General features: G+C 68.2%; 6 protein-coding genes across 7 annotated transcripts in view; 4 read left to right on the top strand and 2 right to left on the bottom strand.

The window, feature by feature from the left end:
* Positions 1–463: 463 nt before the first annotated feature.
* On the top strand, positions 464–1188 carry ANAPC15 (anaphase promoting complex subunit 15; the record flags this gene model as incomplete). The annotated part of the gene is given in 4 exon segments (XM_076363917.1): positions 464–523; positions 632–641; positions 644–768; positions 1022–1188. Coding segments are annotated over 4 exon segments (243 nt in total), but the record flags the coding sequence as incomplete, so codon positions are not given.
* A 526-nt stretch (positions 1189–1714) lies between these two features.
* Positions 1715–3917, bottom strand: TOMT (transmembrane O-methyltransferase). The gene is given in 5 exon segments (XM_076363916.1): positions 1715–1849; positions 1851–2036; positions 2338–2418; positions 2420–2535; positions 3656–3917. Coding segments are annotated over 5 exon segments (780 nt in total).
* Positions 3918–8783: 4866 nt separating this feature from the next.
* LAMTOR1 (late endosomal/lysosomal adaptor, MAPK and MTOR activator 1) lies at positions 8784–15843 on the top strand. Its single transcript, XM_076363911.1, is given in 6 exon segments — positions 8784–8897; positions 11296–11329; positions 11332–11440; positions 12736–12813; positions 13905–14031; positions 15711–15843. Coding segments are annotated over 6 exon segments (483 nt in total). The 5' UTR covers positions 8784–8855; the 3' UTR covers positions 15804–15843.
* A 4588-nt stretch (positions 15844–20431) lies between these two features.
* On the top strand, positions 20432–44327 carry NUMA1 (nuclear mitotic apparatus protein 1). Its single transcript, XM_076363912.1, has 26 exons — positions 20432–20568; positions 23773–23845; positions 24434–24522; positions 26801–26880; positions 27676–27758; positions 27839–27919; positions 28243–28327; positions 29300–29429; positions 30060–30217; positions 30887–31004; positions 32579–32696; positions 33077–33217; positions 33627–33749; positions 34239–37538; positions 37782–37823; positions 39583–39651; positions 39806–39916; positions 40023–40241; positions 40340–40497; positions 40630–40873; positions 42161–42440; positions 42577–42713; positions 42882–43097; positions 43523–43633; positions 43741–43908; positions 44205–44327. The coding sequence occupies exons 2-26, from the start codon at positions 23804–23806 to the stop codon at positions 44238–44240; spliced, it is 6339 nt and encodes a 2112-aa protein (XP_076220027.1). The 5' UTR covers positions 20432–20568; positions 23773–23803; the 3' UTR covers positions 44241–44327.
* A 1193-nt stretch (positions 44328–45520) lies between these two features.
* On the bottom strand, positions 45521–49994 carry XNDC1N (XRCC1 N-terminal domain containing 1, N-terminal like). The gene is made up of 10 exons (XM_076363913.1): positions 49888–49994; positions 49364–49502; positions 49104–49259; positions 48444–48607; positions 48160–48236; positions 47794–47996; positions 47202–47286; positions 46821–46960; positions 45850–46075; positions 45521–45775 (listed from the first exon to the last, which is right to left on the bottom strand). Exons 1-10 carry the CDS (start codon positions 49930–49932, stop codon positions 45769–45771), a joined length of 1242 nt encoding a protein of 413 aa, XP_076220028.1. The 5' UTR covers positions 49933–49994; the 3' UTR covers positions 45521–45768.
* A 1714-nt stretch (positions 49995–51708) lies between these two features.
* The window catches only part of RNF121 (ring finger protein 121), a 17891-nt gene continuing 8616 nt past the window's right edge, over positions 51709–60983 (top strand). For both annotated transcript variants that reach the window (XM_076363915.1, XM_076363914.1), the window contains exons 1-3: positions 51709–51765; positions 59015–59052; positions 60132–60273. In XM_076363915.1, the coding sequence (XP_076220030.1) occupies positions 51709–51765; positions 59015–59052; positions 60132–60273 (237 nt within the window). The remainder of the gene's footprint in view (positions 51766–59014; positions 59053–60131; positions 60274–60983) is intronic.

The following is a 60983-nucleotide window of genomic DNA, read 5'->3' as shown; positions in this document are numbered from 1 at the left end:
ATTACCAGCGGCGGCGGTTGGGCTCGGCGGGCGGCTCGGGGCTGGGCGGTATTTTTTTTTATTGTTCTTTCTTTTTTTTTTTTAAAAAAAAGCAAAGCTTTTGTGTTGGGGCCCTGCTCGTGCTCCCCGGGCCCCGCGGGGGGACGGACGCCCCCGGTCCCTCCGCCCCGAGGACAGCCCTGCCTCGTGCCGGGGGAGCGCGGGCGGCTGCCGGCGGCCGCCCGGGCAGCCCCCCGAGCCCCCTTCCCCGCCTGCCCCTCGTCCCGGGGACGGGCACGGGGAGGGGGGGGGGACACAACACGACGCGCCGGGCTCCTCCGGCAGCTGCCGGCGGGGAACGGGGCCGCCGTTAGGAAGCAGGAGCGGGAAGGGCCGGTTTGCTGGTGGGGGGGGGGGGGGGCCGTCGGGGAGCTGTCGGGGTGCTCACCCACCTCCCCCCCCCCCTCCTCTCTTCCCTCCCCAGCTCCAGAGCATAGCGGAGAAGGACAACAACCTGGTGCCCATAGGAAAGCCGGCGTCCGAGGTGGGTGCGGTGCTGTGTGTGTGTGTGTGTGGGGGGGTCCCTCACCCCCCCCCCCCCCCGTGCGGGGGGTGAGGGGCTGGCGGGGCGCTGGAGCTGTCGCGCCCGCAGCATTACGACGAGGAGAGGAGGAGGACGACGAGGACGACGAAGACAGCGAAGAGGACTCGGAGGACGACGAGGACATGCAGGACATGGACGAGATGAACGATTATAACGAGTCTCCCGACGACGGGGAGATCAACGAGGTAAAGAGGGGGGCTGGGGGCGCCGGCCAGAGCTGGGGGGGGGGCGGCGGGCGGGGGGGGGGTGCGGCACGTGGGAGCCTGAGGGTGAAGCCCGGGGTTTGTCTCCTCTCCTCCAGCCCCTCTGCCGGGTCCCTCTCCGGGTTCTCCCCGCCGTTGGGAGGAGAGGGAAGGGCTGTTGGGAACAGCCCGGCCCCTGCTCTGGTGGTGGGGGGGTGGGGGGGGTCGGTCCTCAAACCTTTCCCCCCCCCCTCAGGTGGACATGGAGGGGGCGGAGCAGGATCAGGACCAGTGGATGATCTGATTCTGCTGCGGCCACGCCAGCCCCGAGCCCGAGGACTGGGGGAGAGCCCTCGCCCCACCACGGCTCCGGGGCCCTTGGGGCGCCGTTCGGTGAAGCTCCTCCTGCCGCGGCCGCTCCGGGGGTTGCGTGGGGCGAGGGGGGGGGGGGGCTCGGGTGAAGCTGCCCGGGGTGGGGGAGCCGGAGAGATGCTGCGGCTGCCGGGGCAGCGCTGGGGAGCGCGGGGCTCTGCCCGGCACGGCGAGGGTGCGGCGTCTTTTCTAATAAACTCAGTTTTCAAGAAAACGGACCCCAAATCTGGTGTCTGAGGAGCACCGGGGCGGGCTCTGGGAGCCGCGGGGGTGCCGCTCGGGCGGGTGGAAGCCTGCGCCTGCCGGGGAGAGCCGGGCTCTCCACCGCGCTTCCCCGGGGTCTCGCGCGCAGACCCTCTTGTGCAGGACCCCTACGGGGAGCGAGCCCCCCCCCCCCCCCTCTTTCCAGCCGCCGTGCCGCTCCCAGCGCCCGCGCCCCGCCACAGACCACAGCAGCCACCGTGTTTCCTCCGGAGCCCGTGTTTTTTTACGGCTGAGCCCGGTTAGTCGGGGAGCCGGCGCTCCCCGCTGTGACCACGCGCGAGCTCGCCCCCCCCCCCCCCCCCCCGGCCCCGGCTCAGCCGTTACCGGCGTAGCGGAGCTCGGCGATGCCGTCGGGGATGGCGCGGAAGTACTCCAGGCTGGCGCGGTGCACCTTGCAGCGGTATTTGCCGCAGGTTTTGGCGTACTGCAGGAAGTGGGGCGCCCCGGGGGAAGAGGACGTTGTCGGCCAGGACGGTGGCCCCCTCGGCCAGCAGCCGGTGGGTCTCCAGCAGCCGCAGGTCCCGCAGGTAGCAGCGCTTCCCGTGGTCCATGAAGACGAAGTCGGCCTTCGGCAGGCCGTGCTTCTCCCGCAGCCGGGGGATCACCTCCTCCGAGGGGCCCACGATCAGCTCCACCTGTGCCGGATCCCCCCACCTCAGCCCCTGGGCTGGGGTACCGGGGTGCCAACCCCCCGCCTGCGGTCCCGTCCCCGCGGCGTGTCTGGGGGGAAGCGAGCGGCGGTGGGGGATCCGCGTGGGGAAAGGGACCCGGCCTTTCCGTCCCCGGCTATCCCGTCCGGCAGCGGGGGTGGGGTGGGAGGGGGGGGGCAAGGTGCCGGGGTACCCCCCCCCACCCTCCCCGTCCCCCTCCTCCCCCCGGTGGCAGGGGGGAAGAGCCGGGCTTTTCCCCCTCCCAGCGCCCGGGCGCGGTGCTCACCGTCTGCTCGTCGAAGCCGGCCAGGCGGATGACCTTCTCGGCCACGGCGGCGTGGCGGGGGTCCCCCTCCACGGCGTAGAGGGCGGGCGCCCGGGGGCAGCCCCTGCGCCAGCAGCACCGTGCCGTAGCCGCAGTAGGCGCCCAGCTCCAGCACCCGCAGCGGCGCCCGCTCGTACAGCAGCCGCTCCACGATCCTCCCTGCCGTGGCCCAGAGCCCTCAGCGCCCCAGCGGGCTGCAACCCCCCCACACCGGGGCCCCCTTCCCTGGGCAGGATCGGGTCCCCGGGGCTGCCAGGACCGGGGGAAGGTGGCGGCTGGTTGCCCGGTGCCGCAGCCGGCGCCGTGAGGGGCGGAGGATATGGCAGGGCAGAAGGGAGGTGAACGGCCGTGCCGAAGCTCCCCGTGTCCCCAAGCCGCGCTGGTGGGGCCGTGGCCGCGCTGGGGGTGCAAAGCCCCGACAGTGGTGCCGTGACTGCAGCGGCGGGGCCGCGGCTGCGCCAACGGTGCCGTGGCTGTGCCAATAATGCCATGGCCTATAGCAACAGTGCCACAGCTGTGCCAACGGTGCCACAGCCACACTGACGGTGCCACCGGCCGTGTCAATGGTGCTACAGCCGTGCCAGCAATGCCACAGCCATGCTGATGGTGCCATGGCCATGCCAACAGTGCCACGGCCACACCAATGGTGCTACGGCTCTGCCGACGGTGCCATGGCCACACCAACAGTGTCGCGGCCGTGTCAATGGTGTCATGCCATGGCCATACCAGCAGTGCCATGGCTGTGCCGATGGTGCCATGGCCTATATCAAACAGTGCCACAGCTGTGCCAACGGAGCCATGGCCACACCGATGGTGCCACAGCCGTGTCGATGGTGCCATGGCCGTGTCAATGGTGCCACAGCCGTGCCAGTGATACCATGGCCATACCAACGGTGCCACAGCCATGCGGGTGGTGCCTTGGCTGTACCAATGATGCCACAGCCGTGCCAATGGTGCCATGGCCATGCCAACAATGCCACAGCCATGCCAATGGTGCTACAGCCATGCCGATGGTGCCATGGCCACACCAACAGTGTCGTGGCCGTGTCAATGGTGTCATGCCATGGCTATACCAACAGTGCCATGGCTGTGCTGATGGTGCCACGGCCATGCTGATGATGCCACGGCTGTGTCAACGATGCCATGGCCACACCAACAGTGCCGGGCTGCACTAGTGGTGCCACGGCTGTGCCATTGGTGCCGTTGCCGTGCTGACGGTGCCATGGCCGCGCCCGGTGCCGGGAGCCCTGCGGCGCAGGTAGGCGAGGGTCGCGCTCACCTTTGAGGGGCCCCACGCTGCTGAGGTGCTCGCAGCGGTAGCACCACTGGTCGAAGGTCTGCAGGACGTGGCGGGGGTCCCCGGGGATGGCGTGGGCCAGCAGGTACTGGAAGGCGCGCTGCTCCCGCGGGACGCCGGTGAGCCGGTCCCGCAGCCAGCTCACCAGCACCGCCCGGTACAGCAGCACCAGGTAGTGCCGGTAGCGGATCAGCAGGGTGACGAGGAAGGGGAGGAAGGCCAGGGCGATCGCCGGCGACACCATCGCGGGGGGGGGGGGTGGTGGGGGCGCGAGGCTGTGGAAAGGGGCCACCCATGGGGGATGCTGGGTGGGGGGGTGTCCCCCCAGGGTGCCAGCCCCGCAGCTCCCACTTGTGCCATGAGCTGGCAGTGCTCTGCACCCCCCCGGGAAGCGCCTCTCCCTGGGCTCCGGTGCTGCCGGGACGGTTCGCCTGGCCCCGGGGCCGCAGGGCTGTGGCCACAGCCGGGCCGGGGCACCCCGGGGTGCTCTGGGGGTGAGGGGTGCCAGGGGACCCGTCTGCAGGGGCTGCTGTCCCGGGGGGGTCGGGCTGTGGGGCCGCTCGGGGGGGGGGGGGGGCACCGTCTGGCACAGCCCCTCGCACCCCCCTTGTCCCAGCTTTGCTGACCCCCGCACCCCACGTCCTTGCACCCCGCACCCCGGGCTGTTGGGGGTCCCCAGCCGCAGCGAGGGGACGGGGACGGGGGGACGGGGGGTGGCACCTACCTGTTCCCCACGCTGCAGGCAGGCGGGAGGCAGGCAGGCCCGCCGCGCCCCGAGCGGTGCCGAGCCCTGCTGCCCGCTCAATTATTGATGGTGTCACCTTAGCCGCAGCCGGCACCGGCTCCGGTTACCGGGCTGAGCCAGGGCTGGGGACGGGGACGGGGCCGGGCTGGGGGCCGGGGGGTGGCCCTGGGGCTGCGGGAGGGGTCCTGGGGCTGGGGTCCCGTCGCTGGGGGGCTGGGTTTGGGGGTGGGGGGATGCTGGATCGGGGGAAGGATGCAGGGCTTGGGGGGGGCTGATGCAGGGCTTGGGGGGGCTGATGCAGGGTTTGGGGGGGCTGGATGCTGGACGGGGGGGGGGTGGATGCCGGGCTCGGGGCAGGCCTGTGGGCAGCGCCCCTTGGGGAGCCCCGGCCGCCCCAGGGAAGGCGTCTGGCCCCGCTCTAAGCCCGGGGGCTCCTCCCCAGCCTCTCACCGGGCTCTGGGGCGGGGGGTCCCTGCAGACCGCCTGCCCCCCCCCCTTCCCCCCCTCCCCCACCTGGCGTGTCCTCCCCAGCACCGCGGGGCCTCAGCCCCCCTCCCTGCCGCACAGCCGGAGCGAGGGGCGATGACCTGCCGGGCTGAGCACCAACGCGCTCGCTGCAGTGATGGGCCGGGGGGGGGGGGGGCCGGCAGCCCCCCAGAAGCTGCTGCTGTGCCCGGCGGTGCCGCGGGCACCTGCGACATGGCGCAGGAGGGCAGAGCGAAGGGCATCTCCCCACCTCCCGTGGAGGTCCCACGGGCCCTCCAACGGCCCCCCCAAACAACTCCCCCACTCCCCCGGAGGCAGCACGGTGAGGCCGGACCGAGCCGTCGCCCCGTGGTCCCCGGCGCAGGCAGGGCCGCAGGCAGGGAGCGGGCCCGGGCTGCCCCGTGCCAGGGGTGTCCCCACCGCCCGCTTCGCCCAGGCTCCGTCCCCGCTGCCGGGCTCCGGGGTGGCAGCCGCTCCCCCCGACCCCCTTGCACCGGGGGCCACGCACCGGTGGGGCTGCGTCGCGGCAGAGCCAGGAGGTCTCCTGGGGGGGGGGGGGGGTGTCACTTGTTGGGGGGTGGGTTTTCCAGGGCTGCGAGCGGCTCCCCTGAGCAATGGGTGTTGGAGGAACAGGAGCGGGGCCCTGGGCATCCCCGTCCCCCACACGGGCGCGTGTCCCCACGGGGCCGCCGGTGCCCAGGGCCTCTGCGCCGTGAAACCCCGGAGCAGGGAGAGGAGGGCAGGCGAGACCCCCGTCGTGGGGCACGGGGCGGGCACCCGCTCTGCACCCCACATTTTCCGTGCCCGGAGCAGCGCGCACACGCGGGGGGCACGTGTGGCTGCGTGGTGCACGGGGCTGGCGGGGGGTCCCATGGCGGGGGCGGGCGTGGGGCAGGGGGTGATGGGGTGCTGGCGAGCGGGGTCTGGTCCCCGCGGGACTGGCAACGCTGCCAGCACGGGCAGCGGGGAGCTGCAGGCAGGATCAGGGCTGGAGGAAGGTGGGGGGGGCTCAGCTTGGACCCCCAGCGCAGGGATGCCCAAACCTGCAGGGGGGCTGTAGGGGGCAAGGGGAAGTCCTCAGGCTTGGGGGGGCTCAGGGCTTGGGGGGCTCAGAGGGTTCAGGGGGGCTTGGGAGGCTCGGGGGACTCGGGGCACAGGGACCTCAAGGCTCAGGGGGTTCAGAGGGCTCAGGGGCCTCGGGGGGACTCGGGGCTCGGGGGGCTCAGGGCTCGGGGGGGGCTCAGGGGGACTTAGGGTGCTCTGGGCACCCACCGAGGTCCTGGCTGCAGATGTTCTCCGGAAGCCCCCGCCCGGCTGCCCCAGGTGCTGGGTCCCGGCACCCCCGCGCAGCCCCCCCCCCCCCCGCCCCGCCGGGACAGGCAGCCGGGCCCGGGCGGGCTCTGGGCTCGGCCCGGGGTGCTGCCTGCTCTGGGGGGGGGGTGCGGGCAGGGGGACCGCGAGGCTGGGGTGGGGCCGGGGCCGAGCCCAGAGCCCCCCGGGCACCAGAGATGCCCCGAAGGGCTTTGGTGGAGAAGGCAGAGCGAAGCCCGGGCGGGCGGGGCTCCCCGCCCGGCCTCCGCCCCGCCAGGCTGCCGGGCGCCCCGTGGGTCCCCCCCCCGTGGGGCCGGGCTGCCCCGTTCCCGTCCCCCCCGCGGCCACCCCACCCGTGCCCCTGCCCGGCCCCGGTCCGTGGGACCCGCCCGCCCGCGTGTCCCGGCGCTGCAGAGCAAAGCGGGGCGGCGGCTCCGCTCCATGCGCCCCCCCACCCCCCCCGGCCGCGGCCCCCCGCGACCCCCGCCCGCCCGGAGCGGCCAGCGACGGCACCGGGGCACCGGCAGCCCCGGGAGCCCCCGGGGCGTCTGGAGCGCTGGGAGGCGCCGGGAAGAGCGGGCAACAGGAGCACTGAGCGCTGGAAGTACGGGGGCACTGGGGGGACTGGGGGCACTGGAGGCACTGGAGGCACTGGGAGCACTGGTGACACTGGGGGCGCTGGGAGGCGCTGGGAAGAGCGGGCAACAAGAGCACTGAGCGCTGGAAGTACGGGGGGCACTGGGGGGACTGGGGGCACTGGGAGCACTGGGGACACTGGAGGCACTGGGGGCACTGGGAGCGCTGGGGGCACTGGGCGCACTGGTGACACTGGGGGCGCTGGGAGCGCTGGGGGTACTGGGAGCACTGGTGACACTGGGGGCGCTGGGAGGCGCTGGGAAGAGCAGGCAACAGGAGCACTGAGCGCTGGAAGTACGGGGGGCACTGGGGGGACTGGGGGCACTGGGAGCACTGGAGGCACTGGGGACACTGGAGGCACTGGGGGCACTGGGAGCGCTGGGGCACTGGGCGCACTGGTGACACTGGGGGCGCTGGGAGCGCTGGGGGTACTGGGAGCACTGGTGACACTGGGGGCGCTGGGAGGCGCTGGGAAGAGCGGGCAACAGGAGCACTGAGCGCTGGAAGTACGGGGGCACTGGGGGGACTGGGGGCACTGGGAGCACTGGGGACACTGGAGGCACTGGGGGCACTGGGGGCACTGGGAGCGCTGGGGGCACTGGGCGCACTGGTGACACTGGGGGCGCTGGGAGCGCTGGGGTACTGGGAGCACTGGTGACACTGGGGGCGCTGGGAGGCGCCGGGAAGAGCGGGCAACAGGAGCACTGAGCGCTGGAAGTACGGGGGGCACTGGGGGGACTGGGGGCACTGGGAGCACTGGGGACACTGGAGGCACTGGGGGCACTGGGAGCGCTGGGGGCACTGGGAGCACTGGTGACACTGGGGGCGCTGGGAGGCGCTGGGAAGAGCGGGCAACAGGAGCACTGAGCGCTGGAAGTACGGGGGGCACTGGGGGGCACTGGGGGCACTGGGAGCGCTGGGGGCACTGGGGGCACTGGGAGCACTGGTAACACTGGGGGCGCTGGGAGCGCTGGGGGTACTGGGAGCACTGGTGACACTGGGGGCACTGGGAGCGCTGGGGGTACTGGGAGCATGGGAGCAGTGGGAGCAGTGGGAGCAGTGGGCACTGGGAGCGCTGGGAGCATCTGGAGCGCTGGGAGGCACTGGGAGCAGCAGGCACTGGGAACGCTGGGCAACAGGAGTGCTGGGAGGCAGGAGCACCGAGCACTGGAAGTACTGGGGGTGCTGGGGGCGTGGAGCACTGGGGGCACTGGGGGCACTGGGAGCATCTGGAGCACTGGGGGCACTGGCAGCACTGGGGGCACTGGGAGCACTGGGAGCACTGGTGACACCGGGGTCACTGGGGTCACTGGGGGCACTGGTGACACCGGGGACACTGGAACACTGGGGGCAACTGGTGACACCAGGGTCACTGGGAACACTGGCAACACTGGTGACACTGGTGGCACTGGGGACACCAGGGGCACCGGGGGCGCTGGTGACGCTGGGGTCACCGGGGGCGCCGGGGTCACGGGGGGCGGGGCGGCTCCCCCCCCCCCCCCGCAGCTGACGGGTGTCGCCGCGGGCACGCGTGGGTCGCGCGCAGGCGCAGACGTGACCGCCCCCGCGCATGCGCGTCGCCCCACGGCCGCGTGACGCAGCCCACGCGCCAGCGCTGCCCCCGCCCCCTCCCCCTCCCCCCCCGTGACGATGCCGCGCGCGATTCCGGCGCGCGGGCCCCGGCGGGGGGCGCGGCGCGGGGCGGGGGCGGGGCCGGCGCGCGCGCTCCCCTCCCCCCCCTCCTCCGCGCGCTGATTGGCTCCCCTTCACGTGACGGCGGCGCCTTTAGGCGGGGCGGGGAGCGGAGGAGCCCCTCCCCTCCCGTCGGCTCCCTCCGCCCACGTGACGCGATGGCGGGTCACGGGGCCGGCCGCGGCGGCGGCGGCGGCGGGGGGAGGAGGGACGCGGCTCCGCCCCCCCCGCGCTCACGTGACCGGGGCGGCGGGGCCCCTGCCGGACACCGTAGCGGCGCCGCGCCCGGCCCCGGCCCTGCTGCGCCTCGCCATGGGCTGCTGCTACAGCAGCGAGGCCGAGGCCTCCGACCAGGTGGGCCCCGGGGCGGCGGGGCGGGGCGGCGGCGGCGGCCCGGGGCCTGCGGGGGGGGCGGGCCCCGCCGCCGCCGCCGCCGGGACACGCAGCGGGGGGGAAGCGGCCTGCCCGCAGCCCCGCGCCGGGGCCTCGGCCCATCTGCCGGCGGGGGGGGGGGGGGAGCGGCACCGCCCGGGGAGCCCGTCCCCTTCCCGGGGAGAGGCGCTGGCTTCGGGACGCCCGTCCGCACCGTGACGGCGGCGGCGCCTCCGCCTCCCGGCCCGGCCTCGGGGCCTGGCTCCGCTGCTCGCCTCTGCCGGTGCCCCGCTGTGTTCTGGGGGGGGGGGGGGGGGGCGGGGGGGGTGTCTGGCCCCGCTGCCGCCTCCTTGGCCCGGCTCCGAGGCGTCCCGCTCCGCTCCGGCTGCGCCCCGCAGCTCCCGTCCAGGCCGCCGGTGTGGTGCCAGTCGGCACCTCGCCGTCTGGCACCGGGCGGGGGGAAGGGGGAGGCGGCCCGCCCTGGCCCGAAACCCGGGCGGGGCGGGGCAGGGACGAGCCGCTTGTCGTGGCTCCCCGGTGCCGGGGTCCGGTGGGCGCGGGTGGCCGTCCCCAAAGAAAGCCGACGGTCCCCGGGGCGGGGAGGAGGAGGGGGGGGGGGGAGGAGGACGACGACGGAGACCCCCCTCCCCGGCCTGGCCTCTCTGCCTTCGCCTGGTGGTTTCCGCTTCGCAGAGTCCCCGTGGGAACCGCTGCGGCCCTTGCCCTCTGCCCTGGCGAATTGGGGGTGGCTGACCCCCGCCCCTGCTCTGTGGCCGCTCGTCCCTCTGGGCAGTGGCCCGCCCCCCCCCCCCCCCCCCCGGCCGGCCTCCCCTGCAGGGTACGGGCCCTTCTCTGGCCACGCAGACCCCGGGGGCCGGCTCCTCTCCTAGAACAGCCTCGGAGACCTGCTCCCGCCTGCGATCTTCTTCACGTCGCTTCTTCCTCGCCTTCCTCCCGCTGCCGAACTTGTTCCGGTGCGCCCGGCCGCGCCCGCAGCCTCCCCGGTGCTGCGTGGGAGGAGGAGGAGGAGGAGAAGGGGGGGGGGGGGGGCTTGGTGGGTGGTGCAAGGACGAGCCTCCCCCGCCGCTCCCCGACCCCTGCAGACCCCATCCCGGTGCAGGCGTAAGCCCGGGGCCCCGAATGAGTCGGCGGCACCGGTGGGAGCGGTGCCAGGTTTTCCTTCCTGGGACGGAGCGACTGTCCCCGCTGCCGCCTCTGGCTGAGCGGCTCGGGGGGGGGGGAGGGGGGGCCGGCGCAGAGCGGGGCCGTCACCTGTCCTGCGGAAACTTAAATCTGCGGCTGCGGTGTGGGCGGCCTGTCCCCGTGTCCCTGGCCAGGGAGCTCGGCCGTGACGGCTCGTCCCCGGGGGGAGCCCAGCCCGCAGCCGAGCCGTCGTGCTCCCCGGCTGCTGCGGGGCAGGAGAGGGGCTCTGGGCTGAGGATCGCAGCGGCCTTTCCCGGCAGGAGGAAGAGGAGGGGGAGCTGCTGGCCAGGGAGGAGCCGAAGGTGTCACCCACGGGGCGTGTGGAGGAGTGACCAACGCTCCCGCCTCACCCCGGGGTCGCAGGCTGCGCATTCCCGCTCTCCTGGGTGCTTGTGCCCCTCGGCTCCCTGCCGGCTCCTGCCAGGCTCTTCTCCCGGCCCCTGCGGCGCCGCTCGGCCAAGCCGGAGGTTTAGGGCCTGCGCCACGGCTGGGGCTCTGCACCCCCTGGGCTGAAGCGGGGGGACGTGCCCTGCAGCTCCACTCCCCCCCCCCCCGAGAGCCTCCTCTGGGCACCCCCCACCCCGCGGTGCCCCTGGGTGTGGCTGGTGGGGTTCACCTGGCCCGGACGAGCCCCGCGCTGTGCCGGCGCGGACATGAAGGGCTGGCAGGGTCTCTGCGGCCCCCGGAGGGGGGGGGGTGGTGGTGTGTGGTGTGAGGCCGCGGTATGGGCTGCGTAGGCAGGTTTGGGATGCGACGGGCACGTCCTCGGTTGGCCTCAAGGTTTCGGGTAGGTCGGCGCTGGCGCGTCGAGCAGACGATCGGGATCCTCCGTGGGGACGCCCGCTGCCCGGCCGTGGGGTGCCGGCCGCGTCGGCTTGCCTGTGGGAGCAGGGTTAGCTGCTCCAGACGTGCTGCCGTATGCCGCTTGATTTCAGCCCCGCTCGCTCCCTTCCTGGCAGCGGGGCTTTGGCTGGGGAAAAGCGAAGGAGTTGGGGAAGAGGAGCCCGGCCGTTGCCTCGGTGGAGCCGGGGAGTGTGCCGGGGTTACGCCGGGAAGCACGGGCAGCCCTCCCGGCAGCGCCTGGCAGGCGGAGGGCGAGACTCGCCCCGTCCCATGGGGCGAAAGCTGCTGAGCGTGGGGGAGCCGGGGCCGATTCTCCTCTTGCCTTTTCCCCCAGGAAGAAGAGACGAAGCGGCTGCTGGAGCCGGCGGCCAGCCCCCCAACAAGGTGCTGAACGGAGCGGAGCAGAGCTACCACAACCTCCCGTCGGCGCGCACCGACGAGCAGGCCATGCTGTCCTCCATCCTCGCCAAAACGGCCATGTAAGCCTCATGCCGTAACCGCCGCGGCACCGCGGGGCGGGCAGGTGCCATGGCCGGGCAGCCAGTCCCCCCCCTCCCCGACCCCGCACAGCTCCCTCGGGGACCAGTGACGACCGCAGGACGCGGTGCGCTGTCGGACGTGCCGTGGCAGCCTCACCGGGGGCGGGGGGGGGGTGGGTGTCTGCCTGGCCGGTTCCCTCTGCCTGTGCCTGGCTGTAGGTGCCGAGGGGAAGGGGGGGGGGATGTGTGTGTGTGTGGCAGTGCCCCCCCCCCCCCCCCCATCCCTCTGGCAGCCTGTGTCGGGGGTGGGCTGCCTGCGGACAGCCCCCTCCCTCTGATTTGAGCCCCACGGGGACGCAGAGACGAGCCCCTGGGTGTGAGGTGACCCCTTGGCTGCTGGGCTGGGAACAGGGGCAGGAGCTGCCCCGGCGAGGGGCCGGGGAGCCCCCTCTCCAAAGCGGGGCGAGCAAGCGAGCCCTTGGGGAGGCGGAGAGGGGGACTGGGGGGCACCAGCAACTGCGCCTCCCTTCCGGGGCTGGGGGGGGGGGGGGGGGGGGAGTGCTCTGTCCCTCCCCAGGGAGGCTGCCCCCCCCCCGGCATGCGCGGGGGCAGCGTGGGGTGGGGGCTGCGCCCAGCCTGGCTGGGGGGTGCTTTGGGTTTCTCGCGGGGCCCTCCTGCTCCCCTGCCTGGCACGGAGGGGCTGGCGGCAACCGGTGCGTGTCCCACACGCCGTGTCACAGCAGCCCCGAGCGCCGCTCTGCTTGGGGGGGGGGGGCGGCACGTGTCCGGGCTGTGGCACGGACCTGGGCGAGTGCCCAGCTCCTCTCTGAGCCCAGGGCCTGGTACTGGGGCTCTCGGGGACGCCTGCCAAGCGCTTAATCCTCGCAGCCCTTGCGGCACGCTTGGAGCCTCCTTCCCCTGAGCGGCTGCGAGCCGAGGTCCCTAGGGCACGGGCCAGCCCGCGCTGCGGGAGGCTGCCGACCAAAGCCCCCGGGCTCCCCGTGCAGCCTCCGTCTGCATCTGCCCCGGGGCAGCTGCGGGCAAACGGTCCTCGGCATTTCCCTCCCGGCCGCTCCAGCCGGCGCGCTCAGTGTCCAGCTGGCCGCACCCACCTGGCCGCACCCACGCTGCGAGTTTGGCCTCGTCACAGCCCCGAGCTGTTCATTTTGTGGTGCCGGAGGCCCGGCCGCCCTCGTTGGAGGGTGCCGGGTCTGCCTGAGACAGGGAGGGGGCTCCGGGGTGGGGGGTGTGAGCGACGAGCCCGCAGCGGGACCCGCTGTCTTGTGTCTCCACAGCAACATTATCGACGTGTCGGCAGCGGATTCCCAGGGCATGGAGCAGCACGAGTACATGGACAGAGCCAGGCAGTACAGGTGGGACCTGCCCTGCTCCCTCGGGACGCTTGCAGCCCCTCAAAGCCGTGTCCCCAGGCAGGGCGGGAAGGCGTCGGGCGGGGCCTCGGGGGTTTTGGCCTTGGGAGAGTAACTGCACGGAGCAGGGCTCCCTGCATCCAGAATCACAGAACCATTGAGGTTGGAAAAGACCTCTAAGATCATCGAGTCCAACCGTCGACCCAACACCCCCATGCCCACTAAACCATGTCCCTAAGTGCCGCATCTACACGTCTTTTAAATACCTCCAGGGATGGGGACTCCACCACTTCCCTGGGCAGCTGGTTCCAATGTTTAACCACTCTTTCAGTAAAGAAATTTTTCCTTACATCCAATCTAAACCTCCCCTGGCACAACTTGAGGCCGTTTCCTCTCGTCCTATCGCTCATTACTTTGGGAGAAGAGACCGACCCCACCTCGCTACAACCTCCTTTCAGGTGGTTGTAGAGAGCGATGAGGTCTCCCCTCAGCCTCCTCTTCTCCAGGCTAAACAACCCCAGTTCCCTCAGCCGGCTCCTCATCAGACTTGTTCTCCAGACCCCTCACCAGCCTCGTTGCCCTTCTCTGGACACGCTCCAGCACCTCAACGTCCTTCTTGGAGTGAGGGCCCAAAACTGATCCAGGGAGGTGGTGCTCAGCCCCGCTCCCCTCCTCCGCCCTCCTGGCGCTGCTGGGTGAGGCCAGTGGCAGAGCCCTTGTCCCGGCTCCAGCGCAAGGGCGGCCGCGCACAAAGGGCTCCTGTGTTTCCCCCCCCCCCCCCCCCCCCCCCGCAGCACTCGGGGCAGACGGCGGGTGGCTGGATGCGATTGCTCCCGCTTGAAAGGCACCTGTGTTGGAGAGCTGGAAGCTCCCTCGTCCTCCCGCCTCGAGGAGTGAAGGGGGCGGGGGGCGAGTGCCGGGAGCGGTGCAGCACGGCTCTCCCCGGCTCCCGCTCGGTGGTGCCGGTGCCTGGAGGCGCAGCGCCCATCTTCTGCCGAGCCTGGGTCTCCCCGCGTCCCGTCGCTCCCCGGGGCGGGCTGACACGCTCCTCCCCAGTTGTCGGCGCTGACCCTCGCCGCTCTCCCCTCCCGCAGCACGCGCCTGGCCATGCTGAGCAACAACCTGACGCACTGGAAGAAGCTCCCGCTGCTGCCGTCTCTGACCAACCAGCCGCACCAAGTGCTCGCCAGCGACCCCGTCCCCTTTGCAGACCTGCAGCAGGTGAGAGGGGGCTGGGGGCGAGCTCTGCCCGCGGCTGGCCCCTGGGCCCCCCTCCCTGCTCCGCGGAGAGGCGGGGGCTGAAGCGTCCTCCTCCCGGAGGAGCAGCGGCGGCACCGTCCCCGCTCGCCGGGAGCCCTGGCAGTCACGGCAGCGACTGCTCCAGCTTGTCTGCGGCAGCCTGGCCGCGCCGGAGGGCCCCGGGCGGGTCCCAGCGGCCGCTTTCGCTGCCTCTAGCTCGGCACAGCCTCGCCGGAGGAGCGCAGACGCCATGGGCTCGAGCGCGGGCCGTGCCGGGGCTCCCGTGAGCGTGGAGGTGGGAGTCACGGTGCTGGCGGGCGATGTTGTGGCTGATGCGGAAAGGTCCCAAGTTTCGGGCAGCCCCGTGAGGACTCGTTAGCACTGAAGGCGAAGCCCGGTCACGGGTTCCTAGTGCCGTAACCGCGCGCTTGGCAGCACAGGCAGCGGCTCTGTGCTCCTTCCAGTCCCCTCAGAGGATCGTTCCCGGCAGCAGGGTGTTTCGCAGCGCAGGCAGCTTCGCTCCCAGGGAGTCCTGCTGCCGCTTTGAGGAAGGGGCTGCCGGGGGAAACGCTCTTCCTCGCGGGCGGGAGCTGCCGCCTTGCCCGTTAAGCGCACTGAAAAGGCCGGGGTTTGCTCCCCGCTGGTTCGCAGGGTGGGTCTCCCCGTTCCCGCGGTGAGGGCTGGTTCCCGGCCCGCCTGCCGGTCCCCCGGGGCGGCGGGAGGGCTGCTGCAGCCCAGCAAGAAACCCTCGCTGCGGCTTGTCCCGCTCACGGCGCTTCCTCCCCAGCCGCGGGGTCCGAACAGCGAAGCGGGTTTGAGTACGGAAGCGCGTGGGGGAGAGGAGGGCTGTCCCTGGGCTGCCAGAAATCCCTTCCCAAACGGAGAGGGCCGGTGTCCGGGCACGTCCCGGCAAGCAGAGCAGCTCCGCCCGGCCCACCGCGTCCCTCTGCCCTGCCGGCGCGGCACGGCTCCCCTCCGGGGCAGCCCCAGGGGACGGTGGAGGTTCAGCCCCTCCCGGGGGGTGGGGAGTGGTGGTGTTGGGGGGGGGGGGGGCACGGCCAGGCCTGAGCTTGTGCGGGCAGGGGGGAGCTGCCGGCGGGGCTCTGCCTTGCCCTCTCCGCCAGGCTGGATTTCGGGAGCGGCCGCGGGTCCCTCGGAGGGCGGGTTCGCCTGCCTGCAAGCGAGCTCCTGTGCCGGGAGCTGCCCCGGCGGCCCGGCTTTCCCACCGGCTGTGGGGTGGCCCCGGCAGCGCGGCCTCCGCTCTGGGAACCGAAAAGCCTGTTTTTTAGGGTCTTTTGAAGGCTTTTTTGACCCAAAGAGACCCCGCGCTGTCCAGGGGTGCCTCCTGCCCCCCTCCCCGGCGAGGGGGCCGCCGCTGGGACATCGCCCCGCTGCCTCCTCGGGGACGGGGATGTTGTTCCCCGTCCTACGGGCGGGCCGGCACAGCCGAGGGCGGGAGGGCTGTGGGGTGGGCGTCGGCGGGTGCCCCGGTCTGGGTGGAGGGCGCTTCGCCCCCCTACCCCCTCCCCGGCTTCCGAGCGATGCCGAACGGCTGGGGCGGGCGCCCTGCCGCCGCGGGACGTGCCGGGGGCCGCCTGCGGTGTTTTCTACGCTCGCCGGAGCCGCCGCTGACGCCGGACCGCTGTGCCTTGCGCCCGCAGGTGTCCCGGATAGCTGCCTACGCCTTCAGCGCCCTCTCACAGATCCGCGTCGACGCCAAAGAAGAACTGGTTGTACAGTTTGGCATCCCCTGAGCCAGCCCGCAGCACCGCAGCTTCACCGGTTTTGGGTTGTTTTTTTCTTTTTTTTTTTTTTTGTCCCCCCCCCCTCCCCTCCCCCCCTTTTTTTTGTCTTTATTTCCCCTCCCCTCCTCCCCACGGTGCCGTGACAGAACTTGTACAGACACCCGGTTTCCTACTAATCGCCGAGACGCCCGTCGCCGGCGCGTCGACCCTGCCGCGGTACCCGCTGGTGCTGCGCGGGCGGGTGGGTGGGTGGGTGTGCCGGGGGGGGGGGGGCGGGGGGCTGCGTTTCGCCGGACGCTGCCTTGCACAGGGATGACGACAAAAGGGAACGCCGGCGAGGGGAGGCCCCGGCGTGGGTCGGGCACCGCTGTGCCGGGTCGGGGCAGGCTGGAGCCAGGCGGTGCCGGAGTCGGGCTGCCGCGGATGCAACGCTCCGCGCGGGACCTGGTGGCTTCTGACACCCCTCCCCACTCATTTTTACATGTTTGGACCTTTTATTTTGGGTTTGGTGGTTTTTGTTTTTTTTTTTTTTTTAATTATTATTTTTGGCCACAGTAGATAAAGCCACGTTCATCCGGCGCCCGTCTCCTCTGTTCTGCGCCAGCCGCGGCTGGACGCGGTGGGAGAGCCCTGGGGGAGCCATGGCGGTGGGGGGACGACACACACGATGACACACGTGCGCGCACACGCGTGTCCCCCTGCCCCTTCCCGGGAGCGGGTACAGGGATTTTTGGGGAGGGATGTGCCCCTGCTTAGGGACAGCTCTTGCCTTTGTGTTCCGGTTACGGGATTTGCTCTGGGCGAAGCCCCCGGAGCCCCGCTCCGGTTTCCCAGCTGGTTACCGGGACCCACCGGACCTGCTCCTCCTGGCAAAGGCTCTGGAGGGGCCTGGGCAGTGCCGGAGCCGTGCCGAGGCTGCCAGCCCGGCGCAGCCGGGCAGGGTGAGCTGGGGCCGGAGGCGGCTCCCCTCGGCTGCCAGGGGGTGGTGGGGGGCGTCCCGGTGTCTCATCCGTCCCCCTGCGTGGGGTCGGAGGCGGCCCCACGGCTTCTTCCCCGCTCTTGGGGCTGAGCAGAGCGGGACACGGGGGCTGCGAGGTTCTGTCGTGGGCCCCCCCCCCCCCTCCAGGCACGCCGTGGGGCAGGGGGCTGAGCGCGGCTGCCGGTGGGTCCCCGTCCCTCAGGGCAGACCCCGGTCCCGTGTGCCCCCCCTCCCCGGACCCCAGCCCTCGTGTTGCTGCGTGGGGCCGATCTGCGGGCTGGGGTCTACAAAACGGTCCCGTTTTGTAGAAAAAAAAAAAACCCAAAACCAAACCACGAGCCACGACCGTGCCACCACCGCAGCCACCCGCTGCTCGGAGGGCTGTGTTGATTAGGAAGGGTAGGGAGTCACAGGGGGCCGGCGATGGGGGGGGGGGGGGGAGGAGGGGGGTCCGTAGGAGGCAGCTGCCCCCTGGGGACCCCCCGGCCTCGCCCCGGGAGGCAGCCGAGGCCTGGGTGAGCCCCTGAGGGGTTTCCGGGTGCCGCTCCGCGGGTTTCGAGGCAGAGGTTGAGCCTTGTCCCCTGCCGCCTCTTCCATTGCGTGTCCCCCCCCTCCCCGGCCGAGAGGACGCCCCTTCCAGTGCCACAGCTGCCTGGGCAGGGGGGGGTGACGCGGGGCTGCCGGCACAGGGACAAGCCCCCAGGACCCCCCCACCCCCCCCCCCCCAAACCTGGGACCACCCAAGCGGGGTGAGGCCTCGCTTGTGGGTCAGGGCAGGTTTGGGGGCTGGTGGCGCCTGGGGGCTTTCGGGTCCCTCTCCCCAGGGTGCCACCCTGCCCCCGTGGCCCCCCCCCCCCGCCTACTTCACTCCGAAGCTGAGGTGGGGGCTTGACCCCTTCCCCCTCCCCGGGGTCCCCCGTTTATTCATGGGGGGCTCTCCCCCTGCTCCCGGGACACACACACACACACACCCCCCCGGGGGTGCCCGTAGCCCCTCCGCTCCGGGGCAGCTGCAGGCTCTGCAGGGCACGGAAGGTGGTCGGGACCTGCGGACCCCCCCCCGCACCCCGGGGAAACTGAGGCATGGTCCCCCGCCATCCCCCCCCCCCGGCGTACCGGGTCGGTGGCGGTCAGGCGGTTGAAGGAGAGGTCGAGCCGGCGGAGCTGCGCGGGGGCCGCCAGCTCCGGGACGGGACGGGACGGGGCAGCCCCCCCTCCCGTCCCCCCCCCCCCCCCAGGCCGTTGTTGCGGGGGGCGAGGGTCCCTCGGCGGGGCCGGGGCCGGGGGGTCCCCCCGTACCCACCCTCGACGGAGCTGACGCGGCAGGAGGAGAAGCCGCGGCGGGGGGGGGGGGGGGGGTGTGTGGAGCTGGGGGCGCTCCCCCCGGGGCGGCATCCCCGCCGTGGGGCGGCATCCCCCGCCGTGGGGCGGCAACCCCCGCCCCCCCCCCCCCCGCCACGGGGGTGCCTGCATGGGACAACCGCCCCCCGCGCCCCCAGGGCCCCACGCGTGTCCCCTGCCCTGCACGCGGCCCCACGCAACCCCCCCGGCTCCCCCCCCCCCCCCCCAGGGTCCCTCGGGTGTCCCCGTCCCCGTCCCCCCCCCCCCCCCCCGAGTGGGGGGCCTGAGGCCTGCCCTCCCCCAACCCCCACGCACACCCCGTGGTCTCGAGCGTGTCCCCGTACCCCCTCCACGCCCCCCCCCCCCGGGATACACCCCCCCCCCCCCAGCCCCACGGTATGTCCCCGTCCCCCACGGGAGCCCCTTCCCCGCGGCCCCACGCGTGTCCCCGCACCTCCCGCGGCCCCCCCCGCCCCCGAGCGCCGCCGCCGTCGCCCCGGCAACCCGCTCCCGGCGTTCCCCGCGGCTCTCGCGAGATCCGAACCGCCCCCAGGGGCCGCCGGGATTGGTAGTCTCCCCCCGCCCCGCCGCGCGGCGCCCGCCCACGTGACGCGCCCCGCCCCGGCGGCGGCCAATGGGGAGGCGGCGGGGGCGGGCACGGCCGTTTGAATCGGGGCGGCGGCGACGGCACGGTACGGGGGGGGGGGGGGCGCGCCACCGGGAGAGCGCGGGCCGGGGGCGGGGCCCACCGGGGCGGGGGCGGGGCCAAAGGCGCCGGAGGGGGGTGGGGGTCGGGGTCGGGGTCGGGGTCTGTCCCCGGCGGGCCCGCTGGTTCCCGCAGCCGGGCCGAGGTCTCGGCGGGGGGCCTGGGCCCCGAGGGGGGCCGGTGCCCGTCCCCGCGTCGCCATCCCGGGGTGACCGGGGCCGGTGTTCGCTGGGGCGCGGGTCGGTGGGACCGAGTCCCCTCCCCGTCCCACCCACCCCCCCCCCCCCCCGCCGGTCTTGGGGCTCGACGGAGGAGCCCCCCCCCCCCCCCCGAGCCGCCCGCCGTTTGACGGACCGTCCTCCCCGGGCCCGGGCCCAGCCCCGGGGCGCGGCTGGGAACCGGGTCGGTGCGTTGCCAGAGAACGGCCCGGCGGGCGCCGCCGGTGCCCGCGGCTGCCACCGCCCCGTCTCGGTTTGCCGGGGGGGGGCGCCTCGTGCTCTCCGCCGCCGTAGGCCGAGCCGGCTGCGCCCTCGTCCGCACGACGCCCCTGGCCGGGCGCCTCCTCGCCTCCCGCTCCGGTAGGAGAAGCTCCTTGTGCCGCCTCCGGTCGGTCCGTGCGGCAGAGACACCCCCCCCCCAGCCTCCCGCCGCGGGGTCCGAGCCGGCGCGCTGCCGCCCCGGGGTCTCACGCCTCGCCCACCCGCCCGCGGCTGAGCCGCCATCTGCGGCCGAGCTCAGCGGCGTCCCCTTCCCTAAAGGCGGCGGCGGGGATCGGGCCCCGCCGGAGCACGGGGGCTCGCGGGCCTTCGGTTCCCGGCTGTTTTGCAAAGCCCGAGCTTTCGCCAGTGGCGTTCGGTGGCCACGTCCCCCCCGCGGGCTCTTCTGCTGCCCCCGGGGCCGGTTTTAAAAGGACCTGCTCCGCGGCACGCGCCGCTCCTCGGCCCCTTTCCCGGCTGGTGCGGTGAGCGCCATGCTCGGAGCAGCCCCGGCCCGTGGCCCCGGGTCTCCTCGGGCAGCCCAAACGCCCCGGGGATGGCTCCCGAGGGTCTCCGGTTCAGCAGCGAGGGACGAGCGTCCCTTCCTCGCCCGCTCCCTGCCAGCCCCGGGCGGCGGCTGGGGTCCCCGGGTGCAGGCACGGTTCTAGCAGCTGCTGCTCCTGCCGGCAGTGGGTCGTGGCACTGCTCCGGTCCCCACCGAATCCATGGTTGTTGGGGCGGGGGGGAGGCATTGGGGGGGGGGAATTTTTCAAGAAGCAGCTGGGACGTGGCTCCAGCCGAGTTAGCGGGCGATGGGGGCTGGCACCGGGGGCCCCAGCACCCTTCCCCACCAAGTCCCCCCCCCCCCCCCCCCACTCCCTGCGAGCCGCCGGCGCTCGTGGCTGGCGCTGCCGCCGCGCTGGGGCCGGCAGCGGGTCTGTGCCGGCCCCGCCAGCCCTCCGTCACCCAGGGCCCCCCGGCAGGGTGACGGCAGCGAGCGCGCCCCTGGCTGGGGTCAGACGTTGCCCCCTTCCCCGTGGCCGCCGCGGCGACGGCGGCTTTCTGTGCCGTGCGCCTTTAACGAGCGCGGCCTCGGCGTGGTGACGTGGGGTGGCCCAGGGCCAGGAAGGGGAACCGTCGCCTGCCAGCGCCGCCGAAGAGAAGCCCAACAACTTTTCTTTTGTGCGTGGCCGCTGGCTCCCCGGCCCTCCCCGGCTGCCAGCGCTCATGGCGGATTAAACCCCGTGCGCCGACGGCGGCCGCGCGCCCCCGGTAAGGCCCGAACAAAGACTTTGTCCCTCTTCCTTGTTTGTTTTCAACAGGGCTGGGGGGGGGGGGAGGAGGAAGAGGAGGAGGAGGAGGAAGAAGGAGGCGGGGGAGGCGAAGCTCGCCGTCTCCCAGCCCCGGCGCCTCGCCGTGGCGTGCGGCTCCTGCCCCGGTGCCCCGCGAGCCCCCGAGGTGCGAATCCCCGACTCGCGCGTCGGGACGCGGGCGGCCGAGTTGGGTTCGCCAACATCCGGGAGCTCGAGCTCCGGGGTGGCGGCCGTCTCCCCCCCCCCCCTTCCCCGTCGCCTCCTCCCCACGCCAGCCGTGGGCCCGTCCCAGTGAGGGGGGGGCTGCTGTGGGTCGCCCACCCTGCCTGGGGGAGCTGCTGGACGCTTCCTGCAGTGGGACACCCCCCACCACCCCCCACCCCGGGACAGCTGGGGGGGCCGCAGGCGCGTCCCTCCGGCAGGTTGGCACGTCGGGAGCTCCGGAGGCGCGGGCTTGCGTAACGCCGTGTTTTGACCGGAGCGGGCGCTGGGGGAAAGCGGCAAAGGACAATGCCGCCGCGGCTGTCGCCGGGGCTCGTCCCCGCTCCCGCCAGACCCTTCCCCACCCGACCCTCCGCAGCTCCCCTCCCCGGGGACACGGCTGGAAAGCGCTCACGGCCGCTGCCGCGCTTTGTGCCGATGCCGCCGGGCTCCCCAACCGCTTCCCGTCTGCCGTCGCACGGATCCGGGCGTAACGCGAGCGGCATCTCCCCGCGGAGGGTCATGTTGTTGTCTCCGGCGCTTGGCCAGCACGGCTCGGGGAAGCTGACGTCGCTGCCGACGAGCCAGGCTGTGACCAGGGCAGGAGCGGGCAGCCCTGCCCGCGCCGGCCTCTCACCGGGCAACGGCACTTCTGCGGAGCGGCTCCGGTAAAACCCAGCTCGGCGCTGGCGGGGTGCGCTCGGCGGGATGCGGCCCTCCGCGGCGGGAGTCTGCGTTCAGGGCTGGCACGCGTGTTTTGCCCGGAGGCTTTGGGTGGATTTTTGGGGAGAGGTCCTGGCCTGGGCAGGCTGCAGCTCCGGCCGTGGGGCTGGAGGGGCGGCGGGTGCCGAGAGGCCGGGTGCCGCAGCCGTGGGGCAGAGGAGCTGGTTTTTAGGCAAATTGGAGGGAGGACCCATCCCGCCAAGGATCCTGCGCTTCCCAGCCGAGCTTACGGAGGCGGCGGGTGCTCCGTGTCCCCCAAAAGCCAGGTGGCCGGTGGCCACGGTGTGCCAGGCGCTCCCGGGAACGGCTGCGGATCCCAGCCGGGCTCCTGGCCCGTCACGGCGGGGGGTGTCAGGGTGCGCTACGGGGCGAGGAGCCGAGGAGCACCCTCCCCATTTGGGTGATTTTTGGCGGGAGGCCCCGGTCGGCCCCCGCCTCTGCTCAGGTCTGCTCCCAGCGGTTCTCTCGCCGGGAGGATTACTGGGGTGGCACCGGGGACGGCCGGCGCGGAGGCAAAGGTCGCCGCGGAGGGGACCTGGCAGCGCTCCCGGGGGCGGTGGGGCGGCTCGTCCCTGCTCCCACCCTGCGCGGTGATGCCTGGGGGGCTCCCCCCGCCCCCGGCAGGTGGTTCTCCTTAGTGCCGGCGGCAGCGGGCAGGGGAGCTGGCAGCGCTCCGACGGCTTGGCCGCCGCCTCGCCGGGCTTGTTTGGGGCCGGGTGACCTTTGCAGGCTCCCTCCAGCCCCCGTGGCGGTGCCCCCGGCCGGGGGCAGAGCGGGCAGCCTGCCCGCCCCCCGAGGGTCCCAGCAGCCGGGGGGTCGGTGGCAGCCGGGGAGGTGGGGGATGAGGGAGCCCCGACTCCCGCCCCGCCAGCGTTTCGGGGGCCCGTGGCCGCACAGCTGGGAGGAAGCCAGAGCGGCCGCGGGCAGTACCGTGGTGGGAGCTCAGCCCCTTCCCAGGCACGGCCGGCTCCGGACCCCCGGCAGCCTGGGTTCCCTCCTTCTTCTTTTTCTCTTTTTTTTTTTTTTTTTTTTTTCAAATTTCCTTCCACCGTGAGGTCCGTGGGAGATCCCCCCCCCCCGCCGAGGCCTGGCAGCCCACGCTCTCCGCAGCTCCCACCGTCCTCCTGGCCGGAGCCGCCTGTCCTGCCCAGTTTGGGTGCTTGTTTGCCACCGATCCCCGGTCCCCCTCTGCTCCCCAAGGGCCTTGCCACGATCTGTGGCTGCTTCGTCCTGCTGGGGCCGGCTGCCTCTCGGCACAGCGCTGGGGGATTTTTTTCCTGCTCTTGCCCGTCCCGCAGGACCACCGCGGCTCTTGGCGTGGCATCCCTACACGTGCCGGATTTTTGTGCTTTGAACCACGCTGTCTCTCTCTAAAGTTGCTGCTCGTGTTTTCTAGAGGGAGGCGAATTTTCCCGGGGTGCTGGCGCTCCCGGCGGCGATGCCGATGCTCAGCCGGTGACCGGCAGCAGGGGCGACGCCATCCCTGGGTGGGCAGCAAGTGCCGATGAGCCGCCAGCCCCTGTGCCAGGAGCTCGCTGGGTGCCCGGGCCGGGCTCCCCGCCTCCAGCCTGCAGCCGCAGGCAGCGGAGCCCTGCGGTTCGGCACAGCCGTGGAGAAGCCCACGGTGACACAGGATTCCTCGGGGTGACGGCAGCTGCAGGTGCCGGCTGGCCGGAGCCGCGACCAGTTGTTTTGCGCCACTGCGGTGCAAAGGACAGGCCCGACGGGACGCTGCCCTCCTCCCCGGGGGGGGGGGGGGGGGCCGGGGCTGAAACCGCGCGGCAAGAGGGACCAGCCCGGGCATGGGGTCTGAGCAGGCTCCCGGGCTGCCAGGCCTTTAAATTTCTCTTAAAAGAAATTTCGGAGAAGTTTGGGGGTGAGGGGGAGGGAAGGGGGGCACGGCAGGAGGTGCTGGGGACGAGGAGCCTGAGCAGCGGTTTTCCCTTGAGCCTTGCTCTCGGGATCCCGACCTCCGGGGCTAAATCCCGCGGGGGGGCCGCGGGAGAGGAGCCGGCTGCTGCTCTGCGGTGCCGCTCACCGCTCCGTGCCTGCCGAAAAGCAGGAGGGTGCCGGCTGCTCACCTCCGTACAACCCACAGCCGGCCAGGCAGAGAGGATAGATCCTCCCTTGACGGACACGAATGCCTGGCACCGTGCAAGCTGTATATTAATGTAATTACTATGTTTGGCCTTAATTGCTTTTTTCCGCCCCCCCCTCCCCTCTTTGTTGGCGTTCCTAGGTCCGGGCAGTGACCTGGCAGCCTCGCGAAGATGCCTCTTCACGGCGCGAGAGCCGCGGCTCTCCTCGCTTGGGTAAAGCCTCCCTCTCCTCCGCCGTAGCTTTCTCCGTAGGTGGGACGTGCTTCCCCGGGTGGGTCCCAGCTACCGGCGGCTCCTCGGGGGCGGGATGCCGAGGCCGGTCAAGACGGGGATTGTGGCTGGGGCAGGTCCCGGGGCAGCCGAGTCCCTGCGGTTCCCGGGCAGGAGGGTGTTTGCAGGAGAAGCTTTGCTCACCGTTCCTGTTGAGTAACCAGAAATGCCGGAACAGCTTGGTCCGGCTGTGAAAACTGCCTGGGAGCCGGAGCCGAGCCTGGAGCAGGCAGCAGGCTTGGGAAGCGAGCAGCGGCTGGACCATAAAGGGGCTGTTGGGTCTGCCTCGCAAAGCAGCGCCGTGTCTGAGCAAAGCATCGCAGCGTGATTAAACGAGAGCCGTGCCGGCCTGCCCGGCTGTGGAGCCGTGGGGATTGCGTTCAGCTTTTGCCTGGGCAGGGGTGGTCGGAAGGGCTGGCGCTGCTCTCGCACCCAGCCCGGTCTCGCTGTCCCCTTGCCAGGACGGGGAGGTGGCGGGTGGTACGGCGTGGTGTTGGCTTCTGCCTTCTGACCGTCTGGCCCCGTTTCTAGGTGAACAGCGCAAAAGTTTGTACCGACCCCCTCGATGATCTGTCACAGCTCCAGGACTGCAGCGTCTTCATCAGGATCATCAACAAAATGTGAGTACGGGGAGCCGGGGTGCGCTCTCCAAACCGCCCAGCTGGCTGGAAGGCGGCAGTGAGCATGCACTGGGCTGCCTCCCGGAGCCACAGCCTCAGCCCCCGAGAGCCTCCTCCGGCCGCCGGCGTGGTCCCTCTCCGGGCAGGGTGGTTGGGAGGTTCCTGGGGCCTTCCTCCTCTGGCAGACCTGGTGCTGGATCTCCAGCTCCTCCGTCCGAGGTTCCGGCGAAGCGCGGCAGCTGCGTAAGCAGCGCTTGCTGCCGGGCGTGCTCCGAAGCCTGCAGCAACGCAGCAGGAGGCTCGTGCCTTCGCCCTGTGGCTCCTTCGCACGTAAACCCACCGTGCGCGGGATGATGAGCCTTTTGGCCTGCCCCGCTTGGAAGCCCCTGCGTGTAGCTGGCGTAGCGGGGCTCTGCCGGCAGCTCGGGCTCGAGACAAACCTGCCTGAGGTGGCTGGGAGAGGGTCCGCTGCCCTGCCTGCCCCACAGCCCTGCAGGCAGGGGCTGCCTGTTGCACGGCCGGGGTCTGCCTCTGGAGCCCCGGGCGGAGCTGTCAGGCCCGGCGGAGCTGCCCAGGTAAGATTTTGGCCAGAGTTTCTGTCGTTGGAAGCTCGCTATTGCATCTGGCGCTGGACGTCTGGGCTCGCTCCCGGCATTGAAGCAGAGCCGAGTGCTGATGCCAGCGGCGCGGGGGCTCCCGGAGCTGCATGGGAGATGCTTTATTTCCATGGAAGCTGCTCGGGTGAGGAAAACAGCCTGGCGAGTTTTCCTGAGCCGCAGCCGTGGGGTCCTGAGGAAGCCTTGGCTCTGTAAAGCAGGTTAAAGAATGACAGCTCCCGCCCCACGAAGCGCTCCTGTTCTCTGGGGACGTCAGGCTGCTTCCGAGTACGATACGGGCAGGACTGAGCTTGTTTGCTCTGTCCCGGGACCCGAGGTGGTCGTGCGGGGCTGGGAGGAATGCCTCTGTCAGGAGCCGCGCTCGTTGCCAGTGAGCAAGGGCAATTAAAACCCGCAAGCCGTAATGGGCATCGGAGCTGGGACCGAGCACGCTCCGCTCCGGCTGCGCGTCGTTAACGAGCCGGCGAGGCAAATTGGGAAGGGCGTGAGGCTGCCGCTCGGGGCCGAGCGCAAGCATTGCTTTCAAACCCTTCCGGCGGGAGGCTCTGTGGGAGCCTGTCTGCTATAATTACCTCCCGCGCGGTGTAACGAGAGCCTGCTCGGAGCGGGGATCTGCCTGCGGTGGGTGGGGAGGAAGGAGCCGCCTGCACCGGGGATATATTTAGTCAAGACCTGGTTAATCTCCTGGGTCTGTGCTCCAGCTCAGATTAGCCGGGATCACCGGCGGCGTGTGCTCACTAAACAGGCCTGACCATAGCTTGATAAGTGGGGCAGCAGCGGGGCGGACACCGCGGCAGCCGGCTGAGCTGCAGGGGAGCTCCCCGCAGCACCGGGGGACGGGCTGGGGAATCCGCGAGGATGAGAAAATCCTCGTGCCGGCCCCTTCCCCGGGCAAAGTCCCTGCTTTCGGTGCCTTGGGAGGAACCGAAAGTACCAAAGCGGCGCCGGTTGAGCACGGCTGGCATGGGTTTTAGGCACACGGTCTCCGTTTGAATGGCGGCTGTTGAGGAAGAGTGTGGTCTCCAACGGGAGCCGCAGGAGGCAGCTTCAGCCTCCCCCAAAATCCAGCGCAGGCTCTAGGGCAGCAACCCGGAGGGGAGCGAGGTCCGCACGTCTCCAAAAGGCCGTTTCCCCACAAATGGTGACGCTTTGCAATAGCAAGAAAAACGCCCAGCTCCACGCGCGACCCCCGGCCCCCGCGGCGGCGCCTCCCCAGCCGGCGGGGACACCGCCAGCTCCCTCCGCCGCGCCGGATGCCGGGGCTGGCGGGCAGAGGAGGAAGCGGCGGAGGCCAGCAGCGCTCCGGCACACGTGCCGGGGCCGGGGAGGGGTGGGGTGTGTGTGTGTGTGTGTGTGTGTGTGTGTGTGCGCCAGCTGCCCGGCTCTGGCTGCTCACCAAACACAGCCATGTTTGTCGGGGCTGCGGGGAGCGTCTGCGCCTGCTCCCGGGCACGGCGTGGTTGGCTTTTGCTTCGCTGCCCGCCCTGGCATGGGGGCGTAGGGCAGACCGGCGCCGTATTGCTCGAGAGCCAGCCCCTCGCTCAGCAAGCTCTGTTGCAAAAAAAAAAAGGAAACCAAAACAAACCACCAAAAAAAACAAACAAAGAACTGTTCTTTTAATCCCTCGGCAAAGCGTTAACGCAACCTGTGCACTCTTCCAGCCACAGGAGCGAGGAGGGGGAGTCTGTGCTGGAGCAGCCGCTGCCAGAGAGGATCTCCTTCATCTGCGGCTTCCTGCAGAGTAAGAGCCTCCGCCGGCGCCGGGGGAAGCGGCTGTCCCTGCTCGGTGTCGTCCCCCCCCCCGCCCCCCCAACCCCTGCGGGGTCTGGTCTTGTGTCTGCAGGCTCCCCCCTCCCCTAAGTGACAACCCCCCCCCCCGCTGCGTCAGCGGCTTCACGAGGTGCAGGCAGAGCTGCCCTGACCCCGCGGCAGCGTGCGGGAGGGAAAAGCTTCCCGATGGAAATCCTTGCCAGAGCCCGGGCTTGGTGCAAAGGAGGTCCAGGGGGTGAAGGGCAGGGTGCCGGGGGCTGCTCCGGCGACGCTGCTTTGGGGCGGCATTCCTAGCCCGGTGCCTGGCCTCAAAACTGCTCAAATCCCGCTGGAAAAGTTTTACCTGAGCAGGAATCCCGGGAGGGGAAATGGCGAGTCTCTTGCACTTCTGCTTGGCCTCTCCTGGAAGGGGAGACACCGTATCCCACCTCGTATCCCACCCTCCACGGATGGGACTCGGTTTGGGCTGGCGGTGGAGGAGCAAAAGGCGCAGAGAGCTGCCGAGGGCGAGGTGGGGAGGCTGGGACCGAGGGGGAAGTTGCCGGTGGGGGGGGGGAAGCAGAGGCTGAGCACCGGGGGCTCAGCTCCGGAGCCCGGCCCACCCTGCGCCTCCCTGCCTACGCCCCTCTCTCCTTGGGGATGCATCACGGTGCCCCCCCAGCCCAAGCGCGTCACCTCAGGGGACGGACACGTGCCATGGCTTGGCAGGCAGCGTGCCCAGCGGCAGGGGCTCCTGCGTGACCGGGAATCCTGCTTCACGTTGCAGAGCACTGCAAGCACAAATCGGCCGCGGAGAACCTGGTCTCGGCACAGAAACTCCTGGAGGGAGAGGAGCTGGCCTTGGCCAAGGTAACCGCGGGGCACGCTTTATTCCTAGCCGGCGCCGATGACCAACCTGGGGTCGGTGACGCTTACCTGCCTCGTTTCAGGTGGCCGTGCTGCTCCTGTATCACACCTCCATGAGCTGCAAGAGCCCTGGGGACTGGAATGAGTTTGACTACAAGACCCAGGTAATCCCTTCTGCGTTCTCCCTCGGGCCGGGGGCGCAGGGGGAAGCGGAGGTGCCTTTTGGAGGGGTGCTCCGAGGCCCGCCCTCCTGTTCTGGGTCCCCTGGAAAGACGGTGCGGGGTGGGCGCTGCGGTGCTCGCCAGTGCATCTGGGCGATCAGAGGCTCGTGACTGCGAGCGTGGGCACCTGCCGGTGCAGGCACGGGCAGGCAGGGAGCTGCCCGCTGCTCCGACCCTGCTGCCGTCGCTGCCTGGCCGGCACCGCTCTGCCTGCGAACGACGGCTGCTGCAGCAGAGCCGCTGACCCCGCGGCTCCTCCGACACAGGTTGAGCTGGCGTCGATCCTCAGATTTGTGCTGGACAACGAGGAGAGCCTGAATGAGAATCTGGAGACGTTTCTGCAGAGAAGAGGTGAGCGCCGGGCCCTGGCTGCCGGTGCTGTGGCACCAGCCCGGAGCAACGGGCCAAGCCGTGTGCAGGCAGAGCAGGCACTGGGCACGTTTTTCTCCTAGCTGGCACCGACGCAGCACCCTGGTTAGACCGACAGGTTTATGCGTTTGCTGTAGTGCCAGCTTGGAGCGGGACAGAAACAGACCGTAACCTTGTGGAGAGCAGCAGCGTGGGATATTGCGAGCGCTGAGCACTGCTGGCATCTTCCTTCGCAGCTCCCATGCCGGCAGCACCTTACCGGCACAGAAGTCCCTTTTCTAGAGCATAAAAATGTTGGGTTTTTTTTTTTTCCCCCCTCGTTTGTGCTGCTATAACTGCCAAGCCATAAGAGCAGCAACACCATCCAGATCCAGAGATTTTGGACATGAGGAAAGATTTCTTTACTGAAAGAGTGGTTAAAGATTGGAACAGGCTGCCCAGGGAAGTGGTGGAGTCCCCATCCCTGGAAGTATTTAAAAGACGAGTAGATGAGGCGCTTAGGGACATGGTTTAGTGGGTGGTGGTGTTGGGTCGACGGTTGGACTCGATGATCTTAGAGGTCTTTTCCAACCTCAATGATTCTATGATCCCCTCACCCAGGACTGAGCGCTACAGAATGGTCCCCTGTAAGATCTTTAAAAGTAGGGCTGCCTTATACCCGCCGGGCTTTCCCTGCTCAGCAGCATCCCGGCCTTTGCAGCACGCGCCGCTGAAATTTCCCGGAGGAGCGAGGCGGGTGGGATGCCCACAGCTTCGCGGTGGGAGCGGAGTGCCGGGGCAGGACCGTGGAGCTGGCAGGACGGGGGTGTGAGGCAGGTTTATGGCTTCCTCGGCTGGGCTGATCCGTCCCCGCTGGAATTTGCGGTTCCTGCGCGTCGGGGATTTCAGCTGCTAAACCCTGCCTTCTGGTATTAACGTGAAGATCACAGCCTGCTTCTCGCTTGTGACTTCCAGCACCGCTGTCCTCGTCCAGCGCGTCCAGCAGCAGCTCCGAGGAGCACTCCCCGCTGCTCTCCCTCCCGCACAAGCGAGAGGTGCGTTTCCTGGAGCTGCAGAAGATTGCCTCCTCCTCCGGCGCCAACAAGTACGTCCCCAGCCTCTTGGCTGCCGGGGGGGAGCGAGGGGAGGGGGGGAACGGACAGGGCGGCTTCTGGGACCCGGGGATGTAGCCGGGGTGTACGCTGACTCAACGGAGACCCTCTTTCTGCCATGGTGCTGTCCTCTTGCAAACTCCCCAGGCTTGACGTGGGGATGTACGGTGGGGGAGTGAGGTGGGGCTGTAATTAGCTCCTTTTAGCGCAGCTCATTTCAGCCTAACGAGCACAGACACTTCCCAGAGCAGCTTGGGGTCCCCTCCTGCCCTGGGTGGGTTCGGGAGGACCAGGCTCCTGTTGCTGCTGGATGTGCTAAAGGGGTTTCTCTCTAGCAAGCGGAGTGCTCTGCAGTGGGGCTCTGGCTTTGGTGTGAAGGGAGATGGATGCTTTGCCCTGGGACTGGAGGTGGTTTTGCACGTGCGTGCCGGACGCTTGGGAGACTGGCGATAGCGTAATCAAGATGAGAGCGGGCCTTCCCGCTCGGGTGACGAGGCGTCGAAGTTATTGCTCTGAACCCCACCCTGAGATGGGGGAACCAGAGCGGGTCTGGCTGCGCGGGGAGGGACTGTGCCCTGCCGTTGGCTCCGGATAACAGAGTTACCTGGCGCGCCTCTCCGCAGCATGCTCGCCGGCCCTCCGTCCTCGCCCATGGGGGACGTCATGCAGACCCCCCAGTTTCAGCTGCGACGGCTGAAGAAGCAGCTGGCTGTTGAGAGGGAGAACCGGGACGAGCTGGAGGTGGAGCTGGCAGAGAATCGCAAGCTCATCACGGAGAAGGGTCAGTCGCTAGCGGGACGTCCTGGGGCGCGGGGAGGGCTCTGCGGGGCTGAGACCTCGTCTGGTTTCTGTGACTTTCTGTTACGGCTTTGACCCCGCCACGACTGTGCTCATGCACGGTCCATCCTGCCAGACCCCAAGTGAGCACAGCTCGCGGCTTTGGGGCTTTTCTGCTTTCCAGAGCGGGCAGGGCAGCTCGGGGTTTGCTGTGCCTCGCTCCGTGGTGGGCCAAGGGGACCCTCGCTGATGGGAGCCAAGACAGCTCCGACGCTGTTGTAACAACTCCGAGCATCTCTCGGAGATGGCTGTTGGTCCCTCTGCCAAATGATTTGGAGCAGGCTGGCACGCGTGGGAGTCTCGCCATCCACACCTAAAACAACCTCCCCACTGGGGATTTCCCCAGGCGCACGCGGAGACCGCAGGTTCCTTCTTCCCTCTCGTATTCCCTTCTATATCCTGGGCAACAAAAGCCGTGACTGAAGCAACGCCCGTGCTGAGCAGCAGTGCTGGCAGCCTGGATCTTCCGTGTCCTGCTTCAGATGGTTTCTGCGCAGCGGCTCCGCACCAGCCTGGGAGAAGGACAGACCTCCTCCACCGTGCCCTTGGGGGGGGGGGGGGTTCAGGTGACATAAAAAGATGGTAACGGGCCCTTTCTCGCCACCCTCCCCAGAGGCTCAGATCACCATGATGCAGCAGCGGATTGACCGCTTGGCTCTGCTCAATGAGAAGCAAGCTGCAGACCAGCTGGAGCCCAAGGAAATGGAGGAGCTGAGGGAGAAGAATGAGAGGTAATCCTCCGGGGACGTCCGCTCCCTCCTGCGAGGCTGGTCCTTGTCACTCCCATGTCCCCAGGCTCCGTGTTGTTTGTCTCTTCCCCAGCAGTGCACAAAACAGGGGTGAGGGAAAACCTTCCTGTTGTTATCTACCGCCTCCTCTGCAGCTGCACCCCAGGGAGGAGGTGGCTTCATAAAATCACAGAAGGGTTTGGGTTGGAAGGGACCTCTAAAGGTCATCTAGTCCAACCCCCCTGCCGTGGGCAGGGGCATCTTCAACTCGATCAGGTTGCTCAGAGCCCCGTCCAGCCTGACCTGGAATGTTTCCAGGGATGGGGCATCCACCACCTCTCTGGGCAACCTGGGCCAGTGCTTCACCACCCTCAGCGTAAAACATTTCTTCCTTCTATCTAGTCTAAATCTACCCCCCTTCAGTTTAAAGCCATTCCCCCTTGTCCTGTCGCTACAGGCCCTGCTAAAAAGTCTGTCCCCATCTTTCTTATCAGCCCCCTTTAAGTACTGACAGGCTGCAATAAGGTCTCCCCGGAGCCTTCTCTTCTCCAGGCTGAACAACACCAACTCCTTCAGCCTTTCTCCACAGCAGAGCTGTTCCAGCCCCCTGATCATTTTTGTGGCCTCCTCTGGACCCGCTCCAACAGGTCCGTGTCTTTCTTATGCTGAGGACCCCAGAGCTGGACGCAGTGCTGCAGGTGGGGTCTCACCAGAGCAGAGCAGAGGGGCAGAATCCCCTCCCTCGCCCTGCTGGCCACACTGCTTTGGATGCCGCCCAGGATACGGCTGTGCCAGCCGGCACGTTGCGCCTCGTGGTCAGGGCCGTTATGGCCCGTAGCCCTTTTTTTTTTTTTTTTTTTTTCTTCTTTTTTCCCCATCGCAGCGGGCAGGGAGCCAGTCCCGAACCGCGCAGTGTGTTCTGACAGCCTGCTCCTTACCCTCAGCCCGGCACGGGAAGAGTCGTCCCTGTTGTGGGGAAAAGGGTGCGCTGCCTGCGTGGGTTTTGCCTGCCTCCGGAAGAGCCTGCCTGGCCTTCCCAGCTCTGGGATAGGCTCCGTGTCGCTGAAAGCTTTCAGATTTATTGGAGCTCCCGACCCCAGCCCCTTCCCCAGCTGCTAGCCCTCCAGTTCGATCCAATTTGATCGGATCTGAACCGGGCTGCGTCGCGCACTTGAATTCTGTCGCCTGCCGCGCTGCGTCCCGGTCTTTGCCCTGTCCCTGTGCGGCAACGTGTTTACTTGGGAAGGACACCCGGCCTCCGCCGGCAGGTGCCGTGCCTTTTTTTGTCCTTTCCTCACTTATTTCACTTTGCAGAGGGGTGGCTGGAGTCCTGCAGCTGCCTCTGCCCTCGGTTCAGAGCGGTCGGGCTCATGCAAAGCACAAACATCGCTTATCCCTGCTCCGCTTTGCGACGTATTGGGACCCAGTTTAGAGCTGAATTTACGGTAGTTTCTCACCGCGGCACAGAGGTACCTCGGTACCTTAGTTTCCTCAGCAGTGTCCAGCAGCATCGGTCCCCAGCGATGTCCTCGCCTGCCTTGGGCTTGCACCCCCTTTAATGACCTCCTCTCCCGCAGCCTGATGGTGCGCTTGCACGAGGCCCTCAGGCAATGCCAGGACCTGAAGACTGAAAAAGGCCAGATGGACCGAAAAATCAACCAGCTCTCCGAGGAGAACGGGGATCTTTCCTTCAAGGTACGGGGCGCTGTGTCCTCTCCGTGTCCCCACAGCCCAGTCGTCTGCGGTGGGACCCAGCGGGGAGGATTTGACGGCAGTGCTGGACCGCTGGGCTGCTTACAGCTCTGCCACTGGCCTCGTGTGACCTTGACCCAGTGACTGAGCCTGCTTTGGGCTCCAGATCCTGATCCGAAGGGAAACCGTGGTGGGGGAAATAGGGGCTGGGTGGAGTTGCCTGCATATGCGGTGCTGCGGATGCAGGGCGTGAGCGCCCAGGACCTGGGATGTCCGTGGATGCTGCGGTGCTCAGCGCTCGGGAGAGGGGAGCTGAGCAGAGCCCTGGGCAGCGTGGGCACTCTCTGACCCTCCTCTGGGACGGGGGATTTTTCCCTTCACAGCTGCGGGAGATCGCCAGCCACTTGGTCCAGCTGCAGGAAGCCCTGAACGAGCTCTCGGAGGAGCACAACGCGGCCCTGGCGCAGTCGCAGGAAAAGCAGGGGCAGCTGGAGAGCGAGCTGCGTGCTGCCCTGCAGGAGAAGGTGAGGGGGGGCCCCCCCTGGGCGGTGGGTGCCCCCTGCTCTGCTGTGCCCGCAGCCCCCCGCCCCGGCTGGGGGACGCGTGCCGGCCTGCGGCAGTCTCCTGGGGCTGGCTCGTGCCCTGCCGGCTCTGCGGGCAGGGTGGAGTGGGCAGGAGCCTCCTGCCCATCCGTGCCGGCGCGCAGGGAGAGGCTGTGCAACAGCCGGCTCCCGCGGGGAGCCTCTCCCTGCTCCCGGGAAGGGTTCGCCGCGGTGGGACAGGCTGCCGTCCTCACAGCGAGGAGAGAAGCCCCGAGCCTGCCGAGGCGAAGCTGCCGGAAAGCTTGGTGTCGAATAAAGAAGGGTGACTGCGCCTCTTCTTGCTCGGTTCCCTCGCCTCGCACCGTGCTCAGTCCCACGTCTCTGTCCCCAGAAATGCTCGGAAGAGAAGATCGAGATTCTCCAGGGGAAGGTTTCTCTGCTGGAGGACCAGCTGGCCAAGCTGAGGGACTGCAGCGCCCAGGAGAAGGGAGAGGTCATGGGAGACATCCTGAAGGTACGGCGGGGTCTCGAGAGAGCCTCTGGCTCCCGCAGCGAGGGCAGGCAGCGCTCGGGTGGAAAACTCCTCTAGCTGGGGAGAGCAGCGGGTGCTGGGGGGTGCACAGCAAAGCCGTGTGGGGCAGAGCCGGCTGCTCTCTGCTTTTGGGTGGGGGTTGTGGGGCTGAGCACTCTGTGGGAACCCCTTTTGTGCTGAATTTGGGAATACCGCTCCCGGGTAGCTGCTGGCTCCCCCAGCCTCCCGTAGCACGGGTGGGTCGTGGAGGGAGCGGCTCCTGCACGGTGAGAAAAGGCGTTTGGTCCGAGAGAGCAGAGCGGCACAAGGCTAAGGGGAAAGCGGGGTGCGCTGGGGTGCACCGGGGTTGCCGGGAGGGAACGCAGGCGCCGGGATGCAGTACGTGGGTCTCCGGTGAAGGTGTTGGGTGCAGCTCAAGTAATGCCTGGGGGTGTGCGTGTCTTGTTCCCCCCCCCCCCTTCTCTCTGCCAGCTGGAGGAGCTGAAGCAGGAGGTGTCCAGCCTCGCCGCTAAAGGGGCCGAGCTCCAGGCCACTGTCCTGCGGCTGGAGGAGGAGAAGCAGCTGCGGGAGGCAGCCCTGCAGTCCGAACGCGGCCGCTTCGAGGAGGAGAAGCAGCAGCTGGGCGGCCTCGTCGCCAGCCTCCAGAGCTCCCTCTCCGAGAGCCACCAGGCCAGGGAGAGGCTGGAGCAGGACCTGCGGGCGCGGGAGGCCGGCGAGCCCCAGGGCACCCCGCTGCGGGGCCGGGAGGCTGAGGCAGAGGCAAGGTGTGAGGGGGAGGCCGGGCGGCTGGCTGCCCTCGACGCCCAGCACGAGAAGACCCTGCGGGAGAGGGACTCTGCCCTGCAGCAGCTCCAGCACCTGCGGGAGGCCAACGCGTCCCTGAGCAGCCAGCTGCAGGCCATGGCGCAGGCCCAGGATGCCAGCCAGGCCGCCTCGGCGGAGGAGAAGGCTGAGCTGAGCCGCAAGGTCGGCGAGCTGGAAGCCAGGATCCTCGAGCTCGGTGCCCAGCGGCAGCAGGGAGCGGCGGAGGGGCTGAAAGCCCAGCTGCGGGAGCTGGAGGGCAGGCTGAAGGAGAGCCAGCAGCGGCTGGCCGAGAGGGAGAGGCTGGCCCGGGAGAACACCCGCCTGCAGGAGCGGCTGCTCTTCCTGGAGGAATCCCTGCGGAACACCGAGGGCATCCTGGAGGACGAGAAGAGGCGGGCAGCCGAGAGCCTGGAGGGCAGCCTGGCCAGGATCGCCGAGCTGGAGGCGGAGAGGCAGCAGCTGGTGCAGGGCCGGGAGCCGGCTCCGCAGGAGCGGGGCGAGCAGCCGGCCAAGCGCCGGGTGCTGGAGGAGAGCCGGGAGAAGCCGATGGGAGCCTCCCCCGCTGCCCGAGGGGAGGAAGGAGAGCGCGGGCGGCTGGAGGAGGAGATGCGGGCGCTGAGCCGGGAGCACAGCCGGGCCTGCCAGCAGCTGCAGGCCGAGCAGGAGAAGGCGGCCGTGCTGGAGGCCCGGGCAGAGCGCCTGGCCGCCGAGCACCAGGAGAGGCTGGCCGCCCTCCAGGCCGACCTGTCCAGCGCCCGGGCGCGGGCGAAGGAGAAGGAGGGCGAGGAGCAGAGGCTGAGGGCGGAGGTCTCCTCCCTGCGGGAGAAGATGGCCATCGCGGAGCAAGCCGCGGCCCAGCGCGCAGCCGGGCTGGAGGCGGATGCCCGGAGAGCCGCCGAGGCGCTGGAGGGGGTCTCCCAGCAGCTCTCCCAGGAGAAGCTCAAATCCAAGGAGCTGGAAGTCGCCTTGGAGCGGCTGCGGAGCGCGGAGGCCGAGCTCTCCCAGGCGGCTGCCACCAGCAGGCAGCGGGAGCTGGAGGTGGAGGTGGAGGTGAAGAAGCTGTCCGGGGAGGTGACCCTGCTGGGCGCCAGGCTGGAGGAGACGCTGCGGGAGCACCGGCGAGACCTGGCGTGCCGGGAGGAGGAAGCTGAATGCTTGCGGCAGGAGGCGGAACGGGCCAAGGCGGACTGCGCCGCCGAGCGAGCCCGCAAGGCAGAGCTGGAGGCGCAGCTGCAAAACTCCCTCAACGAGCAGAGGGTGGAGCGGTCGGTGCACCGGGAGGAGCTGGCCCGGTCCCGGGAGCTGATGGAGGAGAAGGAGGAGGAGCTGGAGGAGCTCCGCCGGAAAAACGTCTCGCGGGGCGAGGAGCTGAGGGACCTGCAGAAGACGGTCAGCAAGCTGAAAGGAGAGCTCGCCTCGGCGGAGGCGGCCAAGGAGCAGGCGCCCAAGGCGGACAACGAGCTGCAGGGCTTCTCGGAGGCCGCTCAGAGCAGGGACGCGGAGGGGGACAGCATCAAGGCCACCTGCTCAAAGGAGATGTCCCGCAAAAGCTTGGAGGAGAAGACCCGTCACAGGGAGCAGGAATCCGGCTCGAGCCAAGACCTTTACCAGGAGAAGCTGAAGGAGACCCAGGCGCTTCATTTGCAAGTGGAGGAGCTGGAGCAAAAGTGCAGGGAGCAGCAGGAGGCTATGGCCGCCCTCGAGCGAGCGGCGGCCGAGGCGGCGATAGCGGAGCAAGCGGAGCTGGAGGCCTCGAGGAGGGAAGCGGCCCAGCAGAAGGAGAAGGCGTCGGAGCTGCAGAAGCTGCTGGAGGCCTTGAGGTCGGCGCAGGCTCTGCACGACGGCACCGTGGAGGCCCTGCGGAAGGAGCTGCAGGAGAAGGGCAGGGAGCTGATCCAGAGCAAAACTGCCATCGCCGCCGCCGAGAAGGAGCTGGCGTCCCTCCGCTCCGCGGCGCAGGAGAAGGGCCGCTCGGAGGAGAGCTGGAAGGAGCAAGTGTCCCAGTGCGTCCAGGAGATAGAGAGGAAGAACAGCCTGATCGGCAGCCTGGAGCATGAGGTCTCCATCCTCCATCGGCAGGTGACAGAGAAGGAGGGGGAGAGCAAGGAGCTGAAGCGCCTGATCGTCGCCGAGTCGGAGAAGAGCAAGAAGCTGGAGGAGAGGCTGCGGGTGCTGCAGACGGAGATGGCCACCGCTGCCTCCCGGGCGGCCGAGAGGTGCTCGCTGATGAAGGTGGAGGTGCAGCGGTGCCAGGAGGAGATGGAGAAGCAGCGGCTGGCCATCGAGGCCCTGAAGAGGGACCGCCATTGCCAGAGTGAGCGGGAGGACGAGCTGCGCCAGGAGGTGAAGGTCTGCCAGGACAAGTGCCTCCAGAAGGAGCAGCTCCTCGCCGCCCTGCAGCAGGAGCTCGGCAGCGCCCAGGCGCTCGCCGGGGAGCTGCCGGCGCTGAAGCACCTTTGCCAGCAGCTGCAGGCCGAGCGCGCCTCCCTGGAGAGCCAGCACCGCCAGGACCTGGAGCAGAGGGCGAAAGCCCTGGCCACTCTGCAAGCGGAGCTGGCGCGGGCCAAGCTGGAGGCGGCCGAGGTGCCCTCCCTGCGGGAGCGGTCGACGGAGCAGGACCGGGCTGTCCAGCGGCTGCAGGCGGAGGCGGCAGAGCAGGCGGCGCGGCTGGCGGGGCTGCAGCAGGCCAACGCTCGGCTGGCCGAGGAGAACCGGGGGCTCGGCGAGAGCCGGAGCCGCGGGCAGCAGCGGCTCGAGGCGGAGCTGGGCCAGGCCAGGGAGCGGCACGCGCGGGAGCTGGAGCGGCTGCGGTCGGCGTCGGAGGAGCTGGTGGCCGGCAGCCGGCAGGAGGCCGAGGAGGCGGCGCGGAAGCTGGAGGCGATGAGTAACGAGTACGAGAGCAGCAGGGCGGCGGCACTGGAGGAGAGGAGGAAGCTGCTGGAGGAGAGGCAGAGGCTGACGGCTCAGGTAGGGGCTCCTGCGGCCTCCCCGCCGGGTGGGCTGCGGGTGGGGGGGGAACCCCCTGGGAAAAGGGGCGTGTTTGGTCTCCTGTCGTGCCCCTGAATCCTCGTCCTCCCGCTCAGCCTGGGAGCTGGGGGTCTGGGACACGCTCCCCAAGCGATGCTCGGGCGTGAAGGGGACGGGCGCTGCCGGGAAGGGCAGCCCGGTCCGCGCCAGCCGCGTGTTCACTTCTGCCTTTTGTGCTTGCAGGTGGAGCAGCTAGAGGTGCTTCAGAAAGAACAAGCTAAGCAGGTAATGCGGGCGAAGTGCTCGCTGCTTAAACTCTGAGGGCGCACGGCCCTAGCTGCTGCCGCTTCCCACCAGAGCCGCCCTCTCCTCTTGTGAACTGTTTGCGGTGGAGACCCAGCCGTGGGGCGCTCGGCCCCGGGCGTCTGGGCTCGCGCCTTCGCCCCTGGGGAGCAGGAACTGGGGCCCGAACCTGCCGCCTGCCTGCTCGCAGTGGTGCCCGCGGCTCAACGCGGCTTCTCGCTCTCGCCTTCCCGGCGTGGCCGTGGCGCACGCCGCAGGCAGCGCACTGGCAGTTGACCGGCTGCCGAGAGCATCCAGGGCTCCTTGACACAGGACCGTTGCTCCTGTGATACCTTGTCCTTGGAGAGAGGGGATTTGGGGGGGAGCTGGGATACCCCATTCCTTCTGTCCATCCCTCTTTAACCGAGGTTCAGCTCCTCGCCCAGCCGGCAGGAACAGCTGGTGCCGGGAGGAGGGGGGCTGCGCTCCCAGAAAGCGCCGTCCAGATGTGGCCGGAGGTGGGATGCTTTACGGCAGCGTCAATCTTGGACGTGGTGTGGGTTTAGCACTTGGGAAATGACGCTGGAAAAGCCCCATTTCCCTGCCCGGCTTGGTTTGCCCCCGCAGTCGCAGCCTGAGCTGCCCAGGGACCCCTCAGAGGCCTCGTGGCTGTGACCGGGGGGGCTGGGGGCTCCCCGAGCATCCCCTGGAGCAGGGAGAGCCCGGCCGGGCAGGAGCTCGCAGCAGCCGAGGTCTGGCGGCCGTCTCCCCTCGCTGAGAGCGATGGCTGACCCGTGGGACTGCAGCTCGCAGGCGCCCGGGCGGTGAGCGCGCTCGCTGCCGAAGGATTTACGAGCCGCCTGCCCACGCCTGGGGCTCCGGCTGCGGCCGGGGGCCTCGCGGGGCTCCTTGGCCCTCGGCCCTTCCGTGGTGTCGTGTCCTGCGTGCGCGTTGGGCAAGCTGCAAGCAGACGCCCTCCACTCTCGAACTGCAGGAGCACCCCTTTGGGGTGGGATGCCTCCCCCTCCCGAGCGGGCATGGGCCCCCCTCGAGCTGCGTGGCTTGAGATTTGGCACGGAGGACGCCCGCGGCGGGCTGGGCCTCCTGCTCTTACCCCGACAGCAAACGGTTGGCAGCGGAGACGCCTGCTCCGGCGACGGGGCGCTGCGTAACCGCACCGTCTTCCCTCGCCCTCCCGCCTAAAGGGGCCTCGGCTTCGCTTCCAGCGCGCGGCTGCTCCTTACGCTCGGGTAGCACAAACCTCGTCCCTGCAAAGACTAACCTGGGGTTGCTGTGAATGCCCGCCCCCGAGCCTGCTAACCGAAGTGCCGGCTGTGCCGGGAGCTTCCTCGGTGGTGGGCACTGCTGAGCAGCCCCCTCGGAGCAGGAAACCTCCTCCCGGTCCTGCCCCTGGAGCTGGCTGGAGGGGAGGGATGTGCCCCTCCACGGGAGGGCCGGGTTGTAGACGGGAGTCTTGTGCCTGGAGCTCTTAGAATCATAGAATCATTGAGGTTGGAAAAGACCTCTAAGATCATCGAGTCCAACCGTCGACCCAACACCACCATGCCCACTAAACCATGTCCCTCAGCGCCTCATCTACACGTCTTTTAAATACCTCCAGGGATGGGGACTCCACCACTTCCCTGGGCAGCCTCTTCCAATCTTTAACCACTCTTTCAGTACAGAAATTTTTCCTCACGTCCAATCTAAACCTCCCCTGGCGCAACTTGACGCCTGGTCTAACCAAGCTGTGCTCTTCCAGGTGGAGGAGCTGAATAAAAAGCTGACCCAGCATGAGAAGGCCACCCGAACCCAGCAGCAGAGGGTTAAGGTAAACGGGGGCCGAAAACCTGGGGCCCGAACTGGGCTGAGCCCTCGGTCAGCCCTGCAGCTGTCGGTGGCCGCCCCCCGAGGGGCGCAGGGGGCTCAGCCGAGCGAGGCGGGGGCGCGGGGCACCTCTGAGCTGGTCTCTTCCCTGCCCGCAGGTGCTGGAAGGGGAGCTGCAGGCAGAGGCCACCCGCCAGCAGGAGAAGGTGGCAGAGCTGCAGGCGCAGCTCGCCCAGAAGGAGCAGGCGGCCGAGCACTACAAAGGCCAGGTATGCCGGGGGCTGGCACAGCCCCGCCATCCCTGTCCCCCTGTCCCCCCCGCGGCAGCGCGCCACGGGGAAGCTTGACGGGATTTTCCTCTCCTTGACGTCCGAGATGGAGAAGGCAAAAACTTACTACGACGCAAAGAAGCAGCAGAACCAGGACCTGGTGGAGAAGCTGAAGGCCATGGAGCAGCTGCAGAAGGAGAACGTGGAGCTCCGGACCGAGTCGGAGAGGTTGGCCAAGGAGCTGCAGCAGAGCGTCCTGCGGGCCAAGGAGTCGGAGCTGAGCTGCAGGAACCTCACCAGCCAGGTCCACAGCCTGGAGGCTCAGGTGGGCATGGCGCAGCAGGGCTTCACCCTCCTCCTCCTCCTCCTCGCCTCCGTTGCCGGCTCGCTTGGAGGATCCATCCCTCCTTGCTTCCCGTCCAGGTGGAGTTTGCCAATCGGCAGCTACGGGAGCTCGGCAAGTTCCAGGTGACGACGGACACACTGAAGGGCCGGGAGACTTTCCGCCAGAACCCCGCCGATCTCAGTGCCGACAGCCTCGACCTCAGCCTTGACGAAGCCCAGCCGCTCAACTCCACCAGGTACCGGCGCGCTGCGGCTCGGCGGAGCCCGTCCTGCCGCCAGCGTCGCAAAAACCCGCTGTCCCCGCTCCTCTCTGTTCCCTGATGGCCCGGTAAGCCCGTCAGCGCTGCCCTCGTGCCCCGTCTCTGCAGGAAGGCTGGCCGCTCGCAGTCGGAGGCCTCGGCGGTGCCGCCGGGCAGCGAAGAGTCGCTGGCGTCCCAGCGGCTGCCCCGCAAGGTGGAGTCCCTGGAGAGCCTCTACTTCACCCCCATCCCCAGCCGCACGCGGTCCCAGCTGGAGAGCAGCGCCGGCTCCCTGGGCGACCTCTCGCTCGACTCCGGGTGCAAGACCCGCTCGGCCCGGCGCCGCACCACCATCAACATCACCATGACGAAAGTGAGCGGCCCCTGGGCGTGGGGCGGGGAGGGATCCGTGGGGCGGGGAGGGATCCGTGGGGCAGGATCTCCGTGCTGAGGACGGGGACGTGCGGTTTGCTGTGCCCTGCAGCCCCGGGGGCTCTCTGGGGACTGGAGGCAAAGAGGGGGGTGGCTTGGGAGAGCTCGCTTCTGTTGCTCCCACGGTTGGCTGGGGCTGCAGCCGTCACCCGGCCGTCCCGAGGAAGCCCGAGCTGCTGCGGGGCCGTTTGTGCTCCCAAACTCTGCACCGAGCTCCCCCGCGACGCCTTGTCCCGAGGACCCTCTGCCCTTCAGAAGCCATGGCACGAGGGCTGAGTGGGGGGCGGGGGAGGACGAGGGCGGTAGCGAGGGGCCCGGGAGGTGCAGCCTTTTATCTGCTTCCTCCCCTCCTCTTCGCCTCTCGCCCCGTGGGACAGCAGCCGGGCAGCCACAGGGCACAGCACCCCACGGGCCGCTCCAGCCGCTGCCGAGGGTGCCCTGGGATGGGCTGGGGGGTTTGATACCTGGGTCGGGGCAACCCCTGGTATCAACACAGGCTGGGGGATGAAGGGGTGGAGAGCAGCCCTGCCGAGAAGGACTTGGGGGTACTGGGGGATGAAAAGCTGGACATGAGCCGGCAATGTGCGCTCGCAGCCCAGAAGGCCAATGGTATCCTGGGCTGCATCCAAAGCAGCGTGGCCAGCAGGTCGAGGGAGGGGATTCTGCCCCTCTGCTCTGCTCTGGTGAGACCCCCCCTGGAGCACTGCGTCCAGCTCTGGAGCCCTCAGCACAAGAAAGATATGGACCTGTTGGAGCGGGTCCAGAGGAGGCCACAAAAATGATCAGGGAGATGGAACAGCTCTGCTGTGGAGAAAGGCTGAGAGAGTTGGGGTTGTTCAGCCTGGAGAAGAGAAGGCCCCGGGGAGACATTATTGCAGCCTGTCAGTACTTAAAGGGGACTTATAAGAAAGATGGGGACAGACTTTTTAGCAGGGCCTGTTGCGACAGGACAAGGGGGAATGGCTTTAAACTAAAGGGGGGTCGATTCAGACTAGATCTAAGGAAGAAATGTTTTACGCTGAGGGTGGTGAGACACTGGCCCAGGTTGCCCAGAGAGGTGGTGGATGCCCCATCCCTGGAAACATTCCAGGTCAGGTTGGACGGGGCTCTGAGCAACCTGATCGAGTTGAAGATGTCCCTGCCCACGGCAGGGGGGTTGGACTAGGTGACCTTTAGAGGTCCCTTCCAACCCAAACCCTTCTGTGATCTCTGGATTTCCCCCTGTCAGAAACAGGCCAAGACCGAGGAACCGGACAGCGCCGACATCTCCTTCTGCAGCATCCCGGCGGCTCAGCCCCCGAACGCCGCCCCCGGCAAGGGTCGGCTGCGCTCGGCCGCCTCCGCCCGCTCCCTCGCCAGCTTCCCCTCCCAGGAGTCCCTCGTCAAGCTGGAAACCTCCTCCCCGCAGGAGACCCCTGGCAATTCGGCGCTGCTGGGCCTCCCCGGCTACCGGCCCATCACTCGCAGCTCCCTGAGGCGCTTGCAGGGGGGCAGCAGCTCCAGCCTCGGTGAGTGTGGGCAGGGTGGGCGGCTGGGCTGCTGGCCAGGGGGGGCTTTGCCTTGGCTGGGGCGGGGGGGGGGGGGGCTGCTCTTTGCCTGGGACCGCCCCCCCCCCCACCTCAGCCCTCCCTGCTTTGGGTTTAGGCCGGAGCAGCATCTACCTGGGAACGTGCCAGGACGAGCCGGAGCAGCTGGACGACTGGAACCGCATCGCGGAGCTGCAGCAGCGTAACCGAGCCTGCCCGCCCCACCTGAAGACCTGCTACCCCCTGGAGAGCAGGGTAAGGGGGGGAGGCGAGCGGGCCGCCCCTTCCCAGCGCTGGGGTTTAGCTGCCCGTGGGAGGGGACGCGGGGGACGGAGAGCGGCTGGCGGGCAGCCCTGGGGGCGCGCGGAGCCGGGGGAGCGTTGGTGGCCGCCCCTCGGCAACGTCTCTGTGCCGCCTCCCCAGCCCTCCAACTCCCTGGGGACCATCACGGACGAGGAGATGAAGACGGGCGACCCGAAGGAGACGCTGCGGCGTGCCAGCATGCAGCCCTCACAGATCACCGCCGGCAGGGCCGCCCGGCGCAGCACCCTGGGCACGGTCTGGGCCGGTGGCATCACCACCCGGCAGCAAAGGAAGCGCCTCTCGGACGAGTCCCACCAGGGCCCCGATACCCCCGAGGTGAGCCAAGCCGAGCCGGTCCTGCCTGCCGCAAGCACCCCGGCTGGTCCCCGGCTTCCCCAGGAGCCAGGCTGGGGACAAGGGGACACGAGGGCTGGTGGACAGCTGCCGATGTTCTCCAGATGTTGAGGGGGCTGCTGGGGCCCTGGGAATGGCTCCTCCTGGGGGCCGCACCAGCAGCGGGACCCTTGGGGTTGGTGCCTCCCAGGGGCAGAGCTGGCAGGAGGCAGCCGGAGCGGCGAAGGCCGGAGCCTTCTCCCTTCCCCGCGCGACGCCCCAGGCTCTGCTGCCCTCGCTCCCCGGCCTTGCCCCCTCCCCGCCGCCCCTCAGTTTCCCCCCCTTGCCACCAGCTCCCACGGGGGGGGGTGGTCCCAGGGCTCTGTTCCCCAGATGACGACGGTCCCGGCTTGTCCCCTCTCTTCCAGTCCAAGAAGCCGACCAGCTGCTTCCCACGTCCCCAGACCCCCCGGGAACGCAGTGAGCGGCGCAGCTCCCAGGTCAGCCGGAGGAGTGAGCAGCAGGCCCCCGGCAAGCAGGTGAGCAGCGGGGCCTGGAGCAGGGACCTCCGGAGAGAAAAAGAGGGGTCGGGACCCCCCCCCCCCATTCCTGCCCCAAGCTCATGGTCCCACGTCCTCCTCCATAGGCCGAGAGGCGCCAGTCGATGGCGTTCAGCATCCTCAACACCCCGAAGAAGCTGGGGAACAGCCTGCTGCGCCGGGCGGCCGGCCGGAAAACCACCCCCAAGAACTCCCCCCGCGGCAGCGCCCGCCGCTCGCCCCGCATCGCCACCGCCAAGTCCCCCAAGGGCAAGGTAGGCACCGCGAGCCCCCCGCGGCGCCCGTGGCAGGCTCCTGGGCCCCCCCGCCGTGTGGGGGGAGGACGTGAGGGGAAGCACATGCTCACCCCAGTGCCCCCAACCCCTGCCCTGGGCTCACGGGGGCAAGGGGGGGGACACACACCAGTCCCTGCTGTCACGGGGTGGCGTGGCCCTGTCCCTGCAGTGCCATGGAGGCAGCGCGTCCCAGCGTGGGCACAGCCACCTCCAGCGCCGTGGTCGTGGGTTTTACCACGGTCACTAACATCCCCTCCCTGCTCTGTCCCTTCCAGGCCAGTCGCCGATCGCTCAAGGACACGAAATTCTGAGGTTCCCCCGGCCCCAGCTGTGCTGCACCCTGCCCGGGGCGGGGGGGGGTGGAGAGCGTCCCCCATCCCCTGCGCTGCCGGCTCGGCCCTGGACCCAGCCTGCCCCCCCCCCCTCCCCCCCCAGTGCTGTGGGCACATCCCCGGGGCCCAGCAGCACCGCGGGGGGGGAGGGGGGGGATAGATGGAGGCATCACCTTCCCCCCGTGACGCTGCCCTGCACATCCCACCCTCGCCCCTGGGCTGCGCGGGGCTCCCCTGAGCACGGCAGGGCCCCGGCACCCTTCCCGCTGCACCCAGCATCGCCCCTCTCCCGCACCCACCTGGGGCCCAGCCCGGGGGGGGGAGGGGGGGGATACATGGGGAGGAGGGGGGGCAGGAGAGGGTTGTTCCCCCAGGGGACTGCCTGCAGGCTGGAAACACCCGTGGGTGCAGGCAGCAGGGGTGCAGGGGCTGGCCCCGGTGTTTTGTGCCAAGCACCGGCCCTTGCTGCGCGGTTGTGCCGGGCTGGGGCCAGGGGCTGAGCCCCCCCACCCCGGGACGGGACAGGACAGGGGGGGATCCTGCAGCCCCAGGGCTGGCGGGGGGGGGTGTGTGTGTGGGGGGGGGGGGGTGTGGGCAGCTCCCCAGGGCCCTGGACCGAGGTGGGATGGAGCATCCCCAGGGCCACCAGCCTCCGGCGGGTGTTTGGGAGACCCTGGGGCAGGGTGAAGGGGGCAGCCAGGCCCCAGCAGGGCTGTGACTGACACCCCCTGCCAGCCCCAGGCAGGACCCCCAGCTCCCCCCCCCCCCCGCCTGCCGCTGCCCTCCTGGCGCTCCTGGGGCGGGTGAGGTGGCATTTTTAAAGTGTTTCTACTTGTAAATAAATTGTATTTTTCTCCTGCTCTGGGTGTCCCGGCTTGTTCCTCCCACGGGACACACAGGCTGGCTTCGCCGGAGCTGGGGCCGTGCCGCTGCAGCGTCCTCACCGCCGCCAGCCACGGGGCCAGTCTGGCACCAGGGACCCCGAGTGGGTCCCGAGGCGAGGGAAAGCGTGACCTCCTCCTCCTCCTCCTCTTCGTCACTGTCCCCACCTGCTGCGCAGGCTGCCCTGGGGCAGGACGCTCACCCGGGGACTCGCTGCGGCACCGGGCAGCCACAGGGGCATTTTCTCTCTCTTTCCTCTTTCTCTCCTTTGTTTTATTCTTCTCCAGCAGCAACTCCCGTCGTTACAGCGTTTCCCCACCCGTGGGGGCCCCCCCCCCCAAACCCCGGGGTGGTCCTCACGCTCCCCCCAGCCTGGCCGTGGGGACGGAAGCAGCCTCTCCATCCCCACGCCAGCCTTGCCACAAATTTACCGGGGCCGGCCGCGCCTCTGCCGGCGTGGCCGGCGCTCCTGCGCAGGCTCATTCCCTGCCCGAATCCTGCCTGCACATCCTGCTGCGGCGCAACCAGCTCCAGCAGCGCGGCTCTGCCAGTGCAGGCAGCAGCTCGCCCGACGGGGCAGGCAGGGCTCCGGTCCGGCGTCTCCAACAGCCGCAGCAACACGGCTTCAGCCCCTGGGTGCCGCGACACGGGGTTTTCGTCGTCGTCCCGTCCCGGCCCCCCCCCCCCGCTGTCCCGGCAGCCCTACCCCACACGGTGGGACGGGGACGGGGCGCCCGGCGTCCCTGCCTGCTCCCCGCAGGTGCTGGCATGCCACTCCACCTCCGCCGCGCCGAAGGGCAGCTCGCAGATGGGGCAGAACACCCAGGCGTCGGGGGACGCCTCCGCCAGCGGGGAGGAAGGCCAGGCTGCGTTGGGGTCTTCCTCCCCGCAACGGGAGGCATGCGTGGGGAGGAGATCCAGGCTGAAGCGGCCTGCGGAAAGGGGAGGCGACACGGTCGTCCCAGGCGCTCCGGTGCTGTGGCGAGCGCGGGGTTCAATCTCGCGTCCTCCCCGAAGGTTCCCGCGGCAGCCTGGCACCCCGTGACGCGCTGTGACGTCCCTCCTCTGCCTGTCACAGGGCTGGTGCCGGGGCACCCTGCGCGAGCGGGAACGAATGTCCCAGCTACGGAGCCACTGCCGCTTCTCCTCGAAAAGCTGGGGTTCCACGCACAAGCAGGGACAGCGGAGCCAGTGGCAGCCACTGCTGTCCCCGTCTGCCGGCGTCCCCTCGCCCCTCACAGCCCTTCAAACCCAACCGCCTCCGGTTTGAGCCTGCCTCGAGAGGCTGCGGCAGCTCCGCAGCCGCCCTCCTGCGGCTCAGCTCGGCCTCCGTGGCTGCCGGCTCCCCGCAGCGCAAGGCAGCTCCCCCAAGCACCACCCTGCTGCCGCCCGGGACGTGGGGGCCAGGACCTGCCCCAGCTGCCGGGGACGGAGCCCTGGGCTGACACGCCCCCCCCCCCCCCCCCCCCATCTCTCCCACCACCGCTTCACCTGCCGGCCAGGGCAGGGAGCGCCGCTGAGCTAAGGGGACTCAGCCGACGGGTGGGTAGATGGAGGGATGGACGGACGGACGCACTGTGCTCTGCCCCAGAAGCGCGCCCCGCTCCCCGCTCAGGTCGGCCGTGCAGACTCTCCGTGTTTACAGGGAGGCCGTTTCCACCCCTGCCAAGCACCCACCTGAGCAGATGGGGCAGACGCCCGTCTCCCCGTGACTGCTGTCCCCTCCGCTGTCACCCCTCCTGGCCCCTCTCTCTCGGTGGCCGCGGGCTCTGGCTCTTCCTCCTGACCGGGACTGCCTCGAGGCAGCTGGCAGAGACCTGCAGAGGCGTTGCAAGAGCCACTGTAAGCTCAGTGGCTTGTTCTGCTGCGTCCCCACCCACCCGAAGGAGCGAAGGACCAGCCCCAGCCAGGGACCGGATCCGGCAACACACCAAAAGGGAGAAGGGAGCCGCGCACCGGCTGCCCCGCCGGCGCAGGCAAGGAGCTGGCGGGGAAGGACTCAGAGCAGAGCGATCGCCGGGGTGAGGGCAGGAGAAACACGGTGATCCGAGGGATTACCTGCCCGCAGGGCTGGGAGCTCTCTGCCCGCTGTCCGGCCGCCTGCGGGCTCTCATGGGGGCTGCAGGGACGTCCCGCGCGGACCCTGGGGAACAGCGGACAAGGAGTAATCCTGCCCTCCACCCAGCAGCGCCAGGTCTCCCGGTGGAAGGGGCCGGGTGAGAACTGAACCAGCGGCATTCGTGGGTAGGAAAAACACCCGCGTGACACAAAATGATGGTCACCTCCCCCAGCTGCCCCACTGCGGACAGCAAAGGGATCAGAGGAGGCTTCTAGGCGAGCCGTGGGATTTACCATCACGCTTCTCTCAGGCCAGCGAGGAGGGTGACTTGTCCCGAGGAAGGCCACCCTGGCCAGGGCACGGCCTGCCTTGCCAGCGGGGCAGGGGAATCGGGATCCCTCTGGGCACGGGGAGCGCCCTGGCAACTCTGGATTCAGCCCAGCCTGCCCCAGGTGGGATCCCTCCAGCCGCGGGCAGAGCCCTCAGCAGGACACGATCCCTTTGGACTGTTTTGGGGGGCGCGTACCAACTACGTAAAGGTTCTCTGCATCGCGACGTGCCCTCCGCTGGCCACGGGCAGCTCTGGCTCACCTGGCACGGCAGGGCCTCCCGCGTCCTCGGCTGGCAGCTCCGGGTCACCCCCCGGGGAGCCTGTGCCGGCTCTGGGCCTCAGTGCCCGGCTCCGCGCTGCTGACAGCACCATCCGGGCCGGGCGGCTGAGGCGGGCTGGGCTCCAGGAGCCCGGCTCCAGCTGCCGCAGGCGGCGCTTCAGCTGCTCCTCCTCCCTCGAGCTCCTGGAGACAGAGGGATCGTCAGCCCCGCGGGGAGGTGAGAGCAGGCAGGGCCGGCGGGAGCCGAGGCTCCAGGCGCCCGGGGGCTTGGAGGCAACGCCTCGAGGTGGCTCCAGGCCTGGCCGTGCAGGGAGAGGACGGAGATGGACCAGGCCGGGCTACTTACGAGCGCGGCTCTGGAAAGGAAGACCAGCCAAAGGCAGGGCTGGAGCGCCAGGGGCCGTCCGCGGGCTCGGCATCCTCCTGCGGGACAAGGGGGTGCCTCGGGGAATGGAGACCGGCACTCTGTGCCCCCCACCCCGGGCACAGCCCCCGGTTCAGCCAGGCGAGCACCCTCACATGCTCTCCACGGGGCACGAGCGGCGGCAGCGGAGGAGAAGCCCCATCCCCGCTACCCCCCGGCGGGCTCCCGCGGTGAGGAGCACGCGGAGAGGCGCGAGAGGCACCTACCAGGCCTGGCTGCGAGGGCGGGGGCGGCTGGGGGTGCTCGGCGTCCAGCGGCGTGCGCACGCGGATGAAGGACAGCCCGAACTGGCTGTGCTTGCTGAAGGGCTGGCTGCAGGTCAGCCGCAGGCGGTCCCACTTCTGCCCCGCCGCCAGCGCCAGGAAGTCTGCTGCGGGGGGGGGGCAGCGGTTGGGGTGGAGGGGGCACACCGGGGAGCGCCGTCCCGGCACCGCTCCCACCTCTGCTCGTCACCCTGTGCCGCTGTTCCCCCTCCAGGAGCGGGACACGGTGACAACCGGGGGATTACGGGCACAGGAGAGGCCAGGGCAGGGGAGCGGAGCTGGTACGACCCTCCTGAGGCCGCAGAGCGAACAGGATGGCCGCAATCCCTGGTCTCCAGTGCTACTTGTCATTCCCTGGTCTCCCCATCCCCTTCCACTCCCCCCCAGCCAGCCCCATCCCATCGCCAGCCCCGTCCCGTCGCCAGCCCCATCCCATCGCCAGCCCTGTCCCGTCGCCAGCCCCGTCCCATCGCCAGCCCCGTCCCGTCGCCAGCCCTGTCCCGTCGCCAGCCCCGTCCCGTCGCCAGCCCCGTCCCGTCGCCAGCCCCCCAGCCTCTCTGCTCTGCCCTGGGCCTCTTTCCCTTCGGATCAAGCGATCTTTACCTTCCTTAAACATCCGGACCCCGCAGCGGTTCCGGTCCAGCTTCGAGTCAGCCGGCGTCATCAGCGCGACGCTGGGCACCAGGGTGAGGTAGGGCCGGTCGAATGGCCACGAGGAACGTCCCACCTCGATCTGGAGAAAGGCGCAGCCGCAGTTGCCTGCGTTAAGGCAGGAGGGACGTGAGGCTCGGGGCTGCCGACCCCCCGTCCAGGGCACAGCCCTGCCTGAGCTGGCGGGGTTTGGGGGGGGGACGACGACGTACCGACGTCCACGTAGCCGATGGGACTGGCTCTCTCCAGCTGCAGCTCCGCTCTCAGCTGCCTGCTGGGATCCTGGGGGCAGCCGAGCCAGGGACGAAGGCCGTCCTCACGCAGCAGGTTCTCCACCGGGTACTTCGGGTCCTGCACACGACGGCAGAGGCGCCGCGTCGCGCCCCAGCTCCCTCCCCGGCCGCCCTCCCCTTCACCTCCGTCTCGCTCTGGGGGCAGGGGACAAGCCGGGGGGGGGGGGGGGGGGCTCTCTGGCAACCCACAGAAATAGCACTCCGCTTTTTGAGGGAGGAAGAATCGCGTGTGATTCGTGCCCTTCGGCGCCGATTCGTGCCCTTCGGCCGGTGCCCAACAAGGAGAGCCGTGGTGCTGCACCCTGTCACACCCTGTACCGAGACACCCCACCCCCACCCCCCCCCCCCCCTTCTTCACGGACCTCAGCAGCTCGGAGGGAAACCTGGGCTTTGCAAACCTCCCAGCCCCCCCCCCCCCTCCCCGGAGGAAACGCCCCGGAGACCTGCGAGGAGAAGGACACGACGTAGCTGATTTTAACCGGAGCCATCCGGGATCCCCCGGAGGCAACCCTCTCCCTCTGCCGGGACCGAGCTCCCTTTCGGACCCCTCCAGCGCCTGGCGGGGAGGGAGGGCAGGTCTGCGACGGGATCGAGCCACCTCCCGGCAGGGAAGAGCCAGCGCCCCAGCTCCGGCCAAGCCTCTGCGCTCCCCCCCCCCCGGCCCCCCGCCCGCCGTGGCACAAACGGTGCGAAGTGGGGGGGGGGCACTGGGGCAGCCACTCCGTTAGTCCCCGCTGACTCGTTGGGAGTCACACCACAATCCCCCCCCCCCAAGCCCCATTCAGCAGCTCCCCCCAGCCTCATCCCACAACCCCTCAGCAGTCCCACTCAGTCACCCCAGAGCCCCCCCAGCCCCATCCCGCCGCCCCAGTGACCCCCAGACCTGCCCCACCACCCCTCAGCCTTGTTTTGCCACCGCAGTAACCCCCCCACTGACTCACACCCCCTCCCAGTCCCGCTCGGCCACCCCTGTGCCCCTAACTCACCCCACAACACCCCCCCCCGCCCCATTCTGCCCCCCCGTTGCCATCCACATCCAGCCCACAGCCCCCAGCCCCATTCTGTCGCCCCAGGGCCCCCCCAGTCCTTCCCAGCAACTCCCCTCAGCCCCCCCAGTTCCACCCCCCGGTGTCCCCAGACCCCCCCCCATGACCCCCCCCGAGCCATTCTGCCATCCCGGTAGCCCCCAGTCCTGCCCCACAACCCCCCCCCCAGCCCCATTCAACCCCCCAGCCCTGCCCCACAGACCCCCCACCCCATTCACCCCTCAGCCCTGCCCCACAGACCCCCCATTCACCTCCCCCAGTGCCCCCCAACCCCGCCCCACAGCCCCCCCACCCCATTCACGCCCCAGTGCCCCCCCCATTCGCCCCCCAGTGCCCCCAGCCCTGCCCCACACCCCCCACACCCCATTCGCCCCCTGGCCCTGCCCCCCAGCCCCCCCACCCCATTCGCCCCCCAGTGCCCCCCAACCCCGCCCCACAGCCCCCCCATCCCATTCGCCCCCCAGTCCCCCCCCCATTCGCTCCCCCAGCCCATTCGCCCCCCAGTGCCCCCCAGCCCCCCCATTCGCCCCCCCGGCCCCTCTCCCCCCCGCCGCACCGATCCCGAAGCCGCCGCCTGAATCTCCCGCCCAAACCGCCTGACCCCTGACCCCTGACCCCCGACCCCGCGGCCCGCTTCCCCGCCGCTCCCCGCCGGCCCGCCGCTCCCTCCTCACTTACAGCCGCCCCCCCCCCGCTCCCGGCCCCGGTCCCGGCCCGGTCCCCAGTCCCCGGCCCCCGGCCCCCGGCCCGGGGCTCCGCCGCGGTGCCTGACGGGACACGTAGTCCTCCGGCAGCGCCGCGGCACCGCCCCGCGCAGAGGGCGTTAAGGGACCGACTGCCATGTGCGCTCCCTCCGAAACAGCGTGAGGGGCCAGCGGGAAGGGGCGGGGGGGGGGGGGGGGGAGGCGGCGGCCCCGGAGCGTTGACACCGGCGGCCCGGCGGCGCGAGGCGGCCAGGGCAACCGAGCCCGCCGACAGGGACTGTGCGTCCCGCTCCGGAGCTGCAAAATGGCAGATGATCCCTGGCCGTGACAGCTCGTCCCTTCCTTCTGCCAGACGCGGCGCCACCGGCGGCTGTCCCACCCTCCTCTCTTCTGATTGGCCGCCGGCGCAGCGCCGCGCCCAGCGATTGGCCGGAGGTGCGGTGGCGTGGCCGGTGATTGGCGGACGGTGGCGGAAGGAGCTGGCCGCTGGAGGACGGAAGGGGGGGGGGGCAAGATGGCGGCGGTGCTGGAGGTGGAGGTTGGAGGCCCCGTCGAGCGCGATGTGGAGGAGGTACCGCGGGGCCGGGGGCTCCGGGGGCCGGGGGGGGCCGGGGTAGGGGCGTGCACTGAGGGGCCCTGAGGCTGCTGGGGGGAGGCCTGGGGCACTGGGAGCTCGCAGGGCTCTGGGGCGGGCGGGTGTGGGGGAGTGTTGGGGCTGGGGGGGGGGGGGCGCTCTGGGGGTCCCTGGGGCAGGGGGGCGCTGGGAGGTTCTGGAGGTCCCCGGGGCAGGGGGCTCTTCCTGGTGAGCTGCAGTGGGTCTGCAGGGCCCCGGGAGAAGGGGCCTTGGGGGGCTGCGGGGTCCCCGCGGGCCTCGGAGGCACCGGGGGGGGGGTGGTGGGATGAGGGCGGTGGGAAGGGGCTGCTGAGGTGGGCGGCCCGAGCCGGGGGTGAGGGGCTGGATGCGGATGGGGGAATTGCCCGGAGGAGGCTGCGGGGAGCACGGGGGAGGGGGGCAGCGACGGGAGGGGAGGCTGAGGATCGGCCTTCGAGGCGTGCGGGGAGACGGCGGTTTGGGGGGGGGGGGTAACGGCACAGCGAGGGGCTCGGGGACGAGCCCCGCTGGAGGACTTTGCGTCCCTGAGGTGGCCGAAGCGCCTCTTTCCAGACGGGGGTCCCCAAAGCCGGCGCAGCTGAAGGGGGGGCCCGGGAAACGCCATTCGGGCCCTCCGGCCCCCGCGGAGCTTTTCTGCCGTTAATTCATTCCCCGGCTGCAAAACTCGCTGCTGGGGTGCCTGGGGCAGGGGGCTCTTCCTGGTGAGCTGCAGTGGGTCTGCAGGGCCCCGGGAGAAGGGGCCTTGGGGGGCTGCGCGGGACCAGGGTGGGATTTGCGTTTGGGGGAGCGCAGGAGGACGGGGGGGGGGGGGGTCTGCTCCTCGGGGTGCCCTCGGACGCCGGCAGGGCGGGTGGCATTCCCTCCCGGCAGCGGCTTCTGCCTGTCGCCTTGGCACCGTGCGAACTTCCACGCTGAGATAATTAGCGGCCCTTGTTGCTCCTGGGGAATTGCAGCCGTGCGAGGTAGAGGGCTTTAACCGAAGTTCCCGCTGTTCCCATGCCAGCGTTCGAGCGTTCCTGGAGATGGAAAATTACAAAGCTGGGGGAAAAAAAACCCAGAATAAAATACCAATCTGCTCGGAAAGCTGGAATTGGGAGCAGGGGCTCGCCTGCTTCCGCACAACCGGAGCGCGGCGCCTGCGCCTGTCATGGCGTGCATGCCGCCGTACCGCAACGCCGTAACGGCGCTGCTCTCCCGGGCTTTGCCACGGGCTCTTCGCCGTCGCCTGCGCTTCGTGCTCGTGAGCTTTCCTTCCGCCCGTGGAGCGGTTCTGGGCCTGGGCAGCTGGCAGTGCTGCCCGCGCTGGTGGGAGCAGCAGCATGGGGGACACACGAGGCGGTCAGCTGGGGCAGTCGGGGGGGGGGTTCAGCGCTTTTCCTCAAGAACCGGTAGTTTGGCTTAAAAATTCTCAGGTGCTGAAGGTTGTATTTGGGGAGTTTACTGGCAGGGTCAAGTTGCGGAGGTTCCCTCGTGTACGGCTGAGCTGAGCGAGCGAGGTGAGACCGTCGGCCTGAGGCGCAGTGAGAGCTTGTGCATCCTCCCTGCGCCGTGTGTCGCTGCCGAAGAGCGGGTACAGCGGGGTGACAGGAGGATTCAACCTCAAATCCAGTTTCCCAATGTCTTAAACCACGAATCGGTCGCTCTTGAGTTGCTGCCTGTTATATTCTAAGACGTTCACTGGTGGCTTTTTATGCCAGAGAGGTGTTTTTCCAGAAAGGCTTTGAAGAACGCCAAGGTGTACGCGTGCACGCTGGAACCAGGCTTCCCGAGCCCCTCTCTGAACAAGCGAGCCTGGCATCCTCCTGTGAGCCTCTTCCATCGTGATAAGCGAGACGTAAAGCAAGCTAGTAAGCAAACAGTAAACTCTTGCACTCCTGAGCGCCTTAGTCCAGTGCCAGCGGCAGACGGGAAACCTCTTCCCTGTAAAAACGTGGAAGATCTGAAGCCTCTGACCCTCAAAAGTGAAACTCCTGTTTCCCGGTCCGTCAGGAAGCGGCTTTTGGGGCTGGCTGAGAGGGGCAGAGAGGGCGTCGCAAGGAGGCAGCTGATAAGGAGGTGCGCGCGAGGCTGCGCTTATCCCTGTGCCGTGGTTCCGCAAAGCCCGCGTCCGTCGGACAAAATCCGTACGCTTGTGTTGTCCTGAGATCTTGGGCTCAGCTCTTTGGGCTGAGCGCGTCGCTGACGAACCGTTAACGGTGGGGCTGGTGCGTGGTGGGAGACCTGAAAGCAGCTTAACGTTTCGCCTGCTGCACCCGCGTGGGATAAACGCTGAGCGTCCTGCGGCTTTGGCTCTGCCCACTCGTAACTCAGGCTGTCGTCAAAGGTTCCGTTTACAATTATCGAAGCGTTTGATCAGTCGGGGCCTTTCTACTCCCTGCCGGTTGTTACTGCGCTGTTTTATGAGCAGAAAAAAAACGAGGAATTGAGGTTCCAAAATTTCCTCAGACTTGCGCTCAAGAGCCTGCCTCTTCAAAACCTGCCTCGAGTGAACGGCCGGACTCTCGGCGCTCTTGAGATTTATCTTCCAGTTATTTCAGGTTGTTCCTGGGGGGTGATGTGAAACAAATAAAGGGGCTGGGGCTGCGGGAAAGGTGAGATCAGGCCCCAGGCGTCCCGGATCCTCAGCTCTTTGTGCCTCTGCCCGGTGCTGTGCGTAGCAGATGCTGGATGCCGTTGTTTTTGACGGCCAAAATACTGCGGAGCAGCACAACGCGAGCTGTAGGCTGGTCTGTAGCTTGGAACTGAAGTCAGCAGCTGCTTACTCTCCATCCCGGAGACGTTCTCCTTACCTCCTTCCCAGGTTTAGAGGGTAAGGAGATTAGAACCGGCTCGCGGCAGGGCGGTTGGTACGCGTGCCTGGAGATCCTCCTGTCCCCCTGCTTCTGGACTGCGAGAAACAGGCAGTTAGGGGTTTTGTACTACAGGTAACCGCAACCTTTGCGTTTTCCTAGAGGGAGGTAATTCTCTTGACCGTCCTGGTGATGGGGATCAACAGGTTTGTGGTGGCTTTGGGGAATGAGCCCCTGCTGAAAACTGGGGGGGTGGCACGAGTTTCTTCCAAAGGCCACGGTACCACATCCGAGGAGAGAATTAGACTTTGGCCATAGACATCCAGTTTCTCCCAGTCACCACCCGGAGGGGGTTGGGTTTTTTGAGTGGTTCATGAGTTATGGAGGAGGCGGAGGGCAGAATATATCATTCTTAATTCCTTATTTTTAAAAAAAAAAAGTTGTTGGTCGCGCGCAGCGGGTCCTGTGCTGGTATCGTCCGCCGGAGGAGGAGGCTGCAGGGGGAGCGGGTCGGTGCTGAAGGCTTGCTGGAGCGTATCTTCAGGTACTTCAGTCATCCTCGCGGTTCTTGTCGAACCCCTCTCCTCCCTGGTCTGGTAAAGGGAGATTTAAGGGCAGAGGCTCTTCAGCCTGGCTGACGGGACCCAAGAACCGGGTGTGAAAATGAGACAAACCCAAACTAGAAACAGAGCGAACGCTTAACAGCGAGAGCAGGTGCTTCCTGGCACCGTCTCTCGGCGCTTGGATTCACCATCGCTGTTCATTTTTTAGAACCAAAACTAGGTTTCTTTGCCAAGAGAGCGTGCTGCAGATCAGGAAGGGGTTAACTTGCTGGGGTGGCTGCTCTGCCAAGTCCTGTCTGACAGTCATCGGATCGCTCCGTCCCTGCCCGAACGCCCCGTCTGTCGCGTCCTGGCCCCCCTGAATAAAGTTATTTCAGGAGCTGTAAGCTGTGGGCAATCTGGTGAGGCTCAGTCCCTGAAATTGAGGGAAAACTGTGTCCAGTGCTGCGGATTCTCGCACCTGCGAGGACGGCTTACGTGGCAGTTGCTGTTGGCTTTGGGGGAAGCCCTCTTCTCTGTGAAATGCCAGCAGGATTTCCTTAGGGTTCGGGGCTGAGAAGGCTTTAGCTCGTTCACTGGAAGAATTGGTAGATTTGGGGAAGACGCTGAAGGAAAGAGGCTGAGAAGTGTTCCCGAAGCGTGGGCGGAGCGGCCGCTGGCGTGGCACAGAGGAGGAGTGACCAGAAGCCACTGTATGGGCAAAAAAAAAAAAAATTGATGTGTTTTGAAGGTGCTGGGCTGTCTGTGCTTGTAAAATGTCCTCATCCAGCGAGGACTGGGGTAGAGCCTGGGGGGAGCAGGGGTCTCCTGGGGGGTGGCAGCAGGAGCCCCCGGGTGACTTCCCAGAGCTTGCAGGGGGATCGGCCTGTGCCGGAGCTGAGCTGGGCCAACAAGCACTTGGGGTTTCTCAGCTTCTCCTGCTTGCAGTGACTTGAGAGCATCTTTAAAATTATTATTTTTTTTTTTTTTTTTTACTGTTTATCAGGGCAGTTGTTCTAACTAGGAATTGGGTACCCGAGTTTTTGAAGGGAAAGCAGCGGCTGAACTGATCAATCTGGACGTGGATGCTTTAGGAGCAGAAGAGCTCGGGGAATTTGGGCGATACGAGCGCACTTCTCGGAGCCGGTGTCAGATCGTCACCACCTACACGCGGTTTCCTACGCAAGCCAGCGAGCTCGAACAGGGATTTTCATAGGTCTATATTTTGCGTCTGTCTAAGTACTGGAGTGCTTCTCGAAGGCCTCGGGGACCGAATCTCTCGCAGGTGTTGCTCTAGGGTGAAGCACAGCAGATGTCTAACAGCACGCAGACGGATTGCTGCCACGTGTGCGTTTCCCTGCCTCCTCGCCCCAGGGTATAATTAGGTGCAGCAGAGGAAGCAAGGTGGCCGCTCGTGTCCTCGGCCGAGCCCGGGTGCGATCGGAGGCGCTGGCTGCAAGAGACCTATTTGGGGAACAGCCCCGAGGGATCTGCCGCGCGTCGCCGGTGGCATGGCAGCCTGCGCACGGGCAGGCGAGGCCGGCTGCCGCGCCGTCCCCGGGAGAGCCCTGGGGTAAAGGTCGAAGCCGAGCCGGCGGCTCCGTACCCGGTGATTGGAGGCTGGGGCGAGGTGGAGCCCGTTCCTGTGTACACACCTCCGGTGCGCGCAGGAAAACGCGATACCAAAGTCCTTGCTGTGACTTGTTTTCGATCTCTCTTCTTGCGGCTCCACGCCGGCTTGCTCGTTAAACGTCGGGCGCGGGTCATTCGGGACTGGCCAGCCGTGCGCTCGGCTGTGGCTCTGCCGGGGGGAGAGCCGGCAGCCAGGGCAAGTGCCGTCCCCGGCCCCTCGGCCATGCTGGAGGGTCTCCAGCCAGATGGGGTTTTGTAAGCCGTGTGTTTACGTGCCCAGCCCCAGGCGAGCTGCTGTAGGTTTTGTCTGTGTTTGCGTCTCACCAAGGAAAGGCGACATGAAGTCAGAGCTGCGGGATTTCGTTTGCTGCATCCTGTATCAGAAATGGTGTGGCCAGCAGGAGCAGGGAAGTGATCGTGCCCCTGTACTCGGCACTGGTGAGGCCGCACCTCGAATACTGTGTTCAGTTTTGGGCCCCTCACTACAAGAAGGACGTCGAGGTGCTGGAGCGTGTCCAGAGAAGGGCAACGAGGCTGGTGAGGGGTCTGGAGAACAAGTCTGCTGAGGAGCGGCTGAGGGAACTGGGGTTGTTTAGCCTGGAGAAGAGGAGGCTGAGGGGAGACCTCATCGCTCTCTACAACTCCCTGAAAGGAGGTTGTAGCGAGGTGGGGTCGGTCTCTTCTCCCAAGTAACAAGCGATAGGACGAGAGGAAACGGCCTCAAGTTGTGCCAGGGGAGGTTTAGATTGGATGTGAGGAAAAATGTCTTTACTGAAGGAGTGGTTAAAGATTGGACCAGGCTGCCCAGGGAAGTGGTGGAGTCCCCATCCCTGGAGGTATTTAAAAGACGAGTAGATGAGGCGCTGAGGGACATGGTTTAGTGGGTGGTGGTGTTGGGTCGATGGTTGGACTCGATGATCTTAGAGGTCTTTTCCAACCTCAATGATTCTATGATTCTATCCCCAGCGCCGTGTGTCAGGGTTTGTGCTGGCACCGGGACGAGTGCTGCCCGGCCAGTGAGCCCGTGCAGGGACGTGACCGGTGCTGGAGACCTCTTCAGCTCTTATGCGAAGGTATAAAGCTCCAAGAGAAAGCTGAAATGCAATGTCGAAGGTCCCCCCCACCCCTCCCCAGTCCAAACGCCTCGTGGTGAGAGCATTCACACCGAATCTCACGGGGGGAAATGGGGGATTCTGCGAGACTCGGCCTCTGGGTGAGGTTTGGGTGCTGCTTGCTTGCAAGCTGAGAAGGTTAGCACAGAGTCGCGGTTCTGCAGAGGGGGGCTTTTAAATCGCTTAGTCCCGTTAATTCTGTCCCCTAAACCTGTCACACGGAGGATGTCCTTAACACCCTGCGTCCAGCCCGGCAGTTTCAGCTTGCGTTAAGCACGGATTACGCCAGCCCATCATCTCTCGTCACTAATAACAGCAACTCCCATCGCTCTCGGTTGCTCCTGTCGGGCAAAAGCTTTGCTGCCCGTAACGCTTGGGAGAAACTTCCAGCCGTGTCAGCAAAGCAAGTCCTAAATCTTTTCTTTTTCTGTGATTCTTTCTGAAAATCTTTTTTGCGGTGGTTTGCTGCTGGTGCGCAGACGCCATCCCCTGTCCCGCAGACTGGTGGGATTTTGGACTCCCTTCCCTGTCCTGTTTCTGACGCGCACTGGGATCGCCCCTCTGTGCCCGGAGACGCCCGACTGGGTTGTGAACGTGGGACTTAAACCAACTCCTCTGGTACGCGTAGCGCGGGACGGTGGGCAGAGCCTCGACGGCAGTAAAATGTGGGAGCATAAGGGGAAAGGTGCTTGCAGGTGATGGGGGAGCAGGGGGACTCTGCAGCTCTCCCCGCGCTGCCTCGGGGGGTCGAAGGACAGCTCTGGGCTGTGGTGTCACGATGGGCACGTCGAGGGTTTGTTGTTTAAAGCTTCCGAATCCAGGGTTTTCCTTCTTAAAGTTCTCGAAGAGCAATCCCGGGGGTCTCAGGGGACGACTTTGCAGCTGACTCCGCCGCTGCTGTTGGCACTGGTCAGGTCTCAGCAGGAGATGGAGGAGCCGGGTGCTGTGCCGGTGTTACGGTGAACAGGCGGCGTAGACACGGTGCAGCCGTGCTCGTGTGGGGCGTAAACCAGCGTCTGCGCTGTTTGGGGAGATGAAGTAAATAAGTTATCCGTTCTAGGCTGGTACTGCTGCTCCCAAACTTCAGTGGCTGATTTCTTTGGTGGTGGTTTTTTTTTTTTTTTCTCCCTAGGTCGATCTTTCGCACTTGTCCCCGGAGGAGAGATGGAGGTGAGTCTGTGTCGCGAGGTGAACCGATGCTTACAGCTTGAGCGAGCTCCTGCTCCCGACCGGAGCTACCAGCAGCACAGCCCCTATTCACGGCGGGAGAGGACAGGGTCAGCCTTCCCTGCACAGTGTTATTTGTTAGGGGGAAGTATGAACTGTCTTAAAAGGCAATACTAATGTTTTTCTTTTAAACTGCTTGCTAGTTATTCCTCCTTTTCCCTTAGCCAAACCAATTTCAGTCGGACACTTGTTGAAAAGCACAGTACGACTGGTCTTCTCTCGGTATTGATTTACAGAGGACGACTTAAGATCAGAGAATTTGGCATATTTGTTGGGTTTGGATTCCCCCCCCCTCCCCCAACTTGAACTGTCTTCTCAGCTTAAGACCGAGGTGTAAGGATGTTACAGGTCTTAATTCTGCCTTGGTTTTTGGTCAAAACAGCACAAGCTGCAAAGAAACCCCGGGTGCCTGTAGAGCATCAGTCTGGAAATCGCTTGTTCCAGGATGCAAAAGGGGTTGCCCAGGGCAGGGAGAAGCGATTTGCTGGGGTTTGTGGGTTTTACCGGCTGGAGACCGGGCCCCCCCCCCCCAGCCCATCCAGCCTTTCCTGTGCTGGGCGAGAGGGAGAATGGTGCTGGTGGCTCTGAAACTGGACTGAGGGTTTGGTATTGAGAGTCGGTGCACGCGCCTGGTGTCAAACAGCCGCACAGCTGATGCCGTTGCACCGGTGAGCTGCCGGGTGAGTTACGTTGAAACGTGCACTCCGCGTTCGTTAGCTCAGGTACGTCAGCATGAGTTCTCTCTGCCTCGTTCACACCAGGATGGGCTGGATGGCAGCCTTGGCTTTCACAGTTTAAAAATGAGCTAGTCTCAGAAAAGCCTTTTTTTTTTTTTTTTTTTTTTTATTATTTTCTCCTCTGCCTTGCAACACAGCACCCGTCTCCACAACGCTCCTTCGTGGTGTCTCTCGGCCTGGTTCTTCCTGGCTCCCCCGTGCCGAGGTGTTTGTCAGCCCTGCCGTGCTGTTAGCGCGCCGTCTGCGCCCGCATGCTCTTCAGCCGCCTTTTCCCTGTCGTTGCAGGGTGGAGCATGCGCGGATGCATGCCAAGCACCGTGGTCACGAGGCTATGCATGCCGAAATGGTCCTCATCCTTATCGCCACGCTAGTGGTGGCACAGCTCCTGTTGGTTCAGTGGAAACAGAGGCACCCTCGCTCCTACAACGTAAGTCTCTCCCACGCAGCCGTTTTGTCTCCGAGGCTGGATGCGAGTGCTGAGTGATGCCGTCCTTTACCTGATGAGAAGCGCGTTCCTGTTTTTTCTCCTCTTGTCTGGTGTTGTACCCTCGTCTTCCCAACAGCGCGTGGGGGATTCTAGCTAGGGATGAGGATGGAGGCGCCTGGAGGCCTCAAGTTTCTGTGGCAAGTGATGCCAATAACTCGGTTTTACAAAGTGCTTTGATACCAGGCGGTGGGAGAAGCAGATCTCGGTGTTGTCCTGAGGGTAACGCAAAGGGAAGCTGCGTTTTGTGGGCGCTTCCTCGCAAGCGATGGGGGCTTCTTGCTGCCGGGACCCTGGGTTTGACGGTCCCTGCAGCGCCGCTGGGCTTGCCCGGCAGCACTCTCTGCTGAGCAGACCTGCCGCTTGCTGATGCCACCGGCTTGTCGGGGACTGTTATTTTACCTGAACCAACCTCACTCTGACTTCCTTATCGTAATTAATGTTCCCAGGCAATACCTGTAATCGTCTATGAACTTTAAACTGAACCTGTTTGCCTGTTCCCCTCCAGCAGCACCGCGGGAGCTCAGCTGCACGGCCGTAGATCCCTTTTGGGAATAGGCTGTAGGGCAGAGGCGAGGCTGAAACCTTCCGCTGCGCCCGTCTCCTTGTTTCATACTTGCCTGAGGTGTCTGTGGTTGCGGTGTTCGGGGCCA

Source organism: Aptenodytes patagonicus, unplaced genomic scaffold (genome assembly GCF_965638725.1).
Source record: "Aptenodytes patagonicus unplaced genomic scaffold, bAptPat1.pri.cur scaffold_242, whole genome shotgun sequence".
Classification (NCBI taxonomy): Eukaryota; Metazoa; Chordata; class Aves; order Sphenisciformes; family Spheniscidae; genus Aptenodytes; species Aptenodytes patagonicus.
The sequence above is the reverse complement of the archived record's forward strand: the minus strand, read 5'-3'. Positions and strand labels throughout refer to the sequence as shown.

Excerpts from the sequence above, each read along its gene's own strand:
- NUMA1 (XM_076363912.1), top strand. The coding sequence starts at position 23,804 with ATGCCTCTTCACGGCGCGAGAGCCGCGGCTCTCCTCGCTTGG. Across the intron at positions 33,750-34,238 it reads TCATGGGAGACATCCTGAAG|CTGGAGGAGCTGAAGCAGGA; the intron begins GTACGGCGGGGT and ends TCTCTCTGCCAG. Across the intron at positions 39,652-39,805 it reads CCCAGCAGCAGAGGGTTAAG|GTGCTGGAAGGGGAGCTGCA; the intron begins GTAAACGGGGGC and ends CCCTGCCCGCAG.
- XNDC1N (XM_076363913.1), bottom strand. The coding sequence starts at position 49,932 with ATGGCTCCGGTTAAAATCAGCTACGTCGTGTCCTTCTCCTCGCAG. Across the intron at positions 47,997-48,159 it reads TCCTTTCCAGAGCCGCGCTC|GAGCTCGAGGGAGGAGGAGC; the intron begins GTAAGTAGCCCG and ends CTCTGTCTCCAG. Across the intron at positions 46,076-46,820 it reads CGTCTGCCCCATCTGCTCAG|GCCGCTTCAGCCTGGATCTC; the intron begins GTGGGTGCTTGG and ends CCCTTTCCGCAG.